Here is a 70116-nt window from a genome sequence, read left to right as displayed (position 1 = left end):
TCCGGCGTCCCTGAAGATGTTTGTGATCCTCAGACTGGGACTTACGGGGTTTCCCGACCCGTTTCCTGTGCCTCCGTGGATCTGCCTCCCAGTATTCCTCCCTCTTTCTTTCTGTGAAACTCTAAAAGTCTCTGAGGCACTTTGGGGGGGCGCTGCTGCCGGGGATACCCTGAAGGAGAAGCCATCGGCAGAAAGCGAAACGGGTGATTGTTGTCCCTGTGCAGCAGAGGGAGGCCTCTTCTCATCAAAGCACAGCGGGGTCGTGGATCTGAGATCTTTGGATTTTCTTTTTCGTTCATTTTTAAAGTTTTGGGGCTCGCTCCAGTCCCAGCAAAGCCCTCCGTCACATCACAGACAGCAGTTTTGATTTCTTCAGCACATGAGTGAGCATCACTGAAGAGTTCGTTCGCTCTGCTGCTCCAGTCACGCTGACTGTCATGGACACATCCGTGTCCAACAGCTCCAAACGGGCTTCAGACTCCATTTAAAATAAATAAAAATTCAATATGGGCTTCAGCACTCTGGTCCTGAAATGTTCGATTTTTATAGTTAAAAATGAAAGAATGACTTCAGTCCTACATTTCAGCAGATTTTCATAATTTGATCAACTTAAAATTCCCAGATTGTTTTTAAATTTAGCATAAACATGTATTATCTGAAGAAAATCTGATCTGATAGGTTAAACTTGGGCTTTTTTACTATGTAACATTAATATTATTGTTATAATTCAAATATGAATTATGACTCAGGTCATATATTCATCTGTATCGCGACTCAAACAGCGAAACACCAACGTGACGACAAACAAACCCGTTTCCTGTTTGAGGCTTCAAACGTTTTCCTCACAGGGACGCTGGAGACTTTCCTGCTGTCGTTTGTTTAACAGGAAGTCCTTCTTTTACCGTGACCTCCATGAGTCCTTTTCTTTCACACTACTTTCAATAATAATAATCATACTCTCTGTGTCTCCGTAGAGTTTACAGGTCACTGTATGTCACACTCAACACATGTAAGAACACACACTCAGCAGTAAACGAGTGCATTACTGAGTATATTACTCCAAATAGTTCACAAACACTTTTCTAATCTCTGCTTTTCTTCGCACAGTCTCACAAAATGTCCCGGCTGCCTGTCACGAGGCACACCTGTGACAATATATCATATACAGTCTGTGCACGTGCACTTCCTGTAACACACACAGCGACTCACTGCCAAACTAAGCTCCACCCCTCCGGTCTGTCCCCCTCCTGCCTCCATCTGTCAGTTTGCAGGTGAAGCACATGTTGCTAAAGCTTATAAAGAAGAAAAACTGTGATAACGGAGTAAAAGAAGTGTGAGTAAGTGGCTCTGTCTCAGACTCTCATGACGCTACTGTCAGCTGCTGCACACCTGTGCAGATGTGCTTTAAAGCTGTGGACAGGTGTGCACGCACGCAGTCTCGTACACCTGCACTGTGGGGACAAAGATGTGGACACACTTTGTTTTTGTTCTGTCCGTGGGGATTTGTGTGCTCTCTGAGTGGCTCCACATTATTATGCAGTCATGTGTGGAGTACCAGAGGCTCCAAACACGAGTGATATGCAGTCTGAGGGGGGGCTGTCCTACTCAGGCTCGTTTCCTCACAAATGTGGAGCCATTTGCACAGCCGAGGTAATCCTGTGCAGTTTATGTCTTATTTGCTAAATGGGAGTGAAGCCAGCTCGTTTTCCCTGCAGCTCTCCGTCCGCAGGTGGAGCTCAAACAGCAGCTAAACTCCCAGGATTACACTGATGGCTTCAGTTATTACCCTTATTCCCTCCTTTCGTTTTAATGTAGACACGACAAAGACCCTGTGGCTGAGTCCAGGGAGAGCAGCGAGAGTCAGAGACGAGGGAGGCAGTGAGACGTTCATTAAGCCTCCGTGGATAAACACAGCAGGCAGGAAGTGTCGTCATTCGTGCAGCCGAACCTGAGAGCCAAATACAGGAAGAGTGATGAGCTGACGGTGGGCCAAAGTATCCAGTTCACTATGGTCGTGTCCAAATTCATGGGCTGCATCCCCCTGAGTCTACGTGGGCCGGGTCCTCAGAAGGTCGGGTAGGCCGGAAGTAAACGGCTGTGGAATGTGACGGTCTCGCCTTCAGATTAGCGTCGCCGCTGTCTCGGTGGAGTTCAATAAACTCAGCCGTCTGCTCCTTGCTATCTAAAATATAACAGGACACTGGAGTAAACTCTCGACCGTCTCACACTTCTGTTTAATCAGTTTTCTGTTTGACGTTTAGTCAGCTGTGTGAAAATCCCAGAGGAACCCACCCGGGGGATTAATAAAGTTTTATCTAATCTAATCTAAGAACTTTAATCTCAGCCAAACCGATTTACTCACGAACAAATAAAACACTGAAAAAAGCCCAACAATAACATTTTTAGGTTGTCTAAGTGACTTACATATCATGTTTAACCCGAGCAGCGAAACTCCGCGGTGATCTGAAAATGATGTGCCAGGAGTTGTGCCATTCTCGGCCGCATCAGTAACCCTCGAGCTCCCGGCTAGCTATCGAGCTGGTGGGTAGCAGACGTCTCCGAAAACATCGAAGCACTTTTGCAAATATGCGATATCTTGATAAACCGAGCAGATATTTGATGTTTACACAACTACTTTCTCGCCTGAAAATATGTTAAAAGTTTATTTTGTGACCCAGAAAGATTAATAAGAGTGATTTTAAAACTTAGTAGCGGCCGCCATTATTGGAAACTAGAGTTTGGCTGGGCCACGCTATGAATTCTGGGATATGGTAGGTCACGAAGGACACACCCGACCCATCCTTCAAATTCGGGGAAAAGGAGGACGCATTTGTCGGCTGCATTCGGAGGAGTCTACGAATTTGGACAGCCTTCGGCACGTCGCTGTGACGGCCTACAAATGCGGCCTCAGGAGGATGCAGCCCATGAATTTGGACACGACCTATTTATCCACAATCTGATAAACCTTCAAAATAAATGACTGAAACGTGACATCCTGTTACAGGAAGGAAGCTTTTATTTTTGTAACCCTGACAAACAAAATGATCCAGATGTAGTTTGTTCTTCCTTTTTATGAAAACCTTCAAAGTAAAATCTCAGTGTGCGCGGCTTCGCTCTGAAACTGATCAAACTTACAGCTGATGAACAGCTAATCTGTTTTGTGCCGTTGTCTTTACAGTGTGTCGTTGTGTTAATAAATGTTCCAGCATAACATTAAAGCACGTTTCCTCAAAACTGTATTTTTATATCAGAAAGTCTCATATTTCTTAATCATAGACGAAACTTTGCTTTATAAATAAGATTTATGTTTCATATAGAATCACAGCTTCAGTCATAAACTGAGTGAGCCAGTTTTTTCTTTTTTAATGTTTTAATAAAAAATTCAACAGCTTTCAAATGAAACATGCATTTTGCATTTTTGTAACGTAAAGTCACAAAAACCTTGAATTATTGATCTAAACATTGTGTGTTGATTTTACACAATAAAAACATGTTAAACTTTGTGATGATCCACTTCTAGGAAATAATTATTCAAAGCAGGATTTTCCTGTGTAACAAAGGAAAATAAATTCCAGTTTAAAAACACTGATGATGGACTGCAAATGGCGCCCCTGAGCCTCCGTACTTTAGCAGAGCCGTTGGTTTTCTTTATTTGGTCGAAACGAACTCGTCTGACTGTCTGAGCCCTTTAATCGTTTTCAACCATCTGCTCTTCCTCCTCCTCTCCCTCGTCTCTCTCTAACTGTATCCTCCTCTTCCTCCTTGCCTTACACCAAGTCTGTTTACATAGGATTAGAAACTCCAGCAGCTCTGTCGCTGCTGTTTTTTACCCTTTAAGGGAGTCGGGACGTCTGTTCTACTGTCGTGTCTTTCTTTCTGTGTTTCAGACTTTGGGAAAGCAGCGACGTCTGAGCTCATCTTTGCCCTCGAGCTGCTGCTTCACCCAAACTCTTAGTTTGTTCATGCTGTATTTAAAGGGAAAATCCACCCAGAGTCCTGGGTGGGTGCACTGAGCACTGGGAGGGGGGCAAAAAGAAGTCCACTGACTGTGGGAGTGACGTGAAATGACCAGAAACAGACAAAAAAGCTGCAAAGAGACAGAAAACCACTCAGATATTGTGAAAATACACATTTCTAGTCGTACATTTGCAAAGCGTGTCGGTTCAGCTTTGCAGCATCAGAACGATGATCAACCTGAATTTCAGATTCTTAGTTCTGCTGGATTAAGTCGAGTAATATTCACAGTATTACTGCGCGTCCGATCAGAACATGTATGCTGCAGTCATACGAATGTCTTACAGGTTATATGTAGGATGCACCAATCCAGCGATGAAGCGATGACACAAGAACTCGCTCGACTCCTTAACCTGAGTGAGAGAAGTGAAAGCATCGTTGCTCACTCACATTAGAGCCGTGTAGCAACAGAAAAACGTCTGCAAATGCACAAATAGAACCTGCTCGTGTTACTTAGTTGGGTTAGCTTTGTTAGGTTCCTCCAGGAGGACAGCCCATGAACAGCCGCCCAGCACCTGGCTCGCCTTTCCCGCCCACTGGACGCTTAATTACAACAATCAGAGATGTTTGTTGTTGCGGCCACCTGGCGGACTCTCGGTAGCAGACCGCCATTATGTTCAAACCATCCCCAAAACTCGGTGTGTGGATCGTGGTGCTCCTGTGAGCGGCTCCTCGCTGCGTTTCAGAGGAAACTGTTGAGGACTTCAACCTCATACTGGTGGAAGCTGCTGAACTATATAAGTGATGCATACATATAGTTCATTTTAACCAGTTAGAGCCGGTGAATTTCTGCAGCACCTTCTCGTAACGTGAAGAACGTGACGAGGTCCAGAGGTGGTGAATGGTTGTCACTGTGAGAGTTTGAGTGAAACAACCACAGAGAGGAAAAAACACGACTTGTGCCAAAGAGGCAGGAGCGTTAAACAGAAACACAAACCACTGAACCACCACAGTGGGACGGACCCACTGTAGAGTGGCCTAAGGACCCACACGGAAGCACTGGTGGATTTTCCCTTTATGCAGCTCCTGTGGAAATGCCCTGAAACTGTGAAGTCTCTCCTTTTAAATGCAGTTTTTAAATCTTTCACAAAAAATGATGTTTTCTATGCTCTGTGTCGTGGCTTTGACAACGTGTCACAGAAACAGCTGAGCGATCGCTGGCGTGTAGATGTACGAATCACGTGTCCTTCTCTCTGCAGTGTTCCTTCACCTGGTGACAGCGTGAACCTTTTAAAGTCCAACAAACAGGTGATTGTTTCTCAGTCTGGACATGAATGTTGTGTTTTATTAATGCAAAGTTCTTAGTTTTGATAAAAACTTGGCGCTTCATGGACACGTGAGCTGCTTTTGTTCTCTCTGCACTCGGAAACAAACGAGTCTGAAAATCATTTCTGCTGTTTTTACATGTTGGGACATGAAAACTGGGAAAAGGAACAATTTACCAGAGTTAAAAACACACACACACACGTGCAGAAACCTGCTGTATGAATCTGACACCGTTCGCTCGCCTGAGGTTCGCTGATTTCAAACAAAGCTCCATCACATTTTGGCAGCTGTGAACATGAGCTCGGTGTTTCGTTGGATCTGTGGGTGCTTCCCTCCATCCACACAGCAACAAAACATCAGAGATTTGGGGGAAAGGTTTACTTTGTCACTGTGACGTGACACTGGGTGACCGGACCATCGGTTTGACAGGCGTGTGGAGGACTGTGGTACGGAGGGAGAGTTTCTTTGGTGACGGCTGCTTCTGGATACGGGTCCAAAACTAAATCACGTATCAGTGACTGTTGGTGGTTATGGTGAGGGGAAGTGGTTCCTGACAATGGGGGAAAAAGACCTCTACTCATAATGGTCAGCAACCCTAACCATCTCCACAACACAACACCATAAACACATGAGAAGCAGCGAGGGTGGGTAAGAGGGTGAGAGGTGAGCGGTAGTAGCCGCGGATAAGCGTTCGAAGGCGTTTGAATCCAGGATGGGGGGTACGTAGGATGGGAAGGAACAGCCTGAACACGTCTGTTATCAGGGTGAGAATTTGTTATGTTCAGCTCCAGCCTTGAGACCACAGCTGGCGCCGATATGGTAGCCGCATGAAATGATGGTGGTTTCCTTTAGTGTGAACAACTGCGTGTCAATTTCACAGTTGATCTAAATGTCCGCCACTGGCCTCTCAATCTCCCGTTGGAGAGCCGTGAGCTTCTCCAAGATGTTATCCAATTTTCGCTCAGAGAGCGTAGTCTGATGGGGTTATAGCAGTCAGGCGACGAGGCCTCTGAAGACCCGCCTTCTTAAAGTCTTCCTGCCTGAGTTAAATGACTCCGTCTGAGGTTGGCAGTCAGTTTCTGGGGTGAGGCTCCTGAAACGCTCTTTGGTGACGGCGGTCGTGTTGATGTTGATGGTCTTTAGGGTGCAAGGGGTTGTGAGTACGATGCAGATGGGTGGGGGTTGTGTCACCGTACGGTGGGAGGAGCTGAAACACAACCGACACAAATTTCTGATCAAAACTGTTTGCATTTTCGTGAAGATAACTCTTTATTGTCTTTGCACAGTCATACCTACTACAAACACGAAGTTAGAAACTGTCACTGCTCACAGTAACTTAATAAATAAAAAGAACGAGCGCATGTTTCTTTAACCGTTCTTTTGTTCATTTTGTGAGAAAAATGAATATTTTGGGTCATTTTGACCTCAGCGTTACTGAATCTGGTGATGTCAATGAAAACAGCAGAAATCTGATTACTTAATGCAGGGCGGTGTGATTGAATGCTTCGCTATGTAGTTTTCATTTAATGGTACATGATTTTCAAAATAAAACATTTCCCGTTTCAGTGTAAGGAAAACACAAATGACACAAAGACGTTTCTGCGTCTTTGACCGCGCAGCACAGTGAAGCTTAAACTTTTGTCTCTCAGCTGTGTTTTTATCCGCTCTTATTTTTTTACGGTGCAGGTGACGTGCCGATGGTGTGTTTCAGTGCGTGAACAGAGCTCCTCTATATTTTCTACGTGGCTGAAAGTTGTTGTGACTAAAGTGAAGTGTAGACTAATCTTTCTGCCTTCTGTCTGAGCTCTTCACGAGTCTGCGCTCTCGTTTTGTAAAGAAATAAAACTATTGGACCTAAACTGATTTCCTTCTCTTTCTTTGGCTTGATTTTGCTTAAATGTTGCAGCTGGGATCCAGATGCAGGAGCCCTCGCTCTCAGGGTGTAAGTACTTCCCTCTCATCCAACAGGCTTCTCTGGGTCTAAGGGCTGATGGCGGACTCTTTGTCGAGTCATTGGCCCGGTCTGTTGTCATGTGAGTCGTTAAGGTCAAGGTACGAGCGGCAGCTGAATCACCTGCCCAGGGACCTCAAAAATGATAGGTGACTTATATTTGGTGTCACCGGTTCTGTTGAGTGATGGTGGTTTACTGTGGACGTAGGTCCCCATGAGCTTTTAAGACTGAAGGAGCCTCTTGGAGTTAAAAAGCATAAACATCGTGCTACCTTCAAATGAAGCACGTCACAAAGTCAGAGGGAGAACCGTCCTCCTACAGACGAGCTCCCTTCATCATCAGCAGCAGTGAAACTATTCAACATGTTCCCTAAAAGCAACCACACGTTCCCATTATACCCACAACGTCTGCAGATATAAATGAGATGAAAGGTGTTCCTGATTAAAATGAAGGGTGGACTTTGACATGTGGCCATAAATAAATAAAAACCCAATCGAGGACAGCAGATTAATATTAAACTAACACTGCACCGGATCGGTTGTTGGTGTTGCTGTTAGCAGCTGGCGGCGCTTTAATGATGAGCTCCTGTTCAGTTCTTCAGCTTTCACTCGCTGTGTCGACACGGTCGATCGTTTCCTTCTTTATAACTGTCAAAGTAAAGAGCGCCACACAGACTCATTCGATAATCAATGGAGACGGCTTCGTGTGTTTTCAGAACACAAACGTGACGCGTTGTTCAGATGTTTTGTGTTTGTGATGCCTCCTCACCGACTGCTTGGGTTTCACTGACACGTCTCAGTTTAAAACCTGCAGGACAAACAGAGCGACTGGAGGAAGAAGATGCTGCTTCATCATCGCCCTGTGGACGCTCATATGGAGAGCTAATATTAGCCTGTATTTCCATAATCTGCATGTGTGTGTGTGAGTCATCATGCATGGAGGCTGACAGATGGTCGACGGGTGGATGACAGAGTACAGCACGCTACAGCGTGCCCAACAAACCAGTGAACTACACCCAGTATCCACTGATAAAGAAACAAACGCGCTGAATTCCTCCTTCTCTCTGACACGACCTCTGTGATGTCATCGTCTGCCCGCCGCACCGCCATCGTGTTGAAGCAGTGAGATGACATCAGGCCCATAATGTAGGAGTGTGTGTTTGCCGTCCACACGCACGCACACATGCAAAATCACCACAACCTGGTGACTTTTATATCAATCCTGTTCCCATGACAACCAGTCCTGAAAATAGTCGAGAGGATGCCAGCGGTTTCTGACCACAAATTCACACACAGTGAACAGTGACATTCAGTGTGTGTCTGTGTATAGGCGCTAGTTAAAACCACAGGTTTCCAGCTGCACCACTCATCTTCCTCCCAGCATCTCGTCATCAGCGGTTGACACTGTGTGATCTCCACAGAGAGCTACTGAGACATCTTTGTGTTGGGATTTTGTGACAAGATTATCCTTTTCCTTTTATCATCCATCCATGCATCTTCTTCTGATCCGGGGCCGCCTCGTGGGGGCAGCAGCCCAAGCAGAGAAGCCCAGACCTCCCTCTCCCCAGCCATCTCCTCCAGCTTATCCGGGGGAACACCAAGGCGTTCCCAGGCCCAGATATAATCTCTCCAGCGTGTCCTGGGTCTGCCCCGGGGCCTCCTCCCGGTAGGACATGCCCGGAACACCTCACCCAGGATGCATCCTTATGAGATGCCTGAACCACCTCAACTTCGTCTCTGGCTCTTGACGAGGGCGGTCGCACTTTCTCCCTCTCCCTTCCCTTATCTTTCCTGCTTGGCTTTCTCATGTCTTTGGCTCCATCCACACCAGCCCGGATAGATTTGAAAGCTGTGTTTTCATCTGAAAACGCTCTGTGTCCACGCTAGTGTTTTCAGTTGTTCTCACGGAGTTGTGCATCCACATTGAAACAGCTGAAAACGCTTACGTTCCAGTCCTGCACAAAAGGAGCATGGAGCATGTACAAACTGATGTTAATCTTTTTCAGGGCTCTCAAAATTGAGCAAACAAAACAGCTGCTGTATAACGCCCTCCGCTGTCTTTGTTTAATTGGTCACATGACTGCATCACATGACTAAAATGCGTCATCGTTTTAGAAAGTCTGCGTTTTCGAGTGTCCACACTGTGACGGGGCAGCTCCGTTTTGAAATGTATGCGTTTTCGAGAGCGTTTTCAAATCACTGCATTTTCCTTGGGAAAAACACCGTCTCAGTGTGGACGGGAGGCCAAAACGGAGAGAAAACGATGCGCGTTCAAACGAAAACGCATCAGTGTGGACGTAGCCTCTGTCTAGTCTTGTCTACTTCTCTCCCTCTACCCTGGAAGAATCTCACAGTCTGTTCTCTAAAACCTAAAAGAGGAATTATGGATTTGATCAACTGGTTCCTGACTGCCATTGACATCCAGGTGAAGCTTAGGCTTTTCTGGCGGCGGACTGGAAAGCGATGTCGAGCGTGCTTTGTTATATTTGCTCAGAACAGCTCCGTGGAGGGGAATTTGTTTTCCACGTCCCTGCTTGGATACGCAGGGCCCGGCTCTCTGAGACCGTGCTGCCTCAGGACGGTTCATCCAGACTCTCCTGCTGACTGGTTTTTCATCCCCTCGGTGAGTGGAATCTACGAGCGTGAAGGCTCAAACCCCGAGTATTTACGTCCTTTGACTCGAGCCTCTGCTAAAAATGATGCTTCCACCCCGCTGAACATGGCGCTTTTTAATGCCCGCTCATTGACTAATAAATCATTCGTGCTTAACGATTTTATATCTTCTAAAAAACTGGACTTCTTATTTCTGCCTGAGACCTGGCAGCGGGACTTGGACTAGTCGTCCCTCATTGAACTGTCCCCGAACAGCTATTCCTTCATCAGCTAGCCTCGGGGATCTGGTTGTGGAGGAGGTCTCGCTGTGGCATTTCAGGGCCGTTTCTCCTGCCGCTCAGTGAAAGAACAAAATGAACAAAAATAAAGTTCAACATCAGTAACATCATAGCACCCACCCAGCAGTATAGAAACTCCGTCATGCTAGCTAGTACACAGTATGAAAAAAGTCAGCACAACGAAAATAAACTCCACCTAAACTTGGTTCATATCTGACCCAGATGGACTGCAGGTCATAACTTCTTACCTGAAGTTCAGTTCACCTGATACTTGGACCGGCGGCCGCCTCGGGTCTCTGCTCCTCCTGCCTCCCCTTCCTTCATCCACCTGCTGGCCTCCACCACTTGCTAATGTTACTGAATCTGTGGAAGCTCTGCGATGCCACCACACGAAGTAACGAGTAAGGAGCCTATCTAAATCCCAGTAATGAGTAACGAGCCTATCTAAATCCCAGTAACGAGTAACGCGTTCCTGGTTTTGGCATAATAACTAGTTACCGTGCTCGTTACCACAATAATAACGTAGTTACTGTAACGCGTTACTTAATAACGCGCTGGTCCCTACTCTGTTCTTGCGACTGCACTGAGCTCTCAATGCATCTACATGTCCCAGACATCCTGGTGATCCTAGACTAGACAGAGCTGATGTGTCGAACAACATCCTCACCACTCCTCCAAAGTGAGATGCTGTAGTACACAGGTGTATGTGGAGGATACCTGTCATGGTCCTGTCACATCAACACTAGGGATGGGTATCGTTTAGGTTTTATCCGATACCGGTGCCAAATCGGTACTTTTGAAACGGTGCCGGTGCTTAAACGGTGCTCGAACCGGTGCTTAAAGAATGGAGAACACAAACTTTGTCCAAAAACCTCTCATGTTCAGCTGGTTTTTTGTAAAAAGATAACAACGTTAGCCTTTTCTGCAGCTATGGGGCATATATGGCATCACTCTTGGCTGGAAGCAGTGCTTAAACAATGGAAAAAACACAAACTTTGTCCAAAAACCTCTCATGTTTAGCTGTTTTCCACTTTTTCTTTGGTCATTTTAGCCTTTTTGGCCAGGGTGAAGGGAGTATCTGCCATCAAACAAGAAGACAGCCGCATGTAGCTATGATGATGTTTGCTAGTTCACCTTACATGCATTAATGTAATAACGTGGTTAGCCTACTCAACGTAAATTACACACGAACATTAAGCTACTCACGCAGAGAAGAACGGCTGCTGCTGCATCATCATCCTCATCATTTCTGCTACACTGGCAGGGCTAGGGGCCAGGACTCTCCTCTTCAGGTTTTTGGGGGATGTTGCTCCGGGTCCGATAACTGGCAACCCACCCGACGTGCACAGTGTGAGGTCTCGCAGCAAGCTATCAAATACGGCGCATTTCTGGGCTTTAAAAAAAACCGCTATGCGTCGCCAGCTGTTTCATCGGATTCGAGGTGTTACCTCCTTTGACAGTATCACAGTATCAGCTTAAAGCACTTGTTGCTGCTGAGTTTGCATATTTTGCTGTGAAGTACAGCCAGACTTTGACCGCTTCGCCTTGGGCATTTTAAACCTGTAGCTCTGCTCTAAAAGAACGTACGTACCTGGACCCGCCTACTATCCTCGGAAACGTAAAATGATTGGCTAGAAGTGTATCACAGCTCAGGAAAAAAAAGCACCGAAATAAAGCACCGAAATGTGCGCTGCTTTTCGATCTGGTTACTACCGTTTATGTCAGAACCGGTGCCATTATGGCACCGGACACCGGTACCCATCCCTAATCAACACCGTGGTGAAAAAGGCCCGTCAGCGTCTCTACCACCTCAGACGCTTGAGAGACTTCCAACTGCCCTCCAAGGTGCTCAGGAACTTTTACTCGTGCACCATAGAGAGCATCCTGACGGGAAACATCTTAACCTGGTTCGGGAACAGCACCATGCAGGACAGACGAGCTCTACAGAGGGTTGTGCGGTCAGCTGAGCGCACCATCCGCTCCGAGCTCCCTGACCTGCACTCAATCTACAGCAGGCGGTGCTGGACCAAGGCCAGGAAGATCGTGAAGGACCTCAGCCATCCCAACAACAGACTGTTCTCTCTGCTGAGGTCAGGAAAGCGATTCCGCTCCCTGAAGACCAACACAGAGAGACTGAGGAGGAGCTTCTTCCCGCAGGCGATACGGTCTCTCAATCACACCACCACACAGTACTGACCCACACATACAGTTCTTACACACACTGGACTTTCTGGACTTTGGTTTTGCACAACACTGGTCATTATATTCTTCATTTCCAGTTAATACTTGTACAGCTGCTGTTATTGTGTATATATTTATTTATATTTCTTCATACATTCTTATATAGTTCAATATTGTGTATTTTGTTGTACAGTTATTTTATTTTCAACTTTAATTTATATATTTATCTTATTCTTCCCAGTTAAATTTACCCTTCATTCTAATTTGTGTTGTACAGTTATTTCATTTTTAACCTTAATTTATATTTTATTCCTTCCTAGTTAAATTTACCCTTTTTAATTTTTCATATTTATTTCCTATCTTATTCATAGCCTTTTCCTTTTTTTGTTTTCTTTAGGTCACGAGCAGTTGTCCAAGCATTTCACTACATATCGTACTGTGTATGACTGTGTACGTGACAAATAAAATTTGAATTTGAATTTGAATTTGATACTACGTCTACTACCATGTATGTCTACACACATCCAGTGACACTGCAGCACTAGCTGTAAGTACCAACAAAGCCCCAAGCCTACTGCTGATAAATGTGCGGTTCTCGAGACCCGCACCATTTCATAAACACACCACTCAATCCAAAACCTAACTTATATGTACCTGGTATAGAATCAGGTGTCAAACTCACGTTCCTTCCTCAACCTTGTTGGACAGGTCTTCTGCAGCTGATGCAGGCATGTGGGGATGGTTCAGGGACCGAGCAGCATCATGATCATGTGAGACTCTGCTCTTCTTGCTCTTTGGGAGCGACTGGTCCACTCAACTCACTCTGGGGCTTTACATTGTCAGGTCAAGACACTACAATAATCCAGCGTGTGTGTCTCACAGAAGGCTTCAGCAGCATCTCGGGGTCGACTGGTCCACAGTCCAGGACCATACGTGGGTGTGAGGAACTCTGTGAGGCCGCCGGGTTAACATCCGAACATCACAACAAGCAGTCAGAGGAAGCAATCTGTTCTTATCATCTTCATCACTTTCATGCACATCAATTACATCCATCACAAACACCTACTATGTCACTATGGTAACTGCTGTGACCATGACCCCCACCTTTTGGACTGTGGGAAGAAGCTCGCCCAGGCATGAGGGCAACATGCAGCTCCAGCTCAGCAGGAAGGTCGAAGCTTCCTGCGGTGAGGTCATGGCAGAGGACATTACCCCTTGGTCGGGAGGGGGGGTTTGAGGGTATGATTACGCTTTAATTATTCCATTAAATGCACTTTAATTTGCCATCAGCACAGCGGGGGAGCCACAGTCACACATTCAGCCTTTCCTCGCTGATAATAATGATGGAATTGCTCCTTCCTGTCACACTGTGCACGCTCTCACTGATTATTTACTGGAGGATTTAAAGCTTTAATTAGGATTAATTCAGGCTGAATAAGAAATTTAAATGGAGGGGAGGGGGTGTTGCTTTATTCTGAGTCAGAATAACTAATAATGAAAGTCCAGTTTCCTGAACACGTCTGTCCAAGCTGCTGGTACGTGACCCTTCAGCCTGCATGTCAACCACTAAACTGCTACAGTCACCCTGCTGCTCGTCTCAATGGCACCGGGGGGGTTCTTGGATAGATGTTAAAGATCTGCACACTTGAAGCTGTTATCACATACTTGTATATTTATACAAGAGTACAAACATCTTCTGTCCTCTCAGTGTTTGCACTCAGCAAACAAACAGCACGTTACTCTGAACCAGAGAAGCCGCTCGCCCTGCAGGGCGCTTTTATTACGGAGCTTTAAACAGCTTCCATCAGGAATGAATGAATTGTATGTAATTATTCAATCAACATGTTTGTACCAAGTTAGTCTAATTAAATTCATTTAAATTCAGGTTATATTGTTTAAACACTTTGGCACATCAAACGTCAGTCTTGTTACATGAACTAGTAAAATATTTGTTTGTCCAATGATAATCTTGTTGAATGAACAAATGTAACTTATGTGTGTAGTACATGTTGTGTTCATATTACATAACGTTCAACAAAAACAGATTTACAACAACTTCCAATACATCCAGTCCTGGGGGGCATAACCCAGAAGAGACAGGTACACTCAAAAAAAAGGAAATAGGGTGGTTGTTACATTACAAAAGTCTAACTTGAGCAAAATAGTTTCATGTTTCTATGGTGAATCCAATTAAATCATGATGGATGAGATTCAACCACTTAGTTTGTTCTTCTTCAGATGACCTGATACAGTCTAGGAAGAGCAGTTAGTTGCCTGCACTCACGAAATTCACAAGATCACACGAGATTTCAAACCACAGGACAATCACTGGGGTTATAAGAGGCAGAAAACCACACACACACCACGTGTATGCTGTGGCTGTCGATTGTGGTTTAACCTGGAAAGAAACATGAAGAAAATTCTGCATCAAGCATAGCGTTCCTGCTTTTGTTAAGTTTGGCAGCTCAGTGGCTGAGTGGAACCTGAGGGAACAGTGCGAACCACCACCACGCCACCAAAATTAAAATAAAGGGTAAATTTAACGAGGAAAGAATAAAATAAAATATCAAAATTAAAGTTAAAAATAAAACAACTGTAGAACAAAATACACAATATAGAAATATATGAAGAATATATGAAGAAATACAGAACAAGAGCAGCTGTACGAGTAATACACGTTTAAATGTAGTTTAGTGGATTTCTCCCTGTGCAGTAGCGCTGCTGCTTTAGATAAATGCACCACAGCTAATGAACAGACTTTGTCCCTGTTAGACTTTTAAGAGACAACCTGCCCACACAATATGCCAGGACACTGTGACTAACACGCAGGGACACACGGATACTTGACCTGCGATCGCCGACGCTGATGTTCTTCTTTCTGGCAGGTGTGGTGGAAGGAAAACTGAAAAGCTGCGATGACATCCAAGGATGGTGCGTGAGTTACAGATCAGGTATTCTGAAGGCAGCATGCCATTCATTTATCAGCTTACTTTCAAAATCAGGATGTGATGACACAAACGGATCCGTGTGTCCGACTGAAACCTACATTTACAGAAATACTTTTCCTTAACTTTAAAAATCTTTGGTAGCCATTAGCAGAGGTGTGGACTCGAGTCACATGACTCGGACTCGAGTCAGACTCGAGTCCAAGTCATGTGACTCGAGTCATTCATTTTATGACTTTAGACTTGACTTGAAAAAATGTTCTAAGACTTGTGACTTGACTTGGACTTTTACACCAATGACCTGGGACTTGAATTGGACTTGAACCGGTTTACTTGAAAAGACTTGATATTTCACCCCAAATATAAAATTTAACACACATATTATATAGAAAGTGTGCATCATTAATTCAAACCACACTCCGTACGTATGTGTGCGTGAGCTGTAGCACAGACAATCAAATTAACCCGATTTTTTTTTTTGTGTCCCGTTTGGATCTTTAGCATCAGAATTGTTGTCTTAAGGCCAAGAAAGATGCCAAGCGGATTTATTTTACCAAGTGGATCATCATGGCCTTGCCATATTGGTCCATTTGATTGACCTTTATTATAATTATGAATTTATTTTATTTTCAGTTGCTACAAACGGGACAGACATGACTGGGGGATAGGACAGGGAGAGAGAATGAAAGAAAGAGAGGGAGAGAAAGAAAACCAAAGGGGAGAAGAGACGGTGAGAAGGGGGGGAAGAAAGAAAGAAAAACAAAACAAAACACCTGGATCACCTGTATGAAGAAAAAAAACAGAAGAGAAAGCAAACAACAAAGAGCAACATAATAAAAAGAACAGCACCATCACAATAAACTAGCTAGCAGTAGATATCAGTAGATACTAAATAATAAACGATATTGTGCAGCACGCAAGATAGACAGCGCACAATGTGCTTTGAGGCAGCAGCCAAGAAAGCTGTAGTCCGCGTCTGTGAATACACCTGTGTGCATACCTGTGTGGATCAGCATGCTTGCATTCCAAAGGTTTCTCCATGTAACGATCTGCTAGAGGGAGTGGGGGGGCCACAGCCCCGTCCTCCAGGGTATGAAGCAGGTATGGAGGAGATCCAGGCCCCAGACATCCAGAGGCCCCAGAGTACAAGGACCCGAGGAGGACCACCAAAGGGGGGGAACCGTGCCTGGTTATTTCTAACATTTTGAGTTATTTTCCAGTGTTAGAAAACCAGCACTGCTCGGTGTTAGCCATTGTTTATCTTCAAAACTGACTAGGTTACTTTTAAACATATAACACTGTCAAAAGTGTTAATTTAACACTCAGAGGTGTGGACCCATATAGACACTTTCCAGTGTTAATTTAACACTGGAGATTTTGCTGTGCACTAGCGTCCTCTCAGAGAGCAGCGCGACTCTTCCCGAAAACCCTCAGTGTCTAAATGCATTTAAAATTGAGGGCAGGGCACCAGCGCCAGAGGTGGGTTGGAGTACACCGACCATCCACTGGATGCTGTAAAACGTGCCCACCCCCAAGGCCCTATATGTATGTGTTAGGTGAGAGTGTGAGTAATGTGGATGTCTAGGTTGCAGAATAAAATTGAGGCACAGGCGGCCAGAAGGGGACAGAGGGGGAGTGCCTCCCCTGCACCCTGGTGACATACCTGCGCCCCAAGCCCTGCGTGTGTGGGTGTGTGTGGTAGAGCGGGAATAGGGAGGCAGCTGAAGATGGGGAGGGAAGAAAGGGAGGGGCAAGTGGCCGACGCCACCGACGCCGATTCTTTTTTTAAAAAGAAAAGAAAAAAACCCTCAAAAATGCTACAAGGAGTTATTTTTGGTATTTACATACATGCAATACACACAACAGCAGACGTATCACTGCTGTAACAAGTGTTACAGCAGTGATACGTCTGCTGCTGTCAGGCCTGCAGGTATCAGGCTGCTGTTCTCCTTCATCTCATAGTGGACAGAAATTATTTTTTGGAGTGGCACAAATAATTTGTGTGGCATCAGATTTGATGCAGAACAGCTGATCGTTCTGTAAATAGTTTGAAATGTTTATTTAAAAACACCTTGGCTGCATTTTTAGATAAACAGCTGCAAAAAACTTTGTTTGCAAAACTCAGTAACTTTTTTGAAGAAGTAACTATATAATTAATTGCCCAGCATTGGTCATTATTTACTGTATTTGCAGACAGAGTTACAGACTCTCTCCCAGACCACAGACTCATCATACAGTCAGAGCTTTATGAAAAATAAAGAAAGTTGTGTTTTCAAAATTGGAGTTGAAGTTATTTTTCCTTCCAATAGTGTTAACATGCTGCAGGTCATGAACAAGATTTTTTTACATTTTCATTGTCAGTGGGCTGAAGCAGTTAATTAAAAGTCGTCTAACAGAAATGTAAATGCTGTGATTTGATTATTTTAATAAACATGTAACTTGGATGGATTCGATGCTGGCGTGACCACAGTGCACACGTCTGCTGTTGCTCACAGCGGTCCGAGGGACGCTCAGGGAGTTTGTGTGTTCGCTCACACACATGAAACATTAGAGGGAACATTGGTCACAGGTCACTGACTGATGATTTGGTGCTATAGATTAACTAGAATTTATTATCATGACAATTGTTAGGCTGCTGATGTAAATTGATTCATTAGTGTATATTTGACAAAGAATCTTAAGTGACATGTCTCACTTTTTATATGTGTTATTTTATCAGGTGGCAGTATGTCCTAGTGCAGTCAGAGGGGAGGAGCCAGGGCCAAAGGTGAGGCACATCAAGCTCAGAATAATAATTGTAATCTGAGGATAAAACACAGGTACTGAGGATGAAAGAAGCTTCAGTGCTCTCAGAAGAGTAAAAACAGGGCTAAGGTCCACCAGGAGAGACTGGACAGTATAGATGGAAAACCAATATGCCAGCAGTTTATCTCAGTTAACGAGAGGAGCAGGCATGTGTTTGGCTCCTAAACATAGTGGACGTTGAGTTGTTGTGTGGGACACCAGTAGCTGTAACAGTAGTTCATGTTTAGAATAAAAGATCCCAGCTTAAATGGCTTAAAAGCATGTAGAATAGCATATGTAGGGTAGTATATTTCTCCTTTTTTTTAAAGAAGCAAAGACAAAAGAGGGGAAAACAGAAACAGGGCAGGTTCGGTGGTTGAATCATCCGTCCCCACCAACGCCAAAACCAAATCTACGCCCTTGCGCTCACTACATGCTTTATACAGTTTCCTCAGATATGCATGAACATTTTCACACTTTTCTCTTTTGTTTAAACTCTCGTAAAGTTCAACCCATCGTAGAAACATAAGTCCAGTATTATAAAACGAAACCGTGCAGAACGTTTCGTGGGCAGATTTATATAAATTCGACAAGCTAAACTCATTCTGTGCTGTACAGCAGCAGTCCGTAACCTTTTTTGCACCACGGACCAGTTTAATGTCAGACAATATTTTCACGGACCGGCCTTTAAGGTGTCGCAGATAAATACGACAAAATAAAATTATACAAACAAAGACAAAAACGGTGGTATTTTGTAAATATAATAATAAACGCGAATTCACTGTGTAATTGTGTAACTTTATGAGCAGCGTCCTCCTGAAATGTGCCAACAACGTCCTCCTATGTGCTGCTCTCTGGTCGCTATGGTAACGCGTGAATAGTTCTTTCAAAATAAGACACACGACCACGACACGGGAAAAGACACAGGGAAACCGACTCAGCGGACCGGCACTGGTCCATGGCCCTGTTGGGGGCCGCTGCTGTACAGGAGACACTGTACTAGGTTGATGGACAATGGTCTACAACAATCACAATGCACAACACAATGTACTGAAAAAAATTATTTGTATTGGGACAGCCTTCGTCACATTGCTGTGACGTAATCGGCCTTAAAATGCGGCCTGTAAGGCTGCAGACCCTGAATTGGGACACAGCCATTAAATACAAAAGGTGGACGGAGCTAAGAGGAAACAGCTGGGAGACACGGCTGACGAGCCAGGGAGAGCACAAAGCTGAACGCACAGACATAAGGCACAGACCTACAAAGTAAAACATGAAGTACACGACAGACAGAGAGATCCAGACGAGACACAGAACTTAACAGACGCAGACTCATGAGCAGACAAAATAACATCATGGACAGACAGAGGGAACACAGAGAAGAGGGAGCACAGAATAAACACCAGGAGACCAAATAACAAAACCTAAAAACTAGAACTCAGGAAGTACTGCCAAACCAGGAAGCTGAAATACTAGGACAGAACCAAAACAGACAGTCATACTTTGTAATAAAATCAAAAGAAAAAGTACAAAACCAAAAACACTGGCTCACCGACGCAGGACCCTGAGGTCCCACAGGACGATAATCACACGACATAAATCGATAAAACCTGTAAGCCAATCAAACGCGCATGTAACGTTTGCAGTTTGACACAAAGTGATATGTTTCTCCTGTTTGTCACATTTTCACTGCACTCTCGCTTCGTTGGGATGAATTAAGCTTAATTTAGAAAACCAGATTAAACATTTTTCTCAAAATGAGTTCAAAAACATGTTTGTGTAACTCACTGTGGGCTCTTCTGGTTTTCAAATGTACGCTGTTTAAAAAGAAATGTGTGAGTGTGTCAGCAGACATGGTGGTCCACGGTGATGATGATGGGGAGGAGGAGGATAACCTCTGAGCCTGTGTCATTAGAGGAAGCAGCTCTGCGCTCACGGGTTCACCTCGTGTCTGGAGCTGGAGCTCTGGCGCCCTCTAGTGCTCACCAGCTGTTACAAGAACCTTCGTCTGTGGGCAGCAGGCTGTGAGGGTGGAGAAAACAAACACGCCTACAGATGCTAGTAAAATGTTAGATATTATAAACGCTTCATAACATGCTTAACAGCATAATAAATAATACTGAAAAACTGTTCTGATTAAACTGGATGCAAAGCATACAGAAATACTCGTGTATCTCTGGGGCAGTGACCCCTGACCTCTGTCTTTTTTTTACTGAAGCCATGCAGAGTGTTACTTTCATGTTGTGCAGGGAATGGGAGGAAATTCTGTGCTTTTTAATTGCTTTTCCAGAACTTTAATCCCTCAAACCTGTAAACGTAACGCACTTTTCTCTGTTTCTCATATATATGACCCTTGGTTATGTTGGAGTACATATTTTTAAAAGTTTATTCTTCAGCCACCACCCTGCCATGAACCTCGGGATAGGCTAGACCTCAAAGTATACAGCTAACCTGCAGAGCTGCCAAGTAACAAAGTACAAATACTTCTGGACTGTACTAAAGTACAATTTTCAGGTATCTGTGATTCAGTGCTTTTTTTCTGACCACTTTTTACTTTTACTCCCTACATGTTTACACAAACACATTTCTATGAGCTGAACAAACATCAGCAAACACACAAACTGTGTGTGTGCAGTTTGTCTCACAGTGTGCTGCAGCTAAAGTCCGGCTGCTGATCTGACAGGGAGAGAAAAGACAGAGATGGAGACAGATGATAAAGAAGGAGAGAGCTTAGTGTTAAAGGACGGACTGAAACGAACTGAGACAGACTGACTGTGTTATCTAAAGACTGCATGAGAATCCTCTGCAGGTCAGCGCAGGATATACAGGTGAGTTTGCTGCACTCTGATTGGTTTACAGTAAAGACCAGTGTGTGACTGGTGCACAGTGGCTGTGGATTCATGGTCACAGTTAGCTGATATAAAGACAGCATCAACAGTGTCAGTGTAGAGGATGGAATCAGCCAGGACAGCTCAGGGGACATCTGCTCACATCTGGATGAATCCAGGTGTGTACATGCACAGAGAGCAGCAGGTCAGCTGATCACAGCCTGCACACCAAGAACATCTACTGGTCTAGCTGTACCTGAATTGGGACACACCCTTTGTTGGCTGGATTTACGTACTGCAGGGACACAAACATGTCCTTAAAATGTCTTTTTGAGCTCAGACTCCACTTTATAATATTCTGTGTGCAGCTGGAAAACACCACTTGCACTGTGCCCCACAATCTTTATTTGTCACTGGCATTTAGCTAATGAGTAATCCCAAGATTGCCTTTCACCTAACTGCTGACACGGGTTGCAACATAGCTGGCATCAGTGCTGCCAGACTTAAGCATTCCCAACCCCCGCCCGCTTCCTCTGACACATGTAGGGTCTTGGGTGGGGTGCCACACAGGCCACAGTTGGAAGGCCTTTGGCTTTGCTCGCTGTGCTGTGCAGCCACCCGTCCCTCCTTTTTAATTATAAAGTAGTATTTACAGACCACCACATACAGGACCCTGGGGGACAGGTGCGTTACCCAGAGGTTGGTGGCTGGGGCTCAATTTTACATGCACCTTATACATTGGGGGGGGCAGACTGTTGACAAGCTGTCAAGTGCTTATGTTGCAACTGTCCCCTAATTTGTAATAGCACTCTAGGTTTCATGCAATCATACTCATTATTCACACCTCATACGCTCACGTCCACCAACGCATGCACCCTGTAGGGCATGTTTAACACAGACAAGCAGGGCGGGGAGCAGGCAGGTCTTTCTACACCCGTTTCCTGCACCCTACCTGAGCCCGGGCTGTGTGTGTCTGTATGGTCAGCACTTCCTGTTCCTGTTCCAACACACAGTGGTGGTTTTATGAACCTAATCGGTGTAGTCAGTTTAATTAAAAAAACAACAACATCAACAACATCTTATTTCATAGCGTGATCTTGACGTGCATCATTCAAAGCACATTTTCTGTTGATTAACTCACTGATTCTATTCACTTTATTCACTCACTGTCTTTACTGTTTTGCTAGCTTAGCTTAGCTTGTAGCCGACTCGCTAGCAGCATGGCTACTTCACCTGTCCCTCCTGCACTTTCCTGCTCATTGTGTCAAATGTTTAGCTACTCCTCGGCCTCCTTTAGCAGTAATGATACCTGTAATAATAGATTAATAGATTAGATCATAGAATAATAATAATATAGAATAATAACAGATTAGATCATAGAATTGAATCATATCTGTTATTAACCTCTGTCTCTCTTCCACAGCATGTCTGCAGTTTAACTCATTGCTGTGTGTTATCTGGCTTCATGGACAGAGCATTTAATGGGATCTAAAGCTGTTCATTGCACCTTCAACCAAGTGTTATGCATTAGGTAAAACCCGGACCATAAGTCATCTGGAGCAGTTTTACAAAATTCGGTAAATGTGATGCAGTCCTTCCTCATCATCATCATCATCACTGTCTCTGCTGTAGTCGCTGTGACTGACGATGGCAGCAGTGGTGGCAGAGTTCAGGCTGTGTTTAGTGTTATCCCGAGTACCAGTCTGAATGTCCTTGATGGCTGCTTAAACAAACCCGAGCGAGATCGATACACAAACACAGAGGTTGTGAAATCACAGAAAGCCCAGAAACATCTGAACTGTGCGCAGGAAAACCTTTGTGTCCAAACAGTGTAAACCTGCAGGTTTGTCTCTCCTGCAGCTCGTATAAAAACTGAGTGGCTCAGACTTGGTGACATGTCTGCCACCATCAGCATTATGAATCTGTGGCTCAACTGTCGCTTCCATTTCCTGTTTGCAGCGCTGGTTCTCAGCAGCTCGGCTTTGACACCTGAGGAATGCAAACCGCTGGTGACGCCGCTGTCTATGGAAGACCCCTCTGTGGTAAGACTCCTCTGATTGCTGCCTAGGTCTGTGGGGTGGGCTGTGGAGTTAACAGGTGAACGTGGTGCTGAAGTCATTGTTTGCTGTGGAGGTTCAGACTGATTTACAGCTTCATCATTAAATAACTGCATCTTAGTTTCCACTGCAGGATGGATAAAATACTTTGGTTATTAAACTGCCTACAAATGTAGACTACACACTTTTATTTGCACTTTGAAGTGGCTGAGTGAAGCTGTTGGAGAATATTTGGTTTTCACTAACAATGTTTTTTCACCTGTCCCATTTGGTTCTTTTGCCATCAGAATTATTGTCTAAAGGCAAAGAAAGATGCCCAACGGATTTACTTTACCAAATGGACCGTGCTGTATTGGTCTGTTTGATTCACCTTTGCTTTTACTGTTTATTTTATTTTCACTTGCTACACACGGGACAGACTTGACTGGGGAAAGAAAAACAGCGGGGAAGAGGGACGGGGATAAAAAAACTAAAGCCAACAAAATAAGCAGACAAAAAATACAAATATCAATCACCTGGGTCACCTGTTGACAAAGAAAAAAGGGGAAACAAGCAAAGAAAAAGAGCAACATAATAAACAACATCATCGTGATTATCTATGTGAATATAACAGTAAATATGTCTGTGAAGGTTCTCAGTCATCCAGGTCATCGTAGTCTAAGGAGCTTCAAAGAAAAGCGTCTGGACTTCTTTAAGTTGCTTGAAGACGTTTCACCTCTCATCCGAGAAGCTTCTTCAGTTCTAAGGTCAAATGGTGGAGAGTCCCAGATATAAACCCAGTGGGAGTTTCCCCCCACAGAGGGACAAAAGGACCCCCTGATGATCCTCTAATCACCTGATTAGTGGCTCAGGTGATTATCTGGGACTCTCCGCCATTTGACCTTAGAACTGAAGATTATTATTATTATTATTATTATTATTATTATTATTATTATTATTATTATTATTATTATTATTATTTTATTGTGCAGCACGTAGGATTGACAGTGCACAGTGTGCTTTGAGGTAGGAGCCAAAAAGGGTGTAGTTTGTGTGTGTGAGCACCCGTGTGTACACCTGTGAGCATGGACGCGCTTGTTTTTAAAAGGTTCCTTCATGTAATGATCTGCTAGAGGGTGTGGGGGGGGCCACAGCCCCGTCCTCCAGGGCATGAAGCAGGTATGGAGGAGATCAAGACTCCAGACATCCAGAGGCCCCCAGAACACAAGAGACCAAGGAAGACCAACAGAGGGGCAGCCACTGTCCCAGAAAGAGCTGAGGAGAGTCCCAGATGAGGGCTCACTCAGCAGCCGCGGAGCAGAAGCCAGGGGGGGTTGCAGTGACGCGCCCGTGAGCTGCGCCAGAGTGACCGAGCCCCAGGCCGAGAGGCCGAGGGCACCCCACCCCCGAAGTGGCCCGAGCGAGCCCCAGGCTCCAGGCCCCGATAAGCGGCCGCCAAGGAGTGAGCCGGTGTGTAACTGGACGCCCATCCCCGGACACAAAGAACCACCAACGCACCGATGTCTGAGGGAGTCCGTCACTGGCAGGGGAAGTGGTGGTGGGTGGAGATAGGCCTCCAAACCTTGGAGGGCCTGAGATGTCCCCAGAGAGGTGGCGTCTGACACCCAACCTGACATATAGACACAGACATACAGGCACACACATATACAAACATCCATTCCCCCCCCTCATGCTCTCATATGCACTTACTCCACACTCAACCAACGTGGAGACAGACATAAAGAGACGCTGTACACACGATCACACTCCCCAAGCGTACTCTACAAACCGGGTCTAGGTGCCCCCGCCCCTGGAGGGGGGAACTGCACCCAGACCCAGGTGGTGTTACCCTCTTCCCTGGGGTGGGGAGAAGCAGACTGCCCCGACTCCGCAGCAGCAGGAAGGCCCCACACTCCAGACCGCAGTCGGACGGCCAACTCCTCCTCCTAGCCCCCCCGCCCAAACAGGCAGCAGAGAACGGGGGTGAGAGAAGACTCCAAACCTCCCTCCACCCGCTCATTGTAGTGTTGATGCATGTGTGTTCTAAGGTGCATTTAAAACCCAGGAGGGCATGGAGCTACCTGCCAGAGAGCAGCAGGTAAGCGCATAGCCCCTCCTGCTAGCCCTCAGTGTCTACCTGTATTTAAAATTGAGAGGTGGGCAACGATGCCAGGGGTGGGGTGTACACCCTGATGGTCTTCTGGATGTCGTGTAGCGTGCCCACCCCCAAGATCGTACATGTATGTGTTATGAGAGTGTGAGTAATGTGAATGTCTAAGTTGTGGGATAAAATTGAGGCTCCACAAAAATGGAGCTCAGCATTGTTAATTTCATGTTTCCTGAGTGACTGAAGCACATTTGAAACAACAGAAGTCGAGCCTTAAAACCCCAAAAATGTGACTAGTATCAAAAGGCTAAAAGTAAAATTACATAAAATCCACCCATCCATTCTCTTCCACTTCCATTATAAGTCAGGGTCGCAGGGAGACTGACATCTATCTCCATTATCACAGGAAGCAGGCACACCTGGACAGGTGTCCAGCCTGTGGCAGGGCTAACACAGAGAAGTGTGTGGACGGAGAAAACATGAAAACAGGAAGAACCCAGCCAGATGGGAGATTCCAGATCTCCTTGCTGTGAGGACACAGTGCTAACCACTGTGTGCAGACAGCGCCCTCTCCTGTCTTATTTAGTTATTGTCAGTAATAGTGATTGTCGATTGATTATTATTATTATTGTTGATTATGATTAGTGACTTATTGACTGGTCAGTGAGATTCAAACAGGGATCTGTTTTCTTCAGGTGTGACAGCTTCCTGTTGGGTCAGGAAGAACAGGATACGAAGCGCTGTCATGTTTTTGGTTTATTTAATAAAACTCATGTAGCAGGCAGCGTGTCAGCTGACTAGGCCACTTCCTTGTCTGTGCAGATGTATGGCAGGGTGAACTTCCTGCTGGGCTACACCAGTCACGACGTCTACAAAGCTCTCCTGAACCTGACCGACAGCTCCTGGGTGAAGATCAGCGCCTCACCAGTGCGCTCTGGGGAGGTCGTCATGTTGCAGGAAGACAGGATGTGAGCTCATCACACGCATCAACATCTGTTACCATTAAGCCCATCCATCCTGCACCAGAGGGTAGCAGGGGACAGCAGAGGGCAGCAGACAGTAACAACACAACAGGGGGCAGCAGGGGGTAATAAGAGGCAACAGAGGGAAGCAAATGGTAACGGGGCATAACAGAGGTCAGCAGGGGGCAGCAGGCAACAGACAGTAACTGAGGGCAAGAGAGTTTCTGAAGTGGGCGTGAGTTTATTCTTTCTCTCTGATGTTCTCAGGAATGGAACCTGCATGACTTCAACGACGAACGTAACCTTTGAAGGAAACACTGCCACGGTGGAAAGTACGCAACCCACTCGACCTGACACACTACAGAGAAGTTCCAACATAAAAGCTGCAAAGTTTTCATGATTCTTTTTCCTGTTCTGTCTCATTTTAGATTAACTTTTTCATTTGTTTCCAGTAATATTGTTTCTTCCATCACTCATATTTTCTCTGAAATCGGTTAATTCAAACAGCTTGATATTTTTCAGTTCTTTTTTCTTCTATCTAAGGTCATTCTAGGGGATTTTTAGCTGCTTTTTTGTTTAGATGATTGTACATTCATCCCCAGGTTTTTGTGTCATTTTCCTGCATATCATCTAAGTTATTTTCAGTTAAACTCTTTGTGTCTGATTTAATTGTCTTTTAATATTAGATTGTGTATTTGTCTCTTGTAAATTGATCTCTGGCGTTTTCCTACGTGAGGTTTTCAGTCCTCGAGGTGCAGTTGGACTTCCTGTTTCAGAAGATCATGTTGTTATTACATGAAATTTTTCTGTTCCCAGTGGCCAACTCCACGTCTTCGTTCTACTTGCTGCCGAGCTGTGACGGCTGCCTCGTCTTCGTGATAAACAGCACGGCTAGAAACACCAAACGTCAGCTTAAATTACTGAAGATCGATATAGATGCCAGCGATGAGTTCGTTGCTCATTCCCTTTATCTTCTGGGTAGGACGAAAATTAGACACAGAAGTTAAAATTCTCATTTAAAATCCAAAATGTTCATCCGTTTGAGTGTTTTTGTTTGCAGGCAAAGAGTCAACCCTGAAGGAGCCGGAGCTGGAACACTTCAAGCAGCAGGCAACATGCTTGGGCTTCTCCGGAGACCCGGACTTCATCTACAACCCAGAGAAAAGTGCTTCACTTTAACTGTTTGCACTAGAATCTGAGAAATCAGTCTGAGGTGAATCAGGTGATGCGACTGTCTGTTTCTCTCTGCAGGTTTCTGTGCTGAAGGTGAAGGTATCAAGATTCCCAATTAGAGAAACCACCTACCATCAGAAACCAAGACTTCACCTGAGAAAGTAAAGAGATCAAAAACATAAAAAGTGTGTCTGCATCTTTTATTCTGGGCTTTTTAATGTAACATGGTTTAAAACCAAAGGTCTGCAGACTGCAATTACAAACACTGGTTTCTGCAGATGAGCAAACAGAAGCGATCACTGAGGAGCTGTAATCATGGCCTCAGTCTTGGCACAGAGGCTATTTTTGGTGAAGCAGCCTCTCCAGGGCTGAGTGACACGTGCTTGGGATTACAGCAATGACTCTAATATCGCTAAACAGCGCAGAATCGCTGCTTTCACAAACTGTTCAAAAGTTATAGTAATTTTAAAAAGTGTTGTAAAAACCTTTGGCCAGCAGCGTGTTAGGGGTTACAGTGTTAAGTAAGGGAATTGCCTTAGCATGGTTAAACACAGGACAGAGGAAGGTACGAACTCTAGTCATTAAGTGTAACTGGATAATGAGGAAATGACTCAAGGACCGTCTTCATAAGGGAGGGACCTAAGGAGGATATCAACCCATCGCCTTGCAGTGTTGGGAAGGTTACTTTTAAAATGTATTCCACTACAGATTACAGATTACATGCCCCAAAATATATTTTGCAACGTATTCCGTTACGTTACTCAATGAGAGTAACGTATCCTGATTACTTTGGATTACTTAATATATGATCATGCTTTTTACAGCTACATGAATGTGATTTATTACTATTACTGAAGGCTACTCTCCACACCAACACCAGCTAGATGTTTAAATCATAATATAAATGAGTAACAGTAGGTGGACATTAGATAAGGCTGCACTTTTTGCAGCGATCTCGTATAGAAAACTATTCGGCGCGTATATAAAACAGGTCAGCGGCTCCAAACCGTGGTAAAGGGACCTCTGGCTAATACGTCGGGTTCGTGTCGGCTCGTAGCTGAAAACTAGTTTACTTTGTTGTCTGGGTCAACTTTGCTAGCAGAGACAGAGAGAGGCGTTGAAAGGCTGCTCCAACGGAGCTTATTGTTTCAGAGGAAACAGGAACACGGTGTACAGTCGAGTCTTAACAGCTTACTCACAGCTGGGCTCGTCAGGCTCTCTTCTTGGCTGCAGTGGTTATTATTATATTTACATGCTTCCAGCTCCCGTTTCTGCTCAGTGACAGCTCCTACTTTTCCTTTTTCTCCCTCACTCACAGACACATCACGGGTCCATCCTCCCTGCAGCACAGACTACACTGCCCATCAGGCTTTAGGGCGATGCCTGTAACACTTCCTGTTGCCTTCATATTAAATCATTTAAAAAAATATTTCTTCACGTCATTATGAGACGCGAGATTGAAACACGGGCATTTGAGCCTCTTAATGCGTGTTTTGTTTGGGTTTCCAACGGCGTGGAATTACCAAACATAGAGAGGGCATAGCCGAACATATGAAACAGGAAGTACCGCCGTGTAATCCATTTATTTCAACAAAGTAACTGTATTCTGAATACCACCTTTTTAAACGGTAACTGTAACGGATACAGTTACTCATATTTTGTATTTTAAATACGTAACGGCGGTACATGTACTCCGTTACTCCCCAACACTGTCGCCTTGTTAACAAAATGCTTAACATGACATTAACATGACTTTACAGTCAGAGGCCGTCAGTGTACGCGGAGGTCGAACTGGCGACCTTCCGGTTACAAAATGAGCTTCACAACCCCCTGAATTATGGATAATTGAAACATTGGTGTTCATCTGAACAACAAACTGGACTGGACTCATAACTCAGACGCCCTCTACAGGAAAGGGCAGAGCAGGCTGTACCTGCTGCAGAGACTCAGGTCGTTTGGAGTGGAGGGCCCACTCCTGAAGACCTTCTATGACTCTGTGGTGGCCTCAGCCATCTTCTATGGCAAGCCTATTCAAATGGCGGCCCGCGGGCCAAATGCGGCCCAGAAGCAACCTGCGAGTGGCCCTGCCTGTGGTCCTGGCAGAAACATAGAGAAAACGCAAAAAAATTAATTCATTCATTAATTTTTTTAAAAATTAAAAATTCCTACAGCGTAGTGTAGACTGTGAATGCAACACTTCTAGTAGCCTAGCAATATTTAACCCACAATGCACCGTGATGTAAACATATTAAACAATCATTGTAATATATGATGCGACAACAGCATGTCTTTCTCACTCCTAAAGCGCAAAATGAAACTGACAATGAAAACTGTCGGTTTAACCCTGCCTGGACTGACAAATACTTATTCATTTTACCGAGTTTAATAATCTTACAACATGGTAAGATTATTACCATGTTGTAATTATTACCATTATTATTACATTATGGTAAGATGTACTACCAATGTACATGGTAGTACAACAGGAGTTGTACTACCATGGTGAGGGTCCTGTACAGCCCAAGAGAGAGCTGCAGCATCTTCCCTTTCTGCTTCTTGGCGAAGAAGAAAAGGCCTTTCACAGATTCTGAAACGGTGAAATACTGCATGCTGGCCGTGGTGGATGCGGTGAAAAGTGATGAATAAATTAAAGTAAGTGTGACATCTGCTATTAAAAACGTACCCCTGTAGGACAGTTCAAATATTCGTAGAGTTGAAGTTCTGGCGTCAAACGAGTTTGAAATGCTGTTAAATGACCTGAAGAAAACTGATGTAATGTCTATAGCAGGAGATCACAGACAGAACTGATAATGCACAGTTGTGCGTATATGTCCGTTTTTTGGATGGGAAATTGCTCGGTTTACTACCGTTAGAGGGACACACAGCTGGCGAAATAATGTTTGAGAAGATTTCAGCTCTTTTTGAGGAAAATGGTCTGGATATGAAGCGTGTCTGTATACTTGTGACGGATGGGGCTCCATCCATGGCAGGAAAAATGAGTGGTCAGCGAAATATTTATTTTAATTTGAAAGGGAATTATCAAAATGTTTTTTTGTTATTATTATTATTATTATTTCAAATGTGCAAAAAAAATTTTAGTTATGGCCCCCCTTTTTTAAATGGACCTTTTGGTGTGCATTTGTGAGGTCATCAGATTTACAGGGGAAAAGGAATAAAAAAAAATACTTGTTTTTCAGTACAGTTGTGTGGGTTTGAAATTGATCATGATCTGTTGCTTACTGGCTTCAAAAAAAATATCTGGCCCAGATAAATTCCTTGGTTTGAAAATCTGGCCCAACTAACTTCGTAGTTGAATAGCCATGTTCTATGGTGTGGCCTCTGGACCCAGTGGAGGTGGTGAGTGACAGGAGAATGGTGGCTAAGCTGTCATCCCTGTTGGACAACATCTCCCACCCCATGCAGGAGACTGTGACAGCACTGAGCAGCTCCTTCAGTGGGAGACTGCGGCACCCACGGTGTGGGACGGAGAGATTTCGCAGGTCTTTCCTCCCCACTGCTGTCAGACTCCACAATAAAGACTTTTGCAGCTGATCAAACACACTAACCCACACATGTGCAATAAGACTGCTATATGTGCAATTCTTATGCAATTCTTCTTCTGACGAAGTTGTATTTTTGTATTTTCCTACTCAGTTGTATATAGTATTTGTATTTCTATTTTATTCTATTGTATATATTATTCTATTCTATTTTATTCTATTGTATATATTATTTTATTTTATTCTATTGTATTTTATTGCATTCCAGTGTTTTCTAATTTCTGCTACATAACTTTGCACTTTTGCTGTAACAAAACAAATTTCCCACCTGTGGGACTAATAAAGGTCATCTTATCTTATTTTATAATATATTTACCCTTTGTTGTTTGTTTCTGTTTATCTAAAAGGCAGCATTTCACTCAACTTTGCAACTTAGACATGTGTACACATCTATGTCACTGTCAACATTCATTATCTCTGTTTTATGTATGTTTTGTAACAAAAAATTATTTCCCCAGGTATTCTGATTCTGATTTATGTGGTTATATTGTTACTGTAATCACTCCTTCTGGCAATTCGTTGTATCCATTGAATTTATGCAGCTCTAGTTGCCATTTTTCTATATGTACTTGAAATAATAAACAAATTCTAATAAAACAAAACAGAACACTTTCACGTCTGGTTGGTTGGATTGGAGGCGGAGTCAACTGGATAGACTCTCCCTGCACAGTTTTCGGTCCACCTCGGCTCGATTCGTGAAGCCTGGGTAATGGAGGCGGGGTTTGTACGAAAACAGTCAAAGGTGAGCGCACCGCCCGCCCATGTTACCGTGGTCCACAGATGTAACGCACTCTGTGGAATAAGGTGAGGGAGCGAAGGTGAGACCGGACGTGACGTATACCGAGTAGAAGTTGCTCTGTCAGGAGGGTACGACGCGAGTTGAAGCTGTGAAAACGTCACATTTTGTTTGTAACGTTTTATTTTCTTCATGTTTCTGATTGGCCGAACCCGACAGCGCGTGCCCGCGGTCTGAGAGGTGAGTGCGCCGCTGTGGCTGTGAATGCTGCCCCGCTCAGAGACCAAAAAGGACATAAAGTTAAAAAAGTCTTATCGCGTTTGGCTGTCAGTGCCAGCTAGCTCATGCTAAGCTAACGCGGTGTGTAACATCTGTACGGTTCGTGTTGAAGCGGCTTCCCGCTCCGCTCGGAGTTCCGCTTGTTTGGTTTCTCTGCGTTTCTTCCCAGGCCCTCACGAGCTGCTGCGCGTGAACATTAATGACAATTTTACGACAGAAAAAGTTCACAGCTAGCCAGTTGGCTAACAGGCAGCGTAGGCTGCTGAAGCTTAGCGGATGTGGACGGACGGTGGGCGGGACCTATGAACCTGGCGGAGAGGAATGTAAACAGGTAGCACGCGCGTTCATCTGCCAGCGTCAGCGTTCTCCGCGAATCCGCGCCGGACCCGGTAAGCTGACCGGTTTTCGGGAGGAGGGCACGGGCCCGGATGTCGGGGCCCGGAAGAGCAGGGTTAACCGGCCGCTCCGCAAGACCGGGGTCAGCTGAGGCTGCCACCCGTGTGTGTGCGAGCGTAAGTCACCGCTGAACCCTTCTCACCTAATTGAGGAGCGTCATGGGAAACAACTTTCCTTCACGTCGATCTTGGGAGTGAAGCAGCCGCCCCCCCAGTACAGGTCACCTGTAAGGCTCGGAGCTCAGGTGTACAGCAGCGGTCCAGGTGTCGGTCTGCGTTCTCAGCCACACCCCTGCTTCTCTCACGGTCACAGCTGTACCCCACAGCTTGGGGGGAGCTGCTTCCGTTCAAACAGCTGAGGGTGGATGTGCAGTGTTGACCGTCAAGTGGAGAGTGTGCAGATGTTTATCAGAGTTTACACCTGTGAGGCACACACAATGTTTCTGTGATGTCACAGATCTGAGAAATTAGTGGATGGAGGTGACGCTGCACCGTCACTCGGAATCCATCTTTAAATCAGCCTCATGGCTGCACACAGCTCTGAGCTAACTCCACAACTCAGACACACAGACAGAGACACACACACACACACACACACACGTGTGTTTGCTGACTTCTTCTTCTGTGTTTCCTCAGGTGTGACTGATGTCAGAGGGCCGTGCTGCGTCTCTTCTCTGCTCAGATTTTCTGCAGCCATGGTTGCTCTCAGGTAGACCGGTGTGTCTGTTTTCCAACACCCTTGGCAGGCGGCGGGCAGGTGATCGTTCTCTCGTGACGATCTCCTGGCGGCCATGTTGGAGCGCCTCCTGCTGTCTTAAAGCCACCCGATGCTGAGGTCTAGTTTCTCTCGTGACCACGTCCGTCTAAGTCATCTCTCTCCACGTGTTGTCATACGGAGTCGTGCCTGTGAAGCCGTCAGCTGATCATGGAGGAGTCCAGGGAGCAGCCTTCCGCCATCGCTGACCTGGAGATGAAATGCGATTCAGAGGAGCCCACTGTCAGCTCACAGACTTTCTCCAAAGAATGCACCTTAAGCGTGACACCAGCGCACCTCAGAACTGACATCCCCAACACAAGTGGCGGCGCCGCTGACAGCCCTGCGCTCGCCAAGGTCCCGATGGAGGAGGAGGAAGAGGCCACACCCACGCCGCCAGAATCATCGCCAAGTCCATCATCTGAAAACATGACTCTAACAATCGCCACCACCACAGAGGAACCCACGGAGGCTGGGGCAGGACCAGGTAGAGGAGGAGACATGGGTGAAGGGCGGGGCCTAAGATGCCCAGAGGATCCCTCATGGTGCTTCTATTGTCCGCAGGTCTGGACGTGGAGGAAAGCTCCTCGGTGGTGACAGCGGGTGGCTCAGACGACCAGCTGGAGTCCACGGACTCGGCATCATTCTCCATCCCCAGCTTGGAGCTATCGGATGGGGTCGTGACAACAGGAAACTCCCTGGACGTGGATGACGGCCTGTCGTCGTCGTACTCGGCGCTGGGTGCGGAGGGCTGCTCGCCATCCACCGAAGTCCCGAGTCTGCAGGACGAGGCGGCGCTGGAAGCTGCCGGTGAGGCGTCCATGTTACTGAAACTGTGCTCAGCCTGGTGCCTGACTGCACTTCTTCTCTGGGTTTATTTTGCGATGACACCTTAGTACTCCAAATAAATGTAACTTTGTTTAGCTGAGTGTGACTGCATTTCTCCCCCTCCCCACAGGGGGTGCTGCTGCTCCTCCTACTGCGGCACCGGAGCCTGGGCCCTCCATGCCAGCGTATTACCTGGTGAAGTGGATCACCTGGAAGGAGAAGAAGACACCCATCATCACCCAGAGTGAGAACGGACCCTGCCCCCTGCTGGCCATCATGAACACGCTGTTCCTGCGCTGGAAGGTGAGAATCACCATCATTTAAAGGGCGGAGCGGCAGGTGGATGTTCATCTCCACCCAGCTGCAGCACACAGATCTAAAGACAACAAGTTGCACTACGCAGGTACGCAAACATCTGCCTGAGAACCTTCAGGAAGTCAGGGCAGGTGTTTCCTGTCTGCGTCGTCATGGTAACATAAGAACCTGGAGGTGCATGTTACGTGTTCCAGCTGTTTGGAAGGGCAGGGCTCAGAGCTCCCAGGTTCCAGTCGGTCTGAGCTCGTTGTTGTCATGCTCAGACTTGCGCCGAAGACCGGGAAAGGTTCAAGTCAGATTTCTAGCAGCTGAAAGGTGGCTTTGGTTCCCAGGGAAGCTGGCCTCGTTAGAAGGCATGGGAGAACCCTTTCCTAGTAGTTCAGGTCCTTGAAATTATTTTTACTGCACAAAAGGACACGAATGCGATGCTAAAGTTCAAGCACAAGTTCAGCTCTGTGCCCACATCTGCACAGAGAGCATGCTAACGTTAAGCTAGTCAGACAATATGCTAACGCTAAGCCAGCCAAGAACAAGAGTGATGCTAAAGCTCAGTGTATGCAGACCAGAGCCTAGCAGCTAGCGCCTGAACTTCAACAGGTAACAAGCTGTCACATCATCCTGGTGCAACATCTGCGAGGAGCTCGTCCTGGTACTGTGACAGCAGGCGTGGGACGTAATAAGAATTTAGCAATTCTGATTCCATTATCAATAGAATCTATACTTATTGATCAGATTCGTTATCGAGTCTCAACAAACAAACATGTGGCCCACAGCATGAAATTAGTCTGCATGAAGGTCTTAGATGTGCTGCTTAGTGATGACGGTCACCCTCAAAGCGGAGAATCGATAACGAATCTGATCAGTAAGTATAGATTCTACCGATAATGGATAGTTCCCATGCGCGCTGTCACAGTACCAGGATGAGCTCCTCGAAGATGTTGGACTGGACTGTTGTGACAGGTCGCCCCGAAGACGGCGGTGGCAGCATTAAATCACAAAGCCTTTGACTTTTCGTTGAAGGGTGTGTCTGCGGCACTGCAGTGCATGAAGCTCTTATAAGTGTTCTCCCAGACTTCCCGTGCTTGGTGGGATCTACACCTGGACGCATCTAGAATAGTCAATAACACTCACAGCGACCCCTAGTGGCAACAGGAAGTTAACTGTTAGAACCATGTGGTGTACGTGAATCCGGTGCTGTGGGTTCACCTGTGCTTCGCCTGTGGCGGCCGCTGGCCTCAGGTGGTTGAGCAGCTAATGAGACACTTTGGATGAACCGTTATGTAGACCGTGGTTTCAGATGTTCCTCTGAGAACCAATCAGAGCACTCTAAAATGATGTAACTGTGCAGACGTCTGTGTCGTCGTAAACAGCTTTGATCTTTTTTAGTGAGGGACAGAAGAGGAGACACCGGCGCTCACGCTTGATAAAGTTTATAAATGAACTGACCTGTGTGTGTGTGTGTGTGTGTGTGTGTGTGTGTGTGTGTGTGTGTGTGTGTGTGTGTGTGTCGCGCCGCAGGCCAAGCTTCCTGCTCAGACTGAGGTGGTCACCACAGAGGACCTGATGGCTCACCTGGGTAAGAGCGACTGTGGGTAATGTATCAAACGTATCGATGATGAAATTAAACGTGCCGGGTAGCACGAGCAGGAGGCTGGGCGCTCGCTCGTAAACGTGGAGGGTCCACGTTAAGTAGACGATGAGTTCGCTCCTGGCACAGCTGTCGACAATGATACTGTCCGCGGAGGTCACATGGTACACGGTCTGCAACACGTCGGGTTAAACCAGGATTCTCACCTGTGAGTGTTTGAGCTGGTCAGGTCGTGGCGGGCTGTCCTACTGACGATGTTCCTGTGTGTGCGTTGTTCAGGAGAGTGTGTGCTGTCCGTCACTCCTAGACAGAAGGCCGACGGCATGGAGCTCAACTTCCAGCAGGTACCAAGGAAGCACACGGACATGCTGGTTCCCATACACGCTTTCAATTAGCACGCCGTTTTGGGGAGGAGACCATAACGTGGGCGTGTGTGTTTTCAGAACATGAGCGACGCCATGGCGGTCCTCCCGAAGCTGTCTACGGGGCTGGACGTCAATGTGCGTTTCACTGGCGTCACGGACTTTGAATACACGCCCGAGTGCATCGTGTTCGACCTGCTGGACATCCCGCTGTACCACGGCTGGCTGGTCGACCCTCAGGTGAGTGTGTGTGAGCGTAAACGCAGGACTGTCCAGGTCCTTAACGAGGTTTTAACAATGCAAGGTCAGCGGTTTGACCCCCAACTCTTCCAGTCTGCTTGTTGAAGTACTCTTGAGCAAGGGATCAAACCCCGGAGTTTCTCCCGAACCTGTGTGAGCTCTGGATAAAATGCTCTGAATGATGAAGCAGGTGATTGGCTCGTTCAGCCAATCCCCATGGGTACCGTCAGCTGATTGGCTGATAGAGCTGCAGATGAAGCAAGAAAATTAATAAAATGTTCTGACATTAAATTATCAACACAATAGACAGAAAGATATCAGGATGTTTAGAAAACAGAATATTTATAGAATGAAAGAAAATATGAACAAATGAAGGAAAGTATTAATAAACATGAATATTAATAAACTGTCTGGAAAAAGTGTTACGGCCTCAGCTGGGCCTCCTGGAGTTGCCTGTGTGGGCGTGTCCTAGCATCTTCATGCCTTCGGTGACAGCTGACTGCTTCTATTAGTAACTGAACTAAAAGAGACGGACGAGCCGCTATCAACATTTAAAGAAGCAGAACAAAACTCAAGCGTTGGTCAGTAAACTGAAAAGTCAAAAAAGGATTGGTGACCAAACACAGTCCTCTCCACCAAGCAGGAGCAAACAATCACAAAACACAGCTCACTACCTGCAACCACTAACATGGCTCTCTGGCACCAGAGCTCACCTGAAATACTTTTAATTGCTGAAAGGAGTGAGCTGTTCAAAAGGTGGCAGCTGAGGCAGGAGAGACGGTAGGACACGCCCACACAGGCAACGCTTGGGCCGTAACAAAAGTCAAGTGTTGGTCGGTGCCAGACTTACTAGTTGTTTAACCTAGTTGTTAAAATGTTAATTGATTCCTGATGCTGGTAAAATATCATCTTAAATGTTATGCAGCTATCTGCCACCGGACGGCGCATCGTTGATGACACACCTGTTAATCTCATCTCTTTGTTAGAATAAGATCGTAGTTACAAACAGCGGTTCTCCGTCAGGAGGACGGGCTCTGTCTTAGGAGAGAGTTCAGTCGTTATGAGGGGTTCAGAGCAGAGCCACTAGTCCTCCACATCACAAGGAGGCAGCTAAGGCTGTCGCCTCCTGGGCACGGTGTTCCTGCCAGGCATGTCGTACCGGGAAGAGGCCCGGGCTTGGAGATTACATCTCGGCTGGCCTGGGAACGTCTCACGTGTCCCCGGATAAGCTGGGGGTGGCGTGGAGAGGGAGGGCCCTGCTTCCCTGCTGCTGCCCCCACGACCCAACTTAAGATGAGCGGGAAAAAAACGGATGTGTAATTTATTGTTTTCTTATTTTTAGATTTGAACTAGGGCTGGGCAATATGGCCTAAAATTCATATCGCGATATAATTTGAAGCACGTGCGGTAACGATATATATCGCGATATATTCTTTTCTTCTGTATAACGTATTTTACACACTATAAGGACTTAAAATCCTTTCATTTTCTCAAAAATCGAGAGTGTGCCTTATGTATGAATTCTGGTTGTGCTTACTGACCTCAAACCGATTAAATCTGTTAAAATGTTTTAGTACAACTTTGGTAAGCCGCACTGCTTGATGGCTTGTCAGAGCATTACGGCAGTGGCGTTTGCAGGGTTACTGAAGTTGGGCTAGCTGGTATATAATGTTGTGCTACGTGATTGCTAGCGACACAGCTATGTTAGCATAACATTAGCACAGTGAAGCTGCAGGATGAACGCTAACTTTTTTTCCACTTGACAAAAGTTAACGTGAGAGATTCTGGTGGTCAGGGACAAATGCAATCGCATAGCAGGATGCTGTACACGGGCCAAACTTCAGTCAGGAGAACAACTGAGATCATTCATCCACAATACCAGGTTAGTTATTAATATACTGCAACAACATGGGAACAGAGCAGCTGTGAGAGAATTCAACATTTATGAATCAATGTTACGGAAGTGCAGTTTTTGGCTTTCCCCACATTTCAACAGTGCTTAATCTCTTTACTGTGACTGTTGCCCGCCATAATTTGCAGATGATAATGGTTGTAGCCGCTGCGATGCTTTCGACCAAAACGGGCGCAGCTTGATGACATCATCAACATGCGCTATCGCGGTAGAACGGTATAGTCAAAATCTCTATCGTAGGCCAAATTTATATCGTTTATATCACCCACCCCTAGTTTGAACTGAAGTGGCTGTCAAGCGTGCGTCATTCATATTGCACGACACACTTTTAGTTTAGCGGACGTTAATCTGTCATATTTGAGTAACACATGAACATCTTTTGTAGTAACATGTTTTCATATCATAGTTAACATCGGTTTAAGTGTTTCTCTCCTTCATTGTCTGTCTGGAGTGTGACGTGTAATGTTGATGATGCTGCACAGTGAAGTGGCATGATTGCAGGTTTTTAATGTCCATGTGGGATTTTTATTTTTTGTGACATGGTCAGACATGGACATGGACATCAGTCAGACTCTCTGTGGCCGCCCACAGGACAGAATGATGTAAAATTCCTGATTGTGTGTTCAGAGTCCAGAGATGGTGGCTGCTGTGGGCAAACTGAGCTACAACCAACTGGTGGAGAAAATCATTGACTACAAACACTCTGCAGAAAGCAGCCGAGTCAGTGAAGGTAACGTGTTTGTGCACAGTACCCAATATGTACACGATGGCCCGAACATAATAATTGTGCACGTCTGTGCCGGGCAGGCCTGGTGGCGGAGCAGTTTCTGGAGTCGACGGCGACTCAGCTGTCGTATCACGGCCTGTGTGAGCTCAACGCGACGGCCAGAGAGGGCGAGATCTCAGTGTTCTTCAGGAACAACCACTTCAGTACCATGATCAAACACAAGGTGGGGCTGTACACACTGCAGTACCATGACCAGACACAAGGTGGGGCTGGTAATGCACTTGTCTCCTCTCTCAGGGGCACCTGTACCTGCTAGTGACAGATCAAGGCTTCCTGCAGGAGGAGTCTGTGGTCTGGGAGTCGCTTCATAATGTCGAGGGTGATGGAAACTTCTGCGACTCCGATTTCCGGCTGTGTCATCCTCCTCAGAGAGCTCCACCCACCCCCCACCTGCCACCCAGCGCCCAGGAGCAGCAGCGGCAAATTGACCAGGTGAGCTCACCAGGTAATATCATTGCCACCGAGCACTTTGGCCCGTTAGCACGTCTCTGATGGGTGTTGTTGTGGGTGTCAGGACTACCTTGTGGCAGTGTCCCTGCAGCAGCAGCAGGGCGGGGCCCCGGGGCCCCTCAGTGACCTGGAGTTGGCCCGGCAGCTCCAGCAGGAGGAATATCAGCAACAGCAGCAACTCCAGCAACAGGGTTCAGTGCAGCAGGTAAGCTCACCTGGAGACAAGCCGGCAGACTGTGGGCAGCACTTGTAGGCCACTGCTATCACACCTTAATCCAAAATCAGGTCTCAAACAGGACACACTGAATCATTGGTGTGGAACCGGAACCTTAAAGGGGGCATGAAACTCTGCACGTGAAGGCTTGTTTACATCACAGAGCCCAGCTCGTCGCTCTGGTAACCACCTGTCACCTGACTCAGGCTCTCCTCCACAGTCCTCATTTATAAAGTGTTGTACAAACACAGCTAACAGCCACTTCCTGCTGCAGACACAGACAGTAAAGTGACCGTAGATCCTGGTTTAACATGAACTGACTGCTGCAGCGCTACAGTGATCCCCTCACACTGATGGTCAGCTTCACTGTCCTTTCCTCTGAGGTATCGATCCTGTCACTTGTTAGCTCAGTCTGTTAGCCAACCACGTGATGTCACGCTGCGTACTGACAGGAGAGGGCGCTGTTTTTAAAACTTTCAGCACTTATTTGTTAAACCCGGCTGTTACATCAGTGTCTGAGAGCAGGTGTCAGTGAGCCTTCATGCACATAGTTTCATGTCCACTTTAAAACACCTGAGTTAGCGTTCAGAAGACGAGTGTGCATTATTAGAATAAGTAGTTCTGACTGCCACGTAAATGTCACCATGAAAAGATTTTTTTTTTATTGATCTCAATGTGACAATAATAACCGTGACATGAGGTGATTACACTGTGTTATTGTTACGGTGTTCCAGGTCAGAGGTCAGGGGGCACAGCAATCCAGGAGAAGAGACAAGGACTCAGACTGCGTCCTTCTGTAGACTCTTCAGCAACGCCGCCATCATTGTCGTCTGTCACGCCGTCGGACTCCTGTGTGTCTGCGGCGGGCGGGTGAGGGGTCACGTTCGATGCCAAACCTCCCAGCTTCCCCTTTGTTTCACAGGTCAAAGGTCTTTAGGACGCGCTCTTTGCCAATGTCTTTATTAACCATTAATAAATATCGGACAGCGATGAAGTGATCAGACGGAGCTGTGGCTGAAACAATGACCTATGACTCTGCAGCTGTGTTATTTCGCAGCTCCTACTCCCCTGTAGGCTTCCTGAAGTTGACCAATCAGTAAAGTCTTAAAGGGGAGGAGCTAAAACGGTCAGAAACAAAATGTTTTAGCTCCTCCCCCTTTAACCCAGTGCTTGCTAACCCCGCCGCCTCCTGTGGCTGCGGTTAAAATTCCTGAAACGAATGGAAACATGATTCCTGCCTCTTTCAAACTCGGACAAATTTAACTTCGTACAAACCAAACGACTGAAAGCTGCTGGCTCTGTGTAAGGATATGCCCTCTGTGACATCACAAAGATCCCAGACTAGGACAAAACAAAATGTTAAGAATGGATGTTTCCTCCAAATTATTGAAAGTAAGTGTAATTAAAGATAAACACCTGAGCGCTGTTGTGCTGTGTGTATTACTGTACGCTGTAGCTGACGAGCACCTTCAGGCAACTGTTGTTGTAATTTGGCGCCGTGAAAGTTAAACCATGACATCGTGTTCCCACGACGAGGACGGAAAAATTAGGGTTTGTCTGTTTGGCCTGACTGAAGGAGCCGATGGTGATGTGACACGGCAGGCCATTATTAACCTCGAATGTGACGGCTCCGTAGCGCTGCTTTAGCTAAAAACGGGTCTTTCACTGGTGTTTCCTGGGACCAGTTTGACCAGAACCTCCCAAATATTCAGTCTGAAGTTGTGAAAGAAAAATAAGATCCTGTGATTCTCCGACTGGTTCTTTGTTTCCCTGCAGATTAAAACGAGGTCGTCACGGTTGTGACATTTGACCAAATTATGACATCAAAGTTTGGATTAAACACGTAAAAAAAGACATTTTAATATCACTGAGTTTTTGTTTTTCTGTAAACATTAACCACGACTGATTTCATCACCAATAAATTTGGCTTAAAGGAACAAATGTAAACGCGCGTTGAGTTTCATGTCCCACAGATTCATGATTGAGTCACTGGTTTATTTTGTCCTCTTCACTTGCAGTGACTCAGTTTTTAAACTTGAACTAAAGTCTTGATATAAAACTTTTACCTGTAAATGATTTTGTGGCCGTCATTCACAGTGAGTGGACAGACCAGCCGTGACGTCGTGGCTGTTTTCTATATTTTCTCTTAAATCTGCTGTGGAAACAAACCTAAAACTCAGGACGTTTGAGGTGAAAACCTGCGAACTGTTCGTCTCTGAGTTCAGACTTGGTGCAGTTTCTTCTTCAGATCAAACAAAGAATTAAGAACCTGTTTAACGCCACAACAACGTTCCCGTCATGCCTGTCAGGGTTTTAGGCACGGACGGCAAAAAGATGGACGTACCTACTCTGACGCCACCTGCTGGTTAGTGAGATCGTCACTGCAGAACAGCAGTTCACGTAACCTCTTTGAAACCAGGCGGGTCCACATTTCGCAGATTTGTTCGTGTGTCATTAATCACCCATGCAGAGCTTACTCACCTCTATAGGGCCTGAAGTCTTTGCAGCTACAGCTATCGCCATCTGGTGGCCTTCAGATAGAACGCAGGCACTTTCTCTCTGGCTTATTTTTTTTCATACCTGGACGTCACCTCCATGTTTTTATCGTCTGTGGTATTTTATTTATTAGTTTAGTTTTCTTTGGTGTGACTGTTGGCCCGCCGCTCTGTTCAGGCTTTGTTTAATCTGCCGTCCTGTCAGATCGTCAATAAAAACTCTGAATTTGACTTCAGTTTCATGGATTTGTTCACAAACATTAACATGCGGATTTTGTTCTTGTTATTCTGGATCACCACAGACAATTTCAAACATTTGAACACCATCGCCTTTACAACTAATTAGTTGGCAAACTTTTTTAAATTTAGTTTATAGGAAACAAAGGATGCAGACCAACATTGTTATGTACGCCTGTGATCATAGAAAAATCTGAATTGTGACTTTTTTTTATTTTTGTTATTTTCTTACTTTAAAGAGAAGAGTCTTTCAGATCAGAGGCGTCCAACTCCAGGCCTCGAGGGCCGGTGTCCTGCAGGGTTTAGAGCTCACCCTGGGTCAGCACACCTGAATCACATGATTAATTCATTGCCAGGCTTCTGGAGAACTGCAGTACATTTTAAATCATCCGTGTTGGATCAAGGACACATCTAAGACCTGCAGGACACCGGCCCTCGAGGCCTGGAGTTGGACACCTCTGGTGTAGATGTTCGTAAACATAAAATATGAGATGCGAAATTTCAGATTTGACTCTCTTTAAAGTTAATTATGCACCAGTTAGAAAAGTGATTTAAAACCAGTAAGTATCTTACACACTGAGAAAGCACACAGGTGCAGGTCAGAAGCAGGTTTCAGGTTTATTGAATAAGTTGCCATGCAGTTAGTCAGGACGTGACAGATGGACTCTACATGATGAGAAACGGGGACACACCTCCAGTCGTCAGCTGGATCTTAACGATTCAACACATTAATGCACGTCGCTGCAGAGATGCAGACTTGGGCTACGTTCACACTGCAGGCGAAAGCGCATCAAATCCGACTTCTTTGACCCTGTGCGACGTGTATCCGATCGTAGTGTGGCAGTGTGAACGGCACAAATCCGATCTGGGTCACTTTCGTATGTGGTCCTGAATCTGATACGTATCTGATGTTTCAGAAAGCGACTGCTGTTTAATGGTCATGTCGCATTAAATACGTCTTTTACGTCACTGACACAAGACGGACGCCAATTATCAGCGCCAGAGAAGACATCGTGAACGCTTCCTGGCCATCCAGTGAAACTGTTGGGAACAATGTTGGAGAAACGTGAACATTTTCTTTGTACTGTATAATCTGCAGATTCTGACAGAAATCTGCAGCTATCCTTTGAAGCAGCGCTCCTCTGAAACAGCAATAAGGATCATTATTAGGCCAAATGTAGATAACACAATAACTTTATAACTTAAAGCAAAATTGGGAAACGTAAAGTCTGAAACAGTCAAACATACTGTTGCTCTGGGTCTAAACAGAGCGCGTTGTGTGTGACGTCTTCCTTTGCGCATGCGGCTGCTTTCAGGGTTCACACTAGAGCGCGTTTGCTGTCACATTTTATTTGTAGTGTGAACAAGCAGACAAAGAAATCGGATTTGATCCAAAAATCAGAATTGAGCTGTAAGACCTGCAGAGTGAACGTAGCCTAACAACAGCTGCAGGAGAGGGCCAATAGTGTTTGAGTGCCCAATCACCAGGAGTACATAAAGTCAACCTCATGATTCAGTGGCTTCATGGACCCCACCGCTCTCGTTTATTTACACTAATCTTCATATAAAAGTGCTTTTCCACATAATCCGACTTCATAAGCACGCGGTATGATTTGGGGTAAATGACTTGTTGATCTCACGCGTCCTCCTCCCGTCTCCTGAGATGATGCTGTTTGTGAATTACCTCAGAAATCACTCAAAGTGTTTTCATATAATGTTTCTTCACACAGTGAAAAGTATCGTTGACCGTGACGTTAGCGTCGTTAGCATTTCCCATAGAAATTCCTCAAAAACCAAACACTAACATGGCTGCTGTATGACTCCGTGTTTTAGTAAAATATTAACAACAAAGAATCCTCACAAACGACAGAAACGTTTCATAAATGCACTTTTTCACACTGACTGTGTTCAGAGCTGATGACAGAAAGGCAATGAGGATGTTCAGCGGCAGGGATGAGTTTCAACCATCCGTTCTCCCCACTAGCCTCCAAACTGCAACTAACCCATCATTTGGCTCGACTTTACGGGCGTCTCCAGCTTGTCAAACAGCAGTATCACTCCCCAATGATTTTACATTTTAAAGAGCCCCTCTGTAGGAGACGGGACTTGAAATGTAAATAAATGCAGATGAGCGAGGGGTACTGGAGTGTTGAAACTTGTCCCTGGAGCCGTCAAACCGAGGATATAAAAAGCACTTCTGAGGTCCCACCGTCCCTCCTGTTGCATTGATAAGTTTGTACCTTCTGTACGTCTCAAGGCATCGATTTTTCTCACGGGAAACAAACTCGGTTCGTGTACAGATTCACAAATAACGAACGACAAAGAATGCAAAGAGCGTTTGCTAATCTGGTAAACTTTAGACACAGCTGCACGTAAAATAGTGAGCTAGTTAGCAGACGGTAACGTGGCGCTGCGTTCACGACAACAGAACTGTGGTTGTCCTTTTACAGTGGTCAGAAAACTACTACAAACACTGGCTTTATTCCAGAAAGACCCAGTTCACTGTCCGCCGGCTCAGCGTCCCCCTTTTCACAGTTAAACATTCACTAATAAACAAGAATAAAAACAAAACAGAAAATAAAACTGTCATAATGTCCGAGCGTCAGGTGACCAGATTTTAGCCCCGACCTGATGTTAGCGGATTACCATTCGTGTGGAATAACTAACCAAATTGGAAAGATTTTGTGTCTTGCTACCTGCTAATAATCAAGTGCATCTGAGAGTAAAATTATATTTTAATCGTTTTAGAGGAAACTGCCACTATAACACTTCTTTCACTGAAATTAGCTCCAGCTATGTAATCAGTTAACTGCTCATCTCTACAAATGTAACGCTGCATTAGCTTACCGTTTAGCTAGCTGTAAAAATGCTTTATGTTTGATTTCAGTCATAACTGGAACTGCAGCTCAAAGCCAGCCTCCAGTGAACTGCTGCTGCCCTTAAACAGCGGGGAAAGTTGCTATTTACAGAAATGACAACTGTTAGCTAGCAAACGCTATCCGAAACGTTCTCATTTAGTGCGTCAGGTAGAGGTGCTGTGTAGAAATACACAGGAAGCCGTTTCTATGTGTAAGACGCTGAAATAAAGCCAGTGTTCCAGCATTAGAGCGACATCAGCAGCAGCTGCTAAAACCGCTAGCTTTCGCTCAACAGCGAGAACACGTCTAAAACATTCACGTGTTCAGGAAACTGATCATCAGTCTCAAAGAACCCAAGCTCGGCGTGCACAGAACCGCCTCTTCTGACTGGCCAGCATTAACCAAGGGAATTCGGGCCAATCAGAGAGGAACACTGCTGAGCTCTTAGTACGTAAATACAGACTCACATAACAATAACGCGTTTAGTCCAAAGTGATAATAATAAGTATACTTCTCCTGATAAGAACCCTTTGGCTCAGAACGGCCACTTACTGTACACTGACATTGTCACTGTATAATTTCTAGCATGTGCACCGAGTTGACAGAAACACATGAACAACAAAACTTCAGTAACTTTTTTTCAGAAATTGAAATTGGACCTAAAAAGATGTTGTAACAAACATTAAAATAAAATAAAAAAAAATTCACCAGACACTCGTCACATTGATAAAGGTTTAGTATTTTCTTACACTAACAAGACAAAACTGTTTTATAAAAGCTCTCAAAGGCAACTTACTGTGTTTTTTGTGCTGATGCTAGTTGGTCAAAGGTTTAAACGGAAAGTGCAGTTCAGAAGAAAGTGCTGCCCCTCTACAGACTACTGCAAGTCAGCCAATCAGACGAAAGTAGGCTTATAGAGAGACAGCAACTAAAATGGCGTGTTTGTTATCTTGTTACAAAACGTACTTATTTTAGAGAGGAATAAATAAAAAAAAGTAACTTGGCGAAAAGTTTTAGCCAAGACACTGTCAGGTTAATTGCCAACAAACTGCAATGAGGGAAGAATCAACTTAAGTGTATAATAAACGTATACTCTCTGCTGCTAGTAGTTTAGTGGTTATTAGCTAGTGAGAGAGCATAAGCTGTATACTACAGCAGTGAAAGAGTAATGTTATTAGGAAATGAGGACAGGACTCATTTATTTCTTTGATTAGCCTTAGCTAGGTGACCGTAGCTCAGGGGGTTGGGAATCGCACCTGTAACCGGAAGGTCGCCGGTTCGATCCCTGGGCTCTCTGTCCTGGTCGTTGTGTCCTTGGGCAAGACACTTTACCCTACTTGCCTACTGGTGTTGGCCAGAGGGGCCGATGGCGCGATATGGCAGCCTGGCTTCTGTCAGTCTGCCCCAGGGCAGCTGTGGCTACACCTGTAGCTGCCTCCACCAGTGTGTGAATGTGAGAGTGAATGAATAGTGGCATTGTAAAGCGCTTTGGGTGCCTTGAAAAGCGCTATATAAATCCAATCCATTATTAGGTATTAATTTTGTTAGCTAGTACAGGAACATTAGCTTAAAAAGACATCTCCCCTAGTAATTAAAAAATAATAATGTAGTTTATTATAGTAATGGCCATATTTCTAATAAATATTCTGGACTTTGCTCCTCCACAGTCTGTGAGTAATTCTCCATTAGCATAGCTAGCATGACAGTGACTCTGTTAAAAACCAAACAGCTAAATAGATATTTGGGAAAGAAAAATGAGCTAAAGTGGTAAAATAACAGTTTAGGAAAAAGTGAAATACAATGAAATAAAACAGAGGAAAATGAGCAGCAGTGGTCACTGGCTCAGGCTAATGGACGTTCAGGACAAAAGAATTTGAGCTTGCCCAAACCTCGACGCGCTTACAGTTGCTAAAAATGTCGGGACAAGGCTGACGATGAGCTGTGAGAAATGTCTGGTGAAAACAGGAATGCTGCTGGAAGATAAAGCGATAATCTGTAAAGGAGGGTGGATACGTCAGCCTTTCTGTGAGCGTGCCGAGAACGCTGAGTTCACGTTGTGCTTTTTCCTCGTAGCCATTCTGATTCGGAGAGCAAACTCCTTCGACCTCTGCTGGTGTTCGCGTCCACTCGGACTTCATTTAAACGTCAAGAGAAGGTTCGTGCCGACCCAGTCAGACGCGTCCTCGGGCTCACCCTCGAGTTACTGCAGATTTCTCCTCTGAGTCCACTTTAAACTACGACAAGTTGGGAGGAAAAAGAGGGCGCCTTCTGGAATCTCGGGCTTACGATTACGAGACTTTTATCTTTGGAAAAGGAGCTTCTGTAATTACAGGATGTTTGCTGGAAAGAACAAAACGCCTTTCTCAGACGTTTTCCTGTCAACAGACGTGGAATCGGAAACATTGAGCTGTTTTTAGCTGAAGGATGGGTGAAGTAGTGGTGGTTGTGTCTGTAAACGCTCTGCTGCTGGGCAGTTTAGTAGTGATTATGAGCTGGTTAATAAAGTCGACAGCAGTGACGAGTTCACGCGTTTCCGTGTGACGAGCAGCAGGAAGTCGAATCTGCCGTGCTGTCGCTTCGATTAGCTGCAGATGTAAATCCATAAACGATGTGATGAAGTGGTTTCCGTCTCTATCGAGTCTTCCAGCAGCCGCTTCGACCCCGATGACGGTGACGAGGCGGCTCCGTCGAATCCAATCAGGCGGCGGCGCAGCGAAACGTCTGCCGGCTCCGGCCACCGCCGTCGCTCAGTCCAGACGGGTCACATGATGCCGTTGGTGACATACTGGAAGGAGTCGTAGAGTTTGGTGGTGATGGAGCGCACGGACCCGTCCACGAGCTGCTCCACCAGCAGCTGCAGCTGCTCCTCTGTCAGAGACATGTGGAAACGGTCCTTCAGGCTACGGATGGTGCTCGAGCCGTGGAAGCACGGCAGGTGGGAACCTGTGGGGTTAAAATAAGAGTGCACAACAACTTTGTTAACAGCTGACTGGCAAACACGTCCTTAAACCCACACCGGTCAATTCGTGCACTCTGGACCTCCACCCGAGTCGCCGACAGCGCTACGATGTGACGCAGGAATGAGTTTGTTGTTGCAGCTTCACTGCGAGGGTTATAGGGGCCAATAAGAGAACTCCTTAACCTTTGTCTTGCCGGGCTGCTGTGACGCAGTGTTGGCAGTTTCCGTAATGACTCTAATATCACTGAATAGTGAAATTTGCAAAAACCGGCTGTAGGCTGCAGCTGCTAGCTGTCTGCTAGCTTGGCCTCTGCTGCCTGGAGTTAGGTGGAGTGTGACTCGCTGCATCATCTGCACAAACTCAAACATGAACTTTTGTTCTGGATAATAAAAAGTTTGGAGTTTTCAGCAGGGACGAACTTTGTGGCCGGACCTGTTCCCTGATGATGTGGAACACAAAGTATCCCCGTCCTACAGACTGTCTGCGACTCGTACTTACAGCTGTAAATACGGGGTTAGGCTTAGGCCGCGCGTGTGTGCCGTTTTCAGCTGTAAGAAAGGCGCAATGGTGTTACCTTGCTGCATGATCTCCACGATCTGCAGCACCTTCTCCATGTGCTTCCTGGCTGCGATGAGACCCTGAAGCATCAGCATCTTGTAGTAGTTGAACATATCTCCGTTCAGCCCACCCATCACCTGAAACACAGCAAACACCGGGCATCAGGACAGCCACCATGCTAAACTCCACAGGAAGCTTTTCTTCCACCAAAATAAAAGCTTCTGTCATCAGGAGCCATGAAACCCCGATTTCTAGAGTCCTTCAGCGATCCACGCGTGAATCAAACAGAAATTCATCCAAATCAAAACTAAACCTCTGCAGCGCCCGGCTGAGAAACCACGACCGAGCCGGCTGTGACCGGCGGTGCTGAGGGCTCAATGCTGAACAGAACATGTGGGATCTCCTGATCCTGCTGCTGACAGCTGTCGGACACCAGAAAGGATCCTTAGCAACTTTGAAGTTCCAAAAACAAAATGAACGATTCATCTACGAGTCAGCAGAGAGTCGGCTTTGAGTGGCTAAAAATCCCATCCAGACGTGCAGGGCAGCCCTCCATCTGCGTGCTGGTCTGTTCTCAGTGACAGGTAAATATCAGGAGACTACACCTGAGCCCAAAATTGTGATCAACCTCTGCCCGGGATCATCTCCCTCCAACACATCCTCAGGCTGTTTCTACTCACGTCCACGAACTCCGAGGTCAGCTTAAAGGCAGATGTCTCGAAGCCGAGGTTGCGAGGAGAGCTGGAGAGGATGAAGCCAAAGTCGATGTGGATGATGTGGCCCTCGGAGTCCAGCAGGATGTTCCCGTTGTGCCTGTGGGGATCAGACGAGGTGTTACCGAACGATTGGCATGTAGGATTCTCTACATGCTGCAGAGCTAAGCAAGGAAATTCTTACCTTCTCTACACACAAATAAATCAAATATATACAAAAGTCACACTTTTTAAAAAAAAGCATAGAAAAATAGAGCAAGCACTGTATAGGAAAGAGCTGAGAGTGGTCAGAAAGTAGAGTCTGCAGGATTTCAATGTAGATGTACAGGTGACTGCAGTGTGTGCTGTGGGGGGAGGGGGTGCCTCTTTAGGACCCCGTTGTTATAAGGCGTCCCCTCCAGTGATGGGAAAGCAATCCCACACATGGACCGTGATGCTGTAATGACAGCCTGTAGAGCCTGCTGTCCCGCCCTGGTGGTGCAGTTCCCATAACACATGATGGATAGATGGATGTGTAGCTGTATAGGTTTATAGGTGGATGTACAGGTGTATAGGTGGATGTATAGGTGTATAGGTTTATAGGTGGATGTACAGGTGTATAGGTGGATGTATAGGTGTATAGGTTTATAGGTGGATGTACAGGTGTATAGGTGGATGTATAGGTGTATAGGTTTATAGGTGGATGTACAGGTGTATAGGTGGATGTATAACTGTATAGGTGGATGTATAGCTGTATAGGTGGATGTACAGATGTACAGGTGTATAGATGGATGTACAGGTGTATAGGTGGATGTATAACTGTATAGGTGGATGTATAGGTGTATAGGTTTATAGGTGGATGTACAGGTGTATAGGTGGATGTATAACTGTATAGATGGATGTATAGCTGTATAGGTGTATAGATGGATGTACAGGTGTATAGGTGGATGTATAACTGTATAGGTGGATGTATAGCTGTATAGATGGATGTACAGATGTACAGGTGTATAGATGGATGTACAGGTGTATAGGTGGATGTATAACTGTATAGGTGGATGTATAACTGTATAGGTGGATGTATAGGTGTATAGATGGATGTATAGGTTTATAGGTGGATGTACAGGTGTATAGGTGGATGTATAGGTGTATAGGTTTATAGGTGGATGTACAGGTGTATAGGTGGATGTATAACTGTATAGATGGATGTATAGCTGTATAGATGGATGTACAGATGTACAGGTGTATAGATGGATGTACAGGTGTATAGGTGGATGTATAACTGTATAGGTGGATGTATAACTGTATAGGTGGATGTATAACTGTACAGGTGTATAGGTGGATGTATAACTGTATAGGTGTTTAGATGGATGCATAGGTGGATGTACAGGTGTACAGGTGGATGTACAGGTGTATAGGTGGATGTATAACTGTATAGATGGATGTATAGGTGTACAGGTGGATGTATAACTGTATAGATGGATGTATAGGTGTATAGGTGTATAGATGGATGTACAGGTGTACAGGTGGATGTATAACTGTATAGGTGTATAGATGGATGCATAGGTGGATGTATAGGAGTATAGATGGATGCATAGGTGGATGTACAGGTGTACAGGTGGATGTACAGGTGTATAAGATAAGATAAGATAAGATAAGATAACCTTTATTAGTCCCACACGTGGGAAATTTGTTTTGTCACAGCAGGAAGTGGACAGTGCAAAAGTTATGACGCAAAAATTAGAATACAATAAGAATAAATACAGTACACAGCTGTACAGAATAGAATAAAATAATATACTATATACAGTAGAATAAAATAGAATAAATATACAATAAGATAAAAATAGAATACGAATGCTATATACAACTGAGTAAAAATACAACGATGCCAGAAAAGATTATTGCACTTAGTGTTATTGCACATGTGTGGATGTGTGTGTTTGTTCAGTTAAAGTCTTTGTTGTGGAGTCTGACAGCAGTGGGGAGGAAAGACCTGTGAAATCTCTCCGTCCCACACCGTGGGTGCCGCAGTCTCCCACTGAAGGAGCTGCTCAGTGCTGTCACAGTCTGCTGCATGGGGTGGGAGACGTTGTCCAACAGGGATGACAGCTTAGCCGCCGTTCTCCTGTCACTCACCACCTCCACTGGGTCCAGAGGGCATCCTAGAACAGAGCTGGCCCTTCGGATCACCCTGTTCAGTCTCTTCCTGTCCCCAGTAGAGATGCTGCCGCCCCAGCAGACCACACCATAAAAGATAGCAGAAGCCACAACAGAGTCATAGAAGGTCTTCAGGAGTGGGCCCTCCACCCCAAACGACCTGAGTCTCCGCAGCAGGTACAGCCTGCTCTGCCCTTTCCTGTAGAGGGCGTCTGAGTTATGAGTCCAGTCCAGTCTGTTGTTCAGATGAACACCAAGGTACCTGTAGCTGTCCACAGCCTCAATGTCCATACCTTGGATGTTCAGTGGTTGCAGTGGAGAATGCTTGTGCCTGCGGAAGTCTACCACCAGTTCCTTGGTTTTACTGGCGTTGATCTGGAGGTAGTTCAGCTGGCACCAGTCCACAAAGTCTTGAGTCAGTCCTCTGTACTCCTTGTCGTCCCCATCAGTGATGAGGCCGACTATTGCAGAGTCATCAGAGAACTTCTGCAGGAAGCACTGGGTGGAATTGTGGGAGAAGTCTGCAGTGTAGATGGTGAAGAGGAACGGAGCCAGAACCGTTCCCTGTGGGGCCCCCGTACTGCAGACGACCCTGTCCGACACACAGCCCTGAGTCCTCACATACTGTGGTCGGTCGGTGAGGTAGTCCAGGATCCAGGTAGTGAGGTGATGCTCCACTCCAGAGTTCACCAGCTTGTCCTTCAGAACCGAGGGAAGAATGGTGTTGAAGGCACTGGAGAAATCAAAGAACATGATTCTCACAGTGCTTCCAGCGGTCTCCAGGTGAGCGAGGGAACGATGTAGGAGGTGAATGACGGCATCATCCGCTCCAATGCCAGGCTGGTAGGCAAACTGAAGTGGGTCCAGTGATGAGCTTATTAGGCGCCGAAGCTGAGCCAGGACCAACCGCTCCAGGGTCTTCATCAGGTGGGATGTCAGAGCCACTGGCCTGTAGCTGTTGAGGTCCTTGGGGCTTGAAGTCTTTGGCACTGGTACAACACAGGAGGTTTTCCAGAGCTGTGGGACTCTTCCCAACCTCAGGCTCAGGTTGAAGAGGTGCTCCATCACCCCACAAAGTTGGTCCGCGCAGGACCTGATGACCCTCGAGCTGATGCCATCTGGACCCGCTGCCTTCTTGCCATTAATCCTCCTCAGTTCCCTCCTAACCTGGGTGGTTGAGAGAGACAGGCTGGAGCCTTGTGTTGAGTGTGTATTGGATGCTGTTGTTGGGGGTGGGGGGGAGTGAGCAGGGTGAATAGAGGAGGTGTGAAGTGTCTGAGGTGGAGCAGCAGCAGTGGGGGTGGGTGAGTCTGCAGCCGATGTTGCAGACTGCCTCATGGCTGAATCAAATCTGTTGAAGAAATGATTCAGTTCATTTGCCCATCTCACATCCCTCCCAGGCAGAGAGTTCTGCTGTTTGTGGCCCGAGATGGTTCTGAGGACTCTCCAGACTTCACCAACGTTGTTTTGCTGAAGCTGGTTCTCCATCTTCTGCCTGTAGCTCTCCTTCCCATTCCTTATCAGTCCCCTCAGCTCTCTCTGCACCCTTTTCAACTCCTCTTTGTCTCTGGATTTGAAGGCCCTCCTCTTCTGCTTGAGGACAGCTTTAATTTCTGGGGTAATCCAAGGTTTGTTGTTGGAGAAACACCGTACAGTCCTGGTAGGTACAGTGTTATCCACACAGAAATTAATATAGTCAGTAATGCATGTAGTAAGGCTGTCGATGTCCTCTCCGTGGTCATCACAGATCACCTCCCACACAGTCGACTCAAAACAATCCTTAAGAGCCTCCTCGCTCTCCTCTGACCATCTCTTCACTGTGCGGGTGGCTGGTGGCACCCTGCGCACTAAGGGCTCATACACAGGGACAAGGTGCACCAGGTTGTGATCAGATCTGCCCAGGGGAGGGAGAGGTGATGAACTGTATGCCTCTTCAGCATTGGCATACAGTAAGTCCAGTGTTTTATTGTCTCTGGTTGGGCAGGTCACATACTGGGTGAAGGTGGGCAGTGTGGAGTCCAGTGAGGCATGATTGAAGTCCCCTGATATTATGAGAAGGGCTCTCGGAGATTGTGTTTGCAGTCTGCTGACCACTGAGTGGAGAGTGTCAAAGGCTGCATCCGCGTTGGCCGAGGGGGGGACATACGCTGTTATTGCGATAACATGCGAGAACTCCCGGGGCAGGTAGTACGGACGCATGCTAACGGCTAACAGCTCAATGTCTCTGCTGCAGAGTTGCTCTTTCACAGTGATGTGCCCAGGGTTACACCATCTGTCATTCACAAAAACTGCCAGTCCCCCTCCTTTCCTCTTACCGCTCTCTCTCGTCCTGTCCGCTCGCAGCAGCTGGAATCCCGGTAGTGTCACGCTTGTGTCCGGAGTTAGCGATGTTAGCCACGACTCCGTTAGCATCATGATGCTACATTGCCGGTACTCCCTCTGTGACCAGGTTAGCGACGTGAGCTCATCCATCTTATTGGGCAAAGATCTTACGTTTCCAATAATTACAGAAGGAAGAGATGGTCGATAACGTCTCCTTCTCGGGCGACGGCGCTCCTTCCCAGCACGACACCCCCGTCTTTTCCTCCTCAGCTCGCTGGGAATGTCGGGTCTGTCCGCCGGCAGTACCGCTGCGGGACGCAGCGCTAACAGCTGATCCTTACTGTAAACAAAGGATCCCTGCTCTGGGTCCCCAGACACGCGTGAAAAAAGTAGAAATAAACTAAGAAAAACGACCAGAACTAGCACAAAACGGTAGAACATGGTTGCAGAGTCTAATTACTGATACGTTAGTTATAAAAAATTACGAGAAGAAAAGATAAGAAAGAAAGAAACTCAGAATGAGCAGAGCTGCTGTAACACGGGGGGCGCCGGAAGTATAGGTGGATGTATAACTGTATAGGTGTATAGGTGGATGTATAGGTGGATGTACAGGTGTATAGGTGGATGTACAGGTGTACAGGTGGATGTATAACTGTATAGGTGTATAGGTGGATGTATAGGTGGATGTATAGGTGGATGTACAGGTGGATGTACAGGTGTACAGGTGGATGTATAGGTGGATGTACAGGTGTATAGGTGGATGTACAGGTGGATGTACAGGTGTACAGGTGGATGTATAACTGTATAGGTGTATAGGTGGATGTATAGGTGGATGTACAGGTGTACAGGTGGATGTATAGAGGGCTGCATTGACAGTCTTCAGTAGAACGGTTCTGATGATATGCAAACTGCAGGGATGTAAAGGACCTGGAAGGTTTCTTTATGTTTCTTTATTAGATGTTCAGGGCTTTCGGGGCTTAGTCCTCGTCAGGACCTTGCGGTAGAATTGCTCAATGTTGGTTGGTGTTAAGGGTGTTAAAGCAAGCGTGGAGCTCTTTCAGCTCATCTGGTAGTGCACTGTCGCTGGCTTTTTTGCAGCATTTAATGGGGCAATATTCTCAATGCATGTGCTGAGGTTGCTAGTAATCACTGATGTAAAGTCCTCCGAATCCACAGACCCGTCCTCACTCAAGGCAGCAGTCTTAACCTCATCAGCAGGGATAACGGTCACTGTTTAACTTTTATGAATGTCTCACCTGTCTTTGACCTGCAGCAGGTAGCAGATGAGGCTGTAGCCGGCGCAGCTCTGCACGAAGTTCCTCTGAGCGGTGAGGAAGGCCTCTGTGGTGAAGCTGCCGTGTTCCTGCAGGAAGTAGTCAAGCAGCGACAGCTGACTCTGCTTCCTCACCTGGAGGACACACACACGAAAACTGCGTTTCAGTCTCATAGACAAAGACAACTAACTTTCCCAGAATCCCCTGTGTACCTGGTGCAGGGAGACGGCGTTGAGGACGGGCTCGATCATCCCGCTGTCTGAAGACATGACGAGGATTTTGTAGGGTTTGATCCACAGAGGAACGCGCTCCTGCTGCCAGATGGACTGACCAAGGAAACAGACTCGGCTTCAACATGGAAGCAGTTTAACCACACGGAGACTGCGTCTGTATCTGCATCTGTACCGTTGTGTGCATGTGTCTGTACTGCGTCTGTACCTGCAGCTGTCTGAGGACCTGATAGGCCAGCAGCTCCTGCCTCAGATCGTCCCCACACTTCACGATGACCGACAGCAGCCTCCAGGTGTGCAGGTGGCCGTACGGAGACGCCTCTCGGATCCGCCTGAACACAAACGGCGTTAGCGCGAGGAAGACGTTGTGGAGCGTTCCCCTGCTCGGCTTCACAAACCCACCTGACTTTCTCCTCCCAGGGCTCTTTGAGGGCAACAGCCGACGGGTCCTCGGGGTCCCTCCTGAATGCGGTGGGAGTGTGAGCAAGGTTCTCCGATAGCCGCCGTCTGAAAAACAAACCAGGTCGTAGCGTCACGGCAGAACGCACAGCTGAAGATCGAAGCTTCACGGGACTGCTCAGGCCATTTCATCCTCAGAAAGAAGAGTTCCTGAACGTGCTGCTCTTCAGAGATCTACACTCCTGGACAGTGACAACAACTCATCATAATTACATCTGCACACCAGGTGATGTTGGTGTCCTATCAATATGGCAACTACAAAGAAAGCTTCTATGGGGAAACTAATAACTAACAAAAAGGTCCAGTCTATGTAGGTGCGGTTCCTTTATTGTTTTAATTACTTTAAAAACAACTTCAGATCACATTTTGTTGCTGGTAGTTATTTTTGAACGCAGCTCAATATTCCTGTGGAGCTCCTTTATAGCTTGAATTTACTGAAACTACAAACACATAATTGTAGTGTGGAGGGGTGTGGTCTGTGGCTCAGCTTCTAGGGAGGGGTGGTGTTCAGTGGGCGAGGCTGCTCAGAGGCTCCTGTTTGAGCAGCACGCCAAGGCCTAAAGGGGGGAGGAGCTGAGAGCAGAAAGCTGCAAGTGAGCGGGCATCAGCAACAGTGAGACCGCGGCCGCCAACAGCCTGGAAACGCTAAATTGTAAACATGAAGCGCCGACATGCACGTTGGCGTCGTGCTGGGCAGAACCAACACTAGCTTGTGTTACACGTAGCTTACCACGGGTAACACGGCGTAATATTTCATTTGAACTGCCCTGAAACAGCACTGGTGTTCCCACGTTTCTGCTTCTAACCTCCGCCTGTGGAGGGTAACCCGCTGTTTACCTGATGTCTCCGGCGGCGATGAACACCGGCTCTTTGCTCTCCAGACTCGTGATGCTGTCGACTGAAAACTGACTGATGTTGTCGCTGCTGCTGGTCTGAGCCTCCATCTGCAAACACATGCTTGTTACTGTGCTTCGGGAGGACAGAGTACACAGGGTTACTGCAGGCAGTATGCCGACGCTTTCACATACCTCCACCTGCAGCTGCCCGATATCATCGGTGGCCCACGCCTCGTCGTCGTTGTCGTAGTTTGGGACGGTGGAGAAACTTCCCGTTCTGTGTTCCGATGTCATACCACTGCTGCCATTAGCTGCGGTGCTGCAGTCCAGGTTCTCCGCGGAGCGGGCCGAGCGTATCCGCGTCTCTGGGATGCGAACGGGAACGGGAGACGTCTCGAAGCTGTCGCAGTCCAACACCTCCACGTAGATGATGTATGGAGCCTAAAGGAGGAGAAGGAGCAGCAGTCAGAGGACATTGGACAGATGTTCTCTGGCACATGTGGCGGGTACACCGGAGGTCACCTTGTCCTTGGAGTTTAGGACCACGGCCTGCGTGTGGGGGACCCTGCAGACGTGGTGCTGGTGCTCGGCGGTGGGCAGCCACACTCGGGCCGGCAGCTTGTGGTTGAGCAGCGACAGCTCGGAGATCAGACGCTGGGTCTTCTGCTCTTTGGTGGGCAGCGTGGCGAGACGCTTCCCGATGCACAGCAGAGACTTGATGAACTCCCTCTGAGGACGGAGACGCTCGGGCTGCAGACGCACGAAACACCCACAGAGAGTCATAGTTTCTAACCACACACACACGTTCCCTGATGCTCCGCCCACAGAGGCATGTGAGTGACTCATCGATAGCTCGAATGGGCCGTTTAACCCTTTAAAGCCAGTAGGAGCGGGCACGCGCCGTTTTGCGCAACTATTTTTAAATCCCTGTAGAATCTGAACCGTGTAAGCTAGCGCAATAATTTGTTTTGCATATGAAACCGGAGGAGTTGTTCTTACATCTGATGCCATCAGCTTGTCCTCGGTCACGGTTGCCTTCCACATATAGCTTTGCAAAAATTGCATAAAAAGCTCTTGCAGGAACAAAAACGTAATATTCCAGAAACACGCTTTGCCGATCCGATCAGCTGTTCGTAACACTTCCCACATTGAAACAGTCGTCAGCGCGAACGATCGCATGTCCGCCATTACCTGCACGAAACCGGAAGTGACGTCATTTTTGCGGAAAATGTAGTTTTTAACTTGTAGGCCTTGAAAGCCTATACTGGTGTTTTTAAAAGTCATGTTTGATTTTATGCTTTTCTGAATAGCCTTTGACTCTAGAGCAGCAGTGTCCAACTCCAGGGCTCGGGGGCCGGTGTCCTGCAGGTTTTAGATGTGTCCTTGATCCAACACCGCTGTCGACCTCCTCAACAGGAGGTTCTCCAGAGGCCTGGTAATAAACTAATCATGTTATTCAGGTGTGTTGACCCAGGGTGAGATCTAAAACCTGCACGACACCAGCCCCTGGAGGCCTGGAGCTGCCCACCCCTGCTCTAGAGGAACGGCACCACCCGAGAGAATCTCTGGCTCACCTCTTCGTGGACCGCCTCCACTTTTGGGTTACTGCCAGTCCGTCGGAGACCAGCACCAGGTCCATTGCTCGCCATGGTGGCATCCGACTTGGATCTCTGGTGGGTCCTCCTGGACGGGGAAACAAACACCTCGGCTTGTCCCTGTCCAGGGCCAAACATGGAAGAGGCCTCGGCGTTGCTGCCATCGTGTCTGTGATGGCGATGGCGACGGTGAGACGGCGAGGATGCGGGGCTGTCAGATGGGGCGGGGTTGAGCTCGTCGGACAAGATGAGCTTTCGGAGTTTGGTTCCTCTGGAGTGGCGCTGGGTGGAGATATGCATGTCGGAGGAGTAGGCACCGAGCAGCCAGGCAGAGAGCAGCGAGAATGTGATGCTGGCGCTGCAGCGGTGGATCTGCCGGACACAAACACCTGCGTGAGAACCCCCCGACTGTGACGCAGCGGGTCACCGACCCGTTCTCTAGCTAACGTTAGCTGAGCTAGCTTAAACTTAGGGACTCACCAGGTACGGTCGGATGGCGTCGCCCACCTCTGTGTCCATGTGCACGTACATGTTGAGCAGCTGCGGCAGGTAGAAATCGACCTCGCTGTCCGGGAAGCTGAAGAGGCGGTTCCCGATGTACGCCTGCACACCCGGCTCCTTTGACTTGTACAGGTAGGAAATCGCCATGGAGACGTCAAACAGCTTGGACTCGAACAGGCGCAGCAGCCACGACTGCTTTGATGACGACGGTGGCGAGAAAGGTTCTGGCCGAGCCGAAGGACGCGGGTCGGGCTGGGACGGCGTGTCGGTGTCTTCCTCATCTTCCTCTTTGATGGAGCCGGCATCTGGGCTGATGAGCTGGGTCACGGCGCCGCGCTCTGCCACATCTGCCGGGTGCTGCCGCTGATCATCCTGCAGTTTGACTTTAAGGAGCACTTCCTGGCACGCCTTCAGCGCCACCTCCGGGTCGATGACTGGAACAGCAGAACAGAGAAATCGATCAAAACTGGCGGAGGATGTAGAGGTGTAGCAACTGTGGCCCCACCCACACCTCGCTCCAGATTCATCCTAAGCAGTGAATATTTTGGAAAACAGTTTCCTCTCCTTGTTACCTTGCTCGACACCTAGGTCCATCTCCATGGCGTCCTCTGAGATGACGTCCAGCGGAGGACTTGGTCCTCGCTGGTCGCCGCCACCGCTCGACGTGCCTCCGCTGCCGATGCCCTCGCTGGCGCTGCTGCTACCGAGGCTGCAGGTGCTGCCGATGCTCCCACTAGGGGAGGAGCTGCGGGGGCTGGCGCTGGGAGAGGAGGCCTGATCCCCGTGGGTGGGCGGAGGCAGCTGCAGCTGAGGGCGAGCGTGACGGTGATGATGATGGTGATGGTGAGTGAGGAAGTCTGAGGAACTCTCAGAGCAGGAGGATGAGGAAGAGGAGGCGCTGGAGGGGGAGGAGGGGCAGGAGAACGTGGTAGGAGAGGAGGACGAGGCGGGGGGAGGGGGTTGCGCGGAGTGGGAAAGGCGGAGCGAGCGCACAGCCGGGGACCCTTCGGCGTCGGCCATTTTGGAAGAGGAGTCCTACAGAGAGACAGAGAGAGCACGAGTCACATGACACAGCTGAGAGGATTCGAGGTCGCCCCTCCCCCTACCTGTTTACCCCCCAACACACACAGCGAGGATGAGGTCACATGACTCCTGGCTTCAGCTTGTCATACTTCCTGTTTTACAGGAATTCAATTTTATTTATATGGCGTCAGATCACAACAACAGTCGCCTCAAGGCGAAAAGTTTGTATAATTATTTATCCTTGTTGTGCAAACAAGCAAAACTTAATAAATGTAGTTTGAAAAGTAACAAACCTGAAAAGAAACACTGGGAACGACACACACGAGGACACAGATACAGAGATGCTCCAGGTAAACAACCAACAGGTGTGTCTCACCTGCTCCTCCCCCTCCGTTCCCCTCTCTCTCCCTCTCCCTCTCCGTTCCCCTCTCCCCCTCCCTCTCCGTTCCCCTCTCTCTCTCTCTCTCTCTCTCTCCCTCCGTTCCCCCCTCCCTCTCCGTTCCCCTCTCCCCCTCCCTCTCCGTTCCCCTCTCTCTCTCTCCCCCTCCGTTCCCCCCTCCCTCTCCGTTCCCCTCTCTCTCTCTCTCCCTCTCCGTTCCCCTCTCTCTCTCTCTCCCTCTCTCTCTCCGTTCCCCTCTCTCTCTCTCTCCCTCTCCCTCTCCGTTCCCCTCTCTCTCTCTCTCCCTCTCCCCCTCCGTTCCCCTCTCTCTCTCTCCCTCTCCGTTCCCCTCTCTCTCTCTCTCTCTCCCTCTCCGTTCCCCTCTCTCTCTCTCTCTCCCTCTCCGTTCCCCTCTCTCTCTCTCTCTCTCTCCCTCTCCGTTCCCCTCTCTCTCTCTCCCTCTCCCCCTCCCTCTCCGTTCCCCTCTCTCTCTCTCCCCCTCCGTTCCCCCCTCCCTCTCCGTTCCCCTCTCTCTCTCTCTCTCTCTCTCTCTCTCTCTCTCCCCGTTCCCCTCTCCCTCTCCGTTCCCCTCTCTCTCTCTCTCTCTCTCTCTCTCCGTTCCCCTCCCTCTCCGTTCCCCTCTCTCTCTCTCTCTCTCCGTTCCCCTCTCTCTCTCTCTCTCCCCCTCCCTCTCCGTTCCCCTCTCTCTCCCTCTCCGTTCCCCCCTCTCTCTCTCTCTCTCTCTCTCTCTCTCTCTCTCCCCCTCCGTTCCCCCCTCCCTCTCCGTTCCCCTCTCTCTCTCTCTCTCTCTCTCTCCGTTCCCCTCTCTCTCTCCCCGTTCCCCTCTCTCTCTCTCTCTCCGTTCCCCTCTCTCTCTCTCTCTCCCCCTCCCTCTCCGTTCCCCTCTCTCTCTCTCTCTCTCTCCGTTCCCCTCTCTCTCTCTCTCTCCCCCTCCCTCTCCGTTCCCCTCTCTCTCTCTCTCTGTTCCCCTCTCTCTCTCTCTCTCTCTCCGTCCCCCCCTCTCTCTCTCTCTCTCTCTCTCTCTCTCTCTGTTCCCCTCTCTCTCTCTCCCCCTCCGTTCCCCCCTCCCTCTCCGTTCCCCCCTCCCTCTCTCTCTCTCTCTCTCTCTCTCTCCGTTCCCCTCTCTCTCTCTCTCTCTCCCCCTCCCTCTCCGTTCCCCTCTCTCTCCCTCTCCGTTCCCCCCTCTCTCTCTCTCTCTCTCTCTCTCTCTCTGTTCCTCTCTCTCTCTCTCTCTCTGTTCCCCTCTCTCTCTCTCTCTCTCTCTCTCTCTCTCTGTTCCCCTCTCTCTCTCTCTCTCTCCGTTCCCCTCTCTCTCTCTCTCTCTCTCTCCGTTCCCCCCTCTCTCTCTCTCTCCCTCTCCGTTCCCCTCTCTCTCTCTCTCTCCCTCTCCGTTCCCCTCTCTCTCTCTCTCTCTCCGTTCCCCTCTCTCTCTCTCTGTTCCCCTCTCTCTCTCTCTCTCTCTCTCTCTGTTCCCCTCTCTCTCTCTCTCTCTCTCTCTCTCCGTTCCCCTCTCTCTCTCTCTCTCTCTCTGTTCCCCTCTCTCTCTCTCTCTCTCTCTCTGTTCCCCTCTCTCTCTCTCTCTCTCTCTCCCTCTCCGTTCCCCCCTCTCTCTCTCTCTCTCTCTCTCTCTCTCCCTCTCCGTTCCCCCCTCTCTCTCTCTCTCTCCCTCTCCGTTCCCCTCTCTCTCTCTCTCTCTCTCCCTCTCCGTTCCCCTCTCTCTCTCTCTCTCTCTCCCTCTCCGTTCCCCTCTCTCTCTCTCTCTCTCTCCCTCTCCGTTCCCCTCTCTCTCTCTCTCTCTCTCTCTCCGTTCCCCTCTCTCTCCGTTCCCCCCTCTCCCTCTCTCTCTCTCCGTTCCCCCCTCTCTCTCTCTCTCTCTCCGTTCCCCCCTCTCTCTCTCTCTCTCTCTCCCTCCCTCCCTCCCCCCTCTCTCTCTCTCTTCCTCTCTGTGCTGACAATCAAGCCAAACACCAGCATCATCAAATCTACAGTTGAAACCAGATATTTACAAACTCTTCAGATAAAAACACTTTTTTAATTGTAACATCAAATCAGACTAAATGTTTATTTTTTAGATAAATATAAAAACATATTTGTTAACTTTAAGAGTAAAGAGAGAAACTGTCTGTATTTCTTAATTGTAAATGGCACCAAATTGTATTCAAACTGAGCCACACTTATGGAGCTCCACAGTTCTGTTCCTGCTGTTTTGGTTGACATCTCTTGATGTTCCCATGTCACAGAAACAGGCTCTGTGTTTTGTCTTATATGCATCCACAGCTGTGCCACCAGTTTACTCACATGGACTCTACGAACCAATCAGAAGCTTCTTCAGCTCAGAATGGAATCGTCTGCAGTTTTCTTATTAATTAACAATAAACTTAGTGTACATGTACTCCTACATTTGATGAAAGTGATAAAAATAGAAGCTCTGTCTCTCTTTATTCTGACATTTAACTCATTCAAAAGATATTTCAATATTTATTTATCCAAAACAAAACAAGTTTAAATTGGTGTTTAACAGTAAAAACAGTGTTTGTACTATCTGGTTTCAACTATGAATATACTGTGTATTAAAAATGCTCTTGTTTTTCATAGAAATATAAGAACACACAAAGCATAATGTATAAGAAAGAAGCCTCTAATGTCCATCTACATCAGTACATAACTGAAACCGATGTTGTGCTTTATTTAGCCGTGTAGGGTAACAACTGAATATAAGATATAATATAAGACACATGTGAGCTGAGACTCTCTAAAGAAGCAGCATTGTTGTTGTTCGGCTTTTCATTTCGCCATTTGTTGATTCACTCAAAGAACAAGTAACGTAATATGGGTCAAGTGATCAGTTTGACATCAATCTTTCGTGATTCGCCGTCATATTTACATTATTTGTACAGTACGAATGATTTGCTTTGGTAGCTGCTCAAACTTAAGCTCTCCTCTGTCTGCAGCAAACTGGCAGGCAGCAGCTTCTCTCCCCTCGCTCACAGGCGTCAGTGCTGTGCTCAGTTGCTTAGTACCCGAGCTCGGATCATACCAAAATTAGGGGGCATTTATGCTCAGTCCTAAATTCCCACAGTGTGCGCTATGTGCTTCGAATATTGTGTGTAGTTTTTGTTTTATACAGTTGTCAGTCAGGCATCCAACTATGAAAAAAATTACACTCCTAAAGACCCCGGGCTTCTGAAAAAACAACCCGGGCTTAGGCCCAGTAAGCCGCCACTACCCCCGCTCCACCAATGGGCAGACCAACCCTTTAAATATCCTGTAACACTGTTCAATATTGGAGGGTAGCCAGTGCCCCCCTTGGGGACGCACCTGTACAGGGTACAGCAGGTAGACCAAAGATGCTTTAAATCATTAGTTATTATTACAGACTGGGTCTGTTCACCCTGTCGTGTCACATGCCCCGCCCCTTTCTTTGTATTAATGCAGGGCTTTTCCTTAGTGTGTGAAGCACCTCGAGACAAACTGCTGTGATTTAAACTGAATTGAAAACAGATGTGATTCTGGGCCGGAGCAGAGCGAGGAGTGACCGAACGCGTGGCCCACTGTGTGGGTTGTTGGCTGTGCGGAGCAGCGTGGGACTAAACGGAGCACGTGAAGAGTGAAAGGAGAGCAGAGCTGAAGAGGCGAAGCTGCAGGAATCGTGTCAGACGTGTTTGTCAGCCAGCTGTCAGGTTCATTTTCACATGTAGGCGATCAGCTGTTCAGTCTGTCCTACACTCACGCACATTACTTTGTTCTTCTGTTAGATGTGTTGCTGTTCTTATGTGCATTTTTTAATTTCCCTGCATTGATGTGATCTCAGTCACTGATGAACGCCCTGAGGGGTACTGCTACTCGGTACTGTGGCCTGTACTCACAGTACTGCATGTCACGGGTACTTAAATAACACCCTGTTACTGCTGACACGTCACGCACGCTCTCGGCGCACATTAAAGACTCTGTTTGGTTCGGATCGATTAATCGGGCCTCTGATGCAGAACTCAAACTGTGAAGAAGAGGAGGAGGAGAGCCGCTCCCTGCTGATGAAAACAAACCGGAGGAGGCAGCTTAAGCCCGGAGTCTAACCCGGGCCTGCCGAACCTGCTAACAGCTAGCTAACCCGAACAATAACAGAGAGGCCGAGGCGGAAAAACGAACCGAGGTCAGCAGCACCTACCCGGGTACCGAGGCGCTTTCAGCCCCCTTCAAAGCTCCGACAATCGAACTTCAGTCCGCTCCGCCCCGGGCTGTCCCGGTACGGTCCGGTTCTTTGATCCGGGTCCCGGTGCCGCGCTTAGTCCAGGATTTTAGGGTCGGTCCATCTGCTCTGGGTTTGTGGCCTGGCTCGGCTCGGCTTGCTTTAAAACTGCGGTGACGCAACATCCGTAAAGACAGAGGCTGTACATAACTGTCGGAGCTTCCGGTGGTCTTTACACAATAAAAGCACGTAGAGGAAAAAAAAAAACCAGCTGAAGACATCCGGGCCACTGACAGTAGGACAACACGGGGGACGGTGTGTTGGGGGGTGGCGCGCGGGGAGGGGCGCATGGATGGTTTGTTTTGGTCAAGGAAACTCGTCGCTTTGCCAACATTAGATGAATTAAGTTATACTTTTATACTTTTCCACTGGATTTAGCAACACGAAACTCAAAATCACTACATTATCATAAGCATCTTTGAGGGGACGACTTGAATGAGTCTTTGTGTACGAACGGAGCACATGCAGTCGGTCACACCTTCGAGCTGTGGGCCGTCACCAACCAGTCCTCACGGTGTGGAGTTAACGGGACACTTTTCTCACTTTAATGTTGGATTTTATTCCCTCCGGTAAAACATGTAGAAACAACGGTTATTACCTGTGTGTCTGTGTTAGAAATACCCCGTGACAGAGTAACATGAAACACATGTTCTTGTTTCAGTCCAGGGGTCGATGTGGACGTTGTGGAGGACTATAAATACCTCAGAGTGCACACTGATAACAAACTGGACTGGGTTAAAAACACCACTGCTCTCTGCAGGAAGGGCTCTGAGCTCCTTCATGAGTCTGTTGTGGTCAGTGCTATTCTCTATGCTGTTGCATGCTGGGACAGCAGGCTGAGGCTCGCAGATGCCAGCAGACTCAATAAACTGATCTGTAAGGTCAGTAATGCTGTGGGGTTGGAGCTGGACTCCCTTAGGGTGCTGTCGGAAAGGTGGATGTTGTCCAAGATAAGGACGATGCTGGATCCCATACACTCCATGGCCAATGAGATTACCCATAGTGCACCACTGAACGCAGTAGCGGTTTTTGATACGGGCGGTTGCCCGGGGCGGCATCGTGGTGGGGGGCGGCATCACGGGCACCGGCAAAAAAAAAATTGCTCATACTCATGCTGCCCCGACATCAGCCAGCGCATATTGGGAATGGCACAGGCACCGGTCGGTTTTCTATCACCCTTTTGCTGGGAGTAAGCGCGCCCTCCGTTTGCGAGGTGCGCATGCAGCACAGGGAGGAGAGGGCGGGGCCGCGGGGGAGTCTCTGGCTGGCTGGAGTAGCATCTAATCACCAACTCACAAAATAAAACAAAATAAAAACAAAACAACAAACATGAAAACACCAGACATCATGATACAGACTTATAATTTGCACCGATGTTTTTTCGAAATTCTATAAAGTGAGCGCGCGAGCCCTTGGTGCGCGTGCTCGCTGCTGAAGTCAAAGTAAACTTTATTGTCATCTACGCTACATACAGTGCCAGTGGGAGTGTTCGCCCGGGGCGCCAAACAGGCTAGGACCGCCACTGACTGAACGACACAGGAACTCATCCCTGCCTGTGGATATTTGTGTACGACTCCTCCATCTAATGCAGAGCACACAGAGCAGCAGTTACAGCCTGTAGTTTGTCCTTTACAGAGAAAATAACAAAGTTTTACAGCTTAGAGTATTTATCTGTAATATTCTGGACATTTATAGGTGAGCTATTTGTATATATGGGAGTTACTTCTAATATTTTGTAACTTTGTAATATTGTCTTATTTAATTTTTATCATTTATGCAGTAAAGGATTTCAAAAATAAAATGAATAATTTTGAAGACAGATCAGTGACTACAAATGGGGTCAGAATTCATCATATAAAGGTCATGTAAACAAAATGAACATTTTTATATGATAAATTCTGACCCCATTTGTAGTCACTGATCTGTCTTCAAAATTATTCATTTTATTTTTGAAATTTGCATTTTGTTAACTTTTTGCCTGTTTTTATTTTATACCTGGTTATCTGTGTGTGTGTGTGAGCTTTTGTCTAGAAAGGTGCTATATAAATCAAATGTTACTTATTTTAAAGTGGTTATTAAATGTGCGAGCTTGCATTTAGCTGCGTTTCTGACTCATTTCTTTCAACATTCATTTGTCCTCGAGCTTATTTTTCTCTCTCACGTCAAACAGTTTTGAAACAAGTTTCACTTCTGATTTCATAAAAGCTAAAATTCAGCTATCGTCCTGTCACCACTTTCCTCTGTACTCATGTTTATTTACCACATTTTATGCTCTGTGATAAATAGTAATAAATCACGTTTTTGACTCTGAGATTATTCTGAGCCTTCATAGCGGTGATACTTATCAGGATCTGTAAAGACAGCAGCTATACGTGACAATAAGCAGCTCCTGCCCCTTAGGTGGGGTCAGGCTCATGAAGCTTTTATTTTGAAGTTAGACCTGCGTCATTTCTGCAAGTAGGTGTTCTGTTTTGGTTCTGTTTCCGGTTGGTCCAAAACTATTTCCTTCCTGTCCTCCCACACAAAAGCCCTTTCATAGTAAAAGCCTCAGGTACTTAGATTGTAAACACACGCACTGAATGCGCGCTCAGAGCGCCCCCAGCAGGCTGGCAGCGGAACAGCACGGAGCAGAAAGTGGGTCTGCGGGTGAACTTGATGGAACATCTGCAGACCCTAAACATCTGTCGCAGCTGCTTGATTATGAGAGTCCATCAGTGAATTATAATCATTATAATATTAATATTATAGCATTAACTATGTATTAATATGAGACCACATTGATCGGTTTATCCACCTCCGTGAGATGAATTAACGGATGTCACTGTGGTTCAGCGAGCTGCACTCAAACGGGAAAGTTCAGCTGTTAGCGGTAACGGAGCAGGTGGTCACCGGACCGACACGAACTGATTTACCGAGCGCGCAATCAGCGGATGCGCTTTTTAATGACGCGCTCCCAAAGACATCCAGACAGTTCACAGCCCAGCACAGACACGACCATCAGCACGTCTGCAGGGAAAACAGCCTTCTCACATCACCTGACTGACTACATTACTTCATTTAGCAGTGAGGAAAAGTGAAGCCCCCGTGTAAGTGAAGGACGTGGAGACTTGTTTCCTGTGGACGTGATGTCAGCTTTCCAATCGTTCACTGCGTGGCTCGGGACCCCGGTGTTCTGCCAAAAAGCGACTGTCCGTATTTAAACCGCTAAAAGAATCTGTTGGCCTGTAATATGTGAGATATATGTCAGGTGTGTCCCTCGTGAACGATGTCACTTCACCTTGAGCCACAAACAACATTCCTGTCACAACAAGTGTTTTTTGCACTGCATAAAAAATTCCGTTTTCTGTTTTTTTAACGGACGCTGACAGAAAAAGGAACATTGTGTCGAGTTTCAGTCCACTCTGTACTATTTACGGACATTTCCTTCAGTTATGACACGGAAAGTTCCGTTTATTCACTGTTTATTTTTCCGTTAAGAGAAAAACTGAAAGTTCTGTTTATGTGACCATTTACAGCCACTTCTTTTCACTGTAACTGTGTACTTCTTTATAATCTTACATTTCTATACGATTACAACCATTTTCTCAAAATTTGGTAGGAGAAAACTTTGTAAATGAAGCTTTGCTTAGTGCACAGCATCCGTACATTTAATGTTAAATGTTCTTTTATCCTCCTCAACTCAGAAACTATATTGAAATATAACAACAGCATCCATCTTGTCATAAAATGACTAAACAGACAATAAACGAACAATCTTTCAAGTCTGAGGATTTCTCCTTCCTTGTGTTCATGTGCACACATGCAGTCCAGTGTTTCCTTCAAACAGGACACCTGACAAACAAAAAATGTAACATTTAACAATCTTTGCACATTTGATAATATCCAGAGTACCTTTACGTTAGAATCAGTGCCTTGTGGTTACTTCACCTCAGTGTGGTTTACATCCATGTCTGTCCAATCATGACACAGTATACACATGTAGTCAGTTATCGCCGCTCACCTTTGATTAATAAATTGTATTTCACTAGCAGGGACCACTTCCTTGGTAAGGATGGATGAGGAAGTGTGATAGTGCTGCGGTTTGGGGAAGGCCTTGAAGGGGACTGGCGACGGCTCTCAGGCCGGGCAGAACCCCGTGTACTAGCGAGAAATAAAGGAGCTCTGGGTGGGGTTAATCTGGGCTCTAAACTGAGCTGCTGTTAATTTGTGATTTCTGAGGCTGGTAACTCAGATGAACGTATCCTCAGCAGCAGAGGGACTCTTGGTCTTCCTTTCCTGGGGCGTCCTCATGTGAGACAGTTTCTTCGTAGTGCTTGATGTTTTGTGCAACTGCACTTTTGGGACACATTCAAAGGGGCGATCGTGGCTCAAGAGTTGGGAGGTCGCCTTGTAATCAGAAGGTTGCCGGCCTCGCGTCTGTCAGTGCGCCCCAGGGTGGCTGTGGCTACAATGTAGCTGCCATCACCAGTGTGTGAATGGGTGGATGACTGGATGTGTAAAGCGCTTTGGGGTCCTTAGGGACTAGTAAAGCGCTGTACAAATACAAGCCATTTTTAGCATTTTTACAGACTGACCTTCAGTTCTTAAAGTAATGATGGACTGTTGTTTCTCTTAGTTGATTGGTTCTTGCCATAACATGAAGTCTAACTGTTGTCAAATAGGGCTGTCAGCTGTGCACCAACCGGACTGCTGCAAGAAACTCCACATACAAACCCTGACAGGCACACCTGTGAAGTGAAACCATCTCAGGTGACTACATCATGAAGCTCACTGAGACAAGGCCGAGGGTTTACAGTGTGTCATCAAGGCAAAGGGTGGATACTTACAGGAGTCTAAAATACAACATATCTGGAGTTATCATCTTTTTCTTTGTTACATAATTCCACGTATCCTTGTGTCATATGTATTTAACTTCTTCAGTTTGAATCTACAGTGCAGAAAGTAATAAAAACAGGAAAAACAAGATGTGTCCAAACTTTTGACCGGCAGTGTCCCACATCTACCCTCACAGAACAATCTTTTCAATAACCTCTTTCCCCTGACAGTCAGACTGATGGCAAACCACTGAGCAATGTGCAATAATAACCTCTCACTGCCTCAGAAATATTATCATTCTTGTGTAAATTTATATTACTTTTGTATTTTGTACTGTCATGTTTATCCTGTAGTGTTTCATGTCCACTTTAACAGGTCAGCTTCTTGATTGGCTCTCATTGAAACTGAAGTCTGTATGTTTCAACAGTTGTGTGCGGTGACTGTCACAGAAAGGCGAGGACAGACGACGTCCCCTGCTCCATACACCCACAAACACCCACTATTCAGAAAGATAAATTAGATCAGATGAAAACACTGTTTGTGCTGCCGATCCGCACTCCTCGTTGACAGAAGAATGACTGTCTTACCATCCATCCATGCATCTTCTTCCGATTATCCGGGGCCGGGTCGTGGGGGCAGCAGCCCAAGCAGAGAAGCCCAGACCTCCCTCTCCCCAGCCACCTCCTCCAGCTTGTCCAGGGGAACACCAAGGCGTTCCCAGGCCAGCTGAGAGATATAATCTCTCCAGCGTGTCCTGGGTCTGCCCCGGGGCCTCCTCCCGGTGGGACATGCCTGGAACACCTCACCCAGGAGGCATCCTTGTCAGATGCCTGAACCGCCTAAACTGGCTCCTTTCGATGTGGAGGAGCAGCAGTTCAACTCTGAGCCCCTCCCGACTGT

At 46.8% G+C, this 70116-nt stretch overlaps 4 protein-coding genes and 1 long non-coding RNA gene across 8 annotated transcripts in view; 4 read left to right on the top strand and 1 right to left on the bottom strand.

Moving 5' to 3' along the window:
* The window catches only part of LOC146682307 (uncharacterized), a 40923-nt gene extending 36186 nt beyond the window's left edge, over positions 1 to 4737 (top strand). Inside the window, exon 2 of the long non-coding RNA XR_014917474.1 lies at positions 1 to 4737. This exon is cut by the window's left edge and continues 2889 nt beyond it. This is a non-coding gene — a long non-coding RNA (uncharacterized LOC146682307).
* Positions 4738 to 11148: 6411 nt separating this feature from the next.
* On the top strand, positions 11149 to 12782 carry LOC146682306 (uncharacterized). The gene is made up of 2 exons (XM_085446140.1): positions 11149 to 12287; positions 12701 to 12782. The coding sequence occupies exons 1-2, from the start codon at positions 11806 to 11808 to the stop codon at positions 12747 to 12749; spliced, it is 531 nt and encodes a 176-aa protein (XP_085302266.1). The 5' UTR covers positions 11149 to 11805; the 3' UTR covers positions 12750 to 12782.
* A 9915-nt stretch (positions 12783 to 22697) lies between these two features.
* Positions 22698 to 27323, top strand: LOC146682305 (uncharacterized). The gene is made up of 6 exons (XM_085445854.1): positions 22698 to 22902; positions 25826 to 25971; positions 26233 to 26297; positions 26782 to 26943; positions 27026 to 27130; positions 27217 to 27323. Exons 1-6 carry the CDS (start codon positions 22756 to 22758, stop codon positions 27255 to 27257), a joined length of 666 nt encoding a protein of 221 aa, XP_085301980.1. The 5' UTR covers positions 22698 to 22755; the 3' UTR covers positions 27258 to 27323.
* Positions 27324 to 31395: 4072 nt separating this feature from the next.
* On the top strand, positions 31396 to 42284 carry mindy1 (MINDY lysine 48 deubiquitinase 1). Of its 4 annotated transcripts, none has more exons than XM_085445825.1 (12): positions 31396 to 31440; positions 32745 to 33349; positions 33427 to 33672; positions 33821 to 33993; positions 35524 to 35581; positions 35873 to 35937; positions 36037 to 36195; positions 38735 to 38837; positions 38915 to 39057; positions 39132 to 39326; positions 39409 to 39549; positions 40293 to 42284. In XM_085445825.1, the coding sequence occupies exons 2-12, from the start codon at positions 33034 to 33036 to the stop codon at positions 40356 to 40358; spliced, it is 1665 nt and encodes a 554-aa protein (XP_085301951.1). In that variant the 5' UTR covers positions 31396 to 31440; positions 32745 to 33033; the 3' UTR covers positions 40359 to 42284. The 4 variants fall into 4 exon arrangements, with proteins under 4 accessions (XP_085301951.1, XP_085301949.1, XP_085301948.1 ...); XM_085445823.1 differs by lacking the exon at positions 31396 to 31440 and adding an exon at positions 31445 to 31502; XM_085445822.1 differs by lacking the exon at positions 31396 to 31440 and adding an exon at positions 31524 to 31674.
* Positions 42285 to 42889: 605 nt separating this feature from the next.
* On the bottom strand, positions 42890 to 64558 carry LOC146682303 (phosphatidylinositol 4-kinase beta-like). Its single transcript, XM_085445315.1, has 14 exons — positions 64321 to 64558; positions 59305 to 59767; positions 58712 to 59166; positions 58211 to 58603; positions 57159 to 57386; positions 56829 to 57077; positions 56638 to 56744; positions 55744 to 55848; positions 55550 to 55673; positions 55324 to 55437; positions 55094 to 55245; positions 49347 to 49479; positions 48683 to 48803; positions 42890 to 48091 (listed from the first exon to the last, which is right to left on the bottom strand). The coding sequence occupies exons 2-14, from the start codon at positions 59750 to 59752 to the stop codon at positions 47910 to 47912; spliced, it is 2811 nt and encodes a 936-aa protein (XP_085301441.1). The 5' UTR covers positions 59753 to 59767; positions 64321 to 64558; the 3' UTR covers positions 42890 to 47909.
* Positions 64559 to 70116: the final 5558 nt, after the last annotated feature.

The sequence above is a fragment of the Copadichromis virginalis genome, linkage group LG22 (assembly GCF_057382275.1).
Source record: "Copadichromis virginalis isolate Kocher_CV1m ecotype Utaka linkage group LG22, C_Virginalis_male_GT1.1, whole genome shotgun sequence".
Classification (NCBI taxonomy): Eukaryota; Metazoa; Chordata; class Actinopteri; order Cichliformes; family Cichlidae; genus Copadichromis; species Copadichromis virginalis.
This window is presented reverse-complemented; position numbering and strand designations above follow the sequence as displayed.

Excerpts from the sequence above, each read along its gene's own strand:
- LOC146682306 (XM_085446140.1), top strand. The coding sequence starts at position 11,806 with ATGTGCGCTGCTTTTCGATCTGGTTACTACCGTTTATGTCAGAACCGG. Across the intron at positions 12,288-12,700 it reads TTCTTCCCGCAGGCGATACG|GTCACGAGCAGTTGTCCAAG; the intron begins GTCTCTCAATCA and ends TGTTTTCTTTAG.
- LOC146682305 (XM_085445854.1), top strand. The coding sequence starts at position 22,756 with ATGTCTGCCACCATCAGCATTATGAATCTGTGGCTCAACTGTCGCTTC. Across the intron at positions 25,972-26,232 it reads ATGTTGCAGGAAGACAGGAT|GAATGGAACCTGCATGACTT; the intron begins GTGAGCTCATCA and ends TGATGTTCTCAG. Across the intron at positions 27,131-27,216 it reads CATCTACAACCCAGAGAAAA|GTTTCTGTGCTGAAGGTGAA; the intron begins GTGCTTCACTTT and ends TTCTCTCTGCAG.
- mindy1 (XM_085445825.1), top strand. The coding sequence starts at position 33,034 with ATGGAGGAGTCCAGGGAGCAGCCTTCCGCCATCGCTGACCTGGAGATG. Across the intron at positions 33,350-33,426 it reads GGAGGCTGGGGCAGGACCAG|GTCTGGACGTGGAGGAAAGC; the intron begins GTAGAGGAGGAG and ends TATTGTCCGCAG. Across the intron at positions 39,058-39,131 it reads GTACCATGATCAAACACAAG|GGGCACCTGTACCTGCTAGT; the intron begins GTGGGGCTGTAC and ends CTCCTCTCTCAG.
- LOC146682303 (XM_085445315.1), bottom strand. The coding sequence starts at position 59,752 with ATGGCCGACGCCGAAGGGTCCCCGGCTGTGCGCTCGCTCCGCCTTTCC. Across the intron at positions 59,167-59,304 it reads GGACCTAGGTGTCGAGCAAG|TCATCGACCCGGAGGTGGCG; the intron begins GTAACAAGGAGA and ends CTGCTGTTCCAG. Across the intron at positions 48,092-48,682 it reads CGTGGAGATCATGCAGCAAG|GTTCCCACCTGCCGTGCTTC; the intron begins GTAACACCATTG and ends TTAACCCCACAG.